This window comes from Homarus americanus, unplaced genomic scaffold, assembly GCF_018991925.1.
Source record: "Homarus americanus isolate GMGI-L3 unplaced genomic scaffold, GMGI_Hamer_2.0 scaffold41027, whole genome shotgun sequence".
Taxonomy (NCBI): domain Eukaryota; kingdom Metazoa; phylum Arthropoda; class Malacostraca; order Decapoda; family Nephropidae; genus Homarus; species Homarus americanus.
The window spans coordinates 4,679,276-4,746,637 of NW_024745073.1; the positions used below are offsets into that span (position 1 = coordinate 4,679,276).

Consider the following 67,362-nt stretch of genomic DNA (forward strand, 5'->3'; position numbering starts at 1 on the left):
GCGGGTCAGTGTTTTATAGCGTCACTGCTGCTCGTTAGTGGATGAAACTGTTAATTCTTTCTCTTATAAGTTTGTTTTCACTGCGGGGATTATTAAACACCAATCACGTCTCGGTGCCTTTTAATGAACAAGTTTTAGAAAAGTTTTATTTGTACAAAGTCGTTCTTATGTCTTCAAATGATGTGTGTTTTGTTGTAGGTGTATCGACTACAAGGGATACGACTCACCATACAATAAGAGGTCATTTATATCACAGTCATAATTTACCTAGTGACGTATTGACCCTATTACTGAAGACGTCTTATCTTTAACTGTTGTTGTTTTAGATTTAGACGTTTCATCGCGTACAAAGGTTAAAAATCATCGACCTCAAACCTTGCATCAGACAACTTCGGCAACACAATGCAACACCGTGTTTACTTTTTTAACATGTAGTTCCCGTCGCTGTAGACTAGCTGCTTCAACTGACAGGGTTATGGAGCACCAGTCATGTAATTGATTTACACAAGATACAACTCAATAAATAGTCTCACTAAATTTTATTCATCTGTTGTCTTCATGTGTTTGTCATCATTTTGCTGTTCCCAAGACTACAATTTGTGAGGAAGAAGTATGACCCGGGGGTTTAATTCTACTACAAGCAGTACAACACTAAACTCTCTTACAATGTTTAGTCATATCATCATAATGTTTTCTTTTAATATCTACAAAAACTTTACTCACAGTCAAAGTATCAACCAATATCAACATTTCTGTATTGTTTCATTCCGGGATTGACCTCCGCTTGCATCACGTAGCGTTAAATTCCTAAGTTCTTAAACTAGATAATTTGCTAAACACACACACTGGAGGGTTGGAGCATGTGTGGTCGTGGAGGGTTGGAGCATGTGTGGTCGTGGCTGGTTTACACGGCGGAAAGTTGGTCCATAATTACTATCAAGTTGGTGAGTTTATAACAAACGGGTAAACTTGTGTGAGAGAGAGAGTGTTGGCAGAGACCGGCCAGGTGGCGCTCACTTCATCATGGTGAAGAAGCTCAAGTGAACTGACGTGTGCGGCTGATGAACTGACATGGGTGGCGTTATTGTTCATGTTATGGCAGAAGTTTTGTTGGAGTGTGTGAACCACTTCCCCACGGCAGTGTTGTGAGTGTTCTTGGCCTTCAGACGGAATTTTCAGCAGCTGGGTATCAAAGTCTCAGGACTCGGTCTTGTCCCTGCCGAGTCATCGAAAAAAACTTCAATCAATAAATTAAAGAGTCAGGAATAAACAAGATTGTAGTCACTATTTTATTTAGTTCGCTATTTAGTGTAGCACCAAGCCAAACTGCATGAGACTATATTCCGTGAGAGGGTTTGTGTGGCGACCTGTTCAGTGTTCCCGTACAAGTTAGGTTTGGATGGCGGTCTTTCCGACACGACCTGTAGACTACCTGACACATCTACCTCTAAAGCAGGTTGGTTTAAATGTGTGAGGACGAGGATTTTAAAGTCGTTTACTGTAGTAAAGAGACCTGCCGTGAACAGTGCTTAATAATCCTTGCAGGAGTAGCAGCAAAAACAGCAGAAGTGTAAACGGTGTGTGAATAACTTTGTAACTATTAAATACATCTGAAACAGAAGAGATCTATAAACGAGAGATATAATCGCTCCTTTCTGCAGAGCTTGGATGTAGAATTAATTTGTCAACATACAGCTGGTGATATTTGTTTGGTTAACGCCGCTTACGTGTTATCAACGTGTTTGACAAATAACATATTGTTATTATGGTAATTAACAACAAGCCGTGATCAGAAATATATCAACTAATTTTTAATGCACTAAATATTTAGCATTATCAAATTAATAACAGCATGCAGCATTAAATGTTATAATTTTACATAATTATATTACTATATCATCCAGATAATGCCTGTGGCAGCTTACTGCTCATGATGGTTGGACCAAATATATGTAATGATTATTAATTCTATAATCACATTAATAAAACCAATATAATAGAATTGTTTTAGTTAGTGTGTAGCGGCGGTGGCGACTACACGTGTCACTCCCCCAACATAAATAACATGTTCAGACATATAATGAATTAACAACAAAAAACATCAGCTTTTGTAGGCATTAAGAGAGTTAGAGGTATTACTGCTCTCACTAGATCACGCCCACAATATGTGTTTTAAAATGAGAGTAATTTTTGATAGTTAGAGCGTGTGGGGGCGAGGGTATCGTGCAGCTCATCAGGGTCAACATTAATATATAATCCCAATCACTTTTGGGGAGAGATTTTTTTCAGCTCAGTGAAAATTATAAAAAAAATAAATATATATATCATATTTATCTCCTATATACAGTATAAATGTATCCAATGTGATGACCCGCACTATAAACCCACCAGGAATTAAATGGCATCTTCTTTAATTATTATAATATATTACTCCGCTTCTTAACCTAACAAGGTCTTTAAGCGCGGATTATGTTAGTACACACACACACGCTCGCACAGACACACACACACACACACACACACACACACACACACACACACACACACACACACACACTCACACACACACACCCACACACACACACACACACACACACACACACACACACACACACACACACACACACACACACACACACACACACACACACACACACACACACTCACACACACACACACACACACACACACACACACACACACACCCACACACACACACACACACACACACACACACACACACACACACACACACCCACACACACAACATAATCAATCCAGGTATACAATGACCATAGGCTGTACAAGTATACAAACAACGGTAAACAGTTAACAGAATCAACGAAGGACAGACCAACAGAAAACAACATAGCTTATTATACCCATTACGTTCAACAGACAATAAAATATCTCTCAGTTTTATATTGCACTTAACGTCGATTTTCTCTCTCAAAGCACAAAAAATAAAATTGAAAAAGTGAAAAACGTCAAATATTGATATAAAAGTCATTTGCGTACTTGAGTCGCACCTTCCATAAATTTCAAGAACCAGTCATAAATTGCAGTCTGTTACACCACCTGTCCAGACCGTCTGTTTTATGTTGGTGACGTGTAAGAGAGAGGAAGTATCTCTCTCTCTCTCTCTCTCTCTCTCGCATTCGATTTATTTATCTTTAATTGTGTTAAGAAAGGAGGATCTCTCTCTCTCTCTCTCTCTCTCTCTCTCTCTCTCTCTCTCTCTCTCTCTCTCTGTTACTAAATATCCCTCGTATAAAATAACCACCAGCCTTTAACCAGCACATACCAGTTAGTTATTGAATAAACAACGAGAACCAGATTACATTCAGTTTTTAAATTCTAATAACAAACAATACACGTTGGTTTTAATAATTAATTTTAATAATACAACTTGCCTTACAACTACCTACGGGTTTGTGTTCTTTTGTTTTTGTTTTTTGGTTTTTTGGGTTTTTTTTTAACATTTTTAAGTTCGCGGGGAGAACGACATGCGACAAATAACACAAGCATGAAAAGGGAGAAAAAGAAAAGTCACAAACACAATGAAGGGAATTGTATAAGCTTCACAACCAGACAGCTTATGACGCAAACGAGACGAGAAAAATGAGAAAAGAGATGGAAAAAAAAGACTTCAATGGGATAGGAGACAGATATGTGAGACAAGGGAAGAACGGGGAACTGCACGAGTTATGATAATGTGCAGAATGGAGGAAGAAGAAGAAGAAGGAGGAGAGGACGAAGGAAGGAGTAGGAGAGGAGAGATGTAGAGATGGGTAGGAGAAATGAGACTAATAATGGCAGTATATTAGATTTCTGACGTGTGGGGTAAGTTTATGGAGGAAGGGGAAATATTATGGGTTAAAACATGAGGAGGAATGGTGAGACAGGTAGGGAAATGATAAGGAATGATGGGGGAAAATAAGGATTGAGGGTAGGGAGTGTAGGGAAAAGTATAGGGAATATAGGATTGACGGTGGGGAGTGTAGGGAAAAATGTAGGGAAATAATAAGGAATGATGGGGGAAAAATAAGGATTGACGGTAGGGAGTGTAGGGAAAAGTATAGGGAAATAGGATTGACGGTAGAGAGTATAATGAAAGGGGGAATTAGAAGTATTGACAAAATTACTAAGAAGTTTTGAAAGAAAATTTAAAAATATCAGACTATCCTAAAAGTTATAGTTTGTTAAAAAAATACTTAAGACTTAGAGGACCATAGACAATCTGACGAAGCGGATTATTATTATTATTAGTAGTAGTAGGAGTATTTTTTTTTTTTTTTGCTGTTGTTGAAGAGTTAAAAAGGTTTCAACTGTCAGAAGTCTATTAGGCACCGTTCACCAACAAGCCTCGTTAGTTTCCTCCAGACGTCACTTTTGAAATTACTGCAAAAAGGGGGAGCATTTTAATAACTAATACACATAAAATCTTTAGAAAAAAAAAACATTAGAAAAAAAAACAATGACTAACTCTTATTGTATCTCTGGTATGCGAAATATAATAAATCTTTCTATATTTACAAACTAAAAACAAAAGGAAGTATAATTTATAACATAATGCTTTGAACTTTTATCTGTGTAAAATATTGTTACTCTTCTATATGAAAATACATATTGTGGGGGGGGGCGGATCTAGTGTCTGTACTCACTTATTAATTTACTCAATTTATTAATTAACGGTCATGGATCACGGGCAAATAATAACTGATGATAATTGAAAACGACACAAATTACATAATGATCGTAAATTAATTAACCTGGATCTAATACAATAAAATATGATTAATTGGGTAACAGATTTTTTTTCCCCGTGTTAGTAAATTATTTCCTGAGCACGTTCCATTAAAATACACTTGACTTAATTACTAATGCTTTGTCAGGTATTAAAAGACAATTGTGCTTGTTTTACATGTATATCCGTAAGTTTATGTGGAAAATGAAACATTAGAATGAAGAGAAATAGAGAAAAATAACTAAGATAATGGGGAGAAGACTATAAACATTGACTGTGGGGAATATAGGGAGAAATATAGGGAAATAAGGATTGACGAGGGAGAATATAGGGAGAAATATAGGGACATAAGGGTTGACGAGGGGGAGTATAGGGAGAAATATAGGGAAATAAGGATTGACGAGGGGGAGTATAGGGAGAAATATAAGGAAATACGATTAGCCCTGAGAAATTAACACGAACAAGGAAAGATGACTGTTAATTATGTCTCTCAGTGCAACAAAGTCTACAAAGACATATTCATATTACACGATACATGATACATTACTGCTCGTGACCGTAATATCTCCACTACCGCTGGCAACCAACACCCACAGTACACCTGATATGCTGCTGTAAATAAAATTAAACACAGATTTCATACTAGTGTGAATTATTATATAAAGAGACAGGAAAATTAAAAATCTGTGAAATTAATATGACGAGTGTGTTTATTAATGTTTGGACACACACTTAAAAGACTTTTGTTGAAGAGTTATGCGTATTAACATTATCATAATATCAAATATACCGGAGTTTTTTTTTGGTCCATTCCAGTAGGTGGTATCGTGTTTATAATCTAATTTAGTTTATGTATTTATGTATAGGACAGAAATACATAAAGATGATTACAGTAGCATTATTATGTTGTCGGTGAATCAAGTTACTGTACCTGTCTCTCTGCCTGTCACCACTGTTTGAGCTTTACGTTATGTTAATTTCTTTGTATGTTTAAATGTGGGTCTTTGTGGTTGTTGTCTGTTAGATAGTTTCCAGGAGAAATATTTTATGCATGTTCTTGATGTAGCTTTGTCATGCCGGAAAGAACAAAAGTGTCGGCGCTCATAAGGCATTATTTGCTGCAACTGATCGTGTATTTATTGGTTCAATGGAGTAACACACACACACACATACACACACACACACACACACACACACACACACACCCTGTCCACACACACACACACACACACACACACCACACACACACACACACACACACACACACACACACACACACACACACACCTCGTCCTCACACATATACATACTACACCTTCGCACACACACCTTCTCACACACACACACACACACACACACACACACAGGTAAAGAGCTGTCACGTTGCTGACGCTGATGAATGACACTCCTGATGTATCACCTTCCTGACGCCTGACTTACTCTGGAGAAATGCTGATGATCACGTGATGAATGACTCCACGACTGTTGCAAATATAAAAGGAAGCAAGAAATACTTGTTCGATGTATTGCCTGTGTGTGGGGATAGAATATGCATAGAGTTCGGGGTTGTGTTGAAGGGGAAGAGTACAGTTTGTTGTATAAAACATCTGTGTTAACACGCTATACATTTCATACAACAGTAATAAATTCTATACGTTTCTTTGTTTTCTGATAAATTCAACTTGGTGATAAATTCAACTATTTTTTTTTATTTTTCCTTCATCAATTCGACACTACATGACACTGCAGCACTGAAATACATAATAATCCCGACCAGCCTTTTACACGTTTACATGTTCTCGAATCATATTTTTCAGGGTTTATTTAGCCATCAAAATAATCCACAGTTTGTGAATTTAACCGTAATGGTCTGACGTAAACCCATAGCTAACATCAGCAAAAATAAATTCTAAATACTCGGTACGGATAAGACTTATACACATTTGAAAATTAATTTGTTCCTAAGACATATATTCTAGTTAATATATTCAATACTTGTCGCTTAAATACAAAAGAAATAGCTTAAACAAAATGACCTAACTGAAATAAAAGAATAATATTTACAACAGCAATAAGTAAATTACTAATCCCTAAAGCTAAATTGATAAATCTATACACAGGTGTCAGAAAAGGTTAGCATGTTTCTAAGTACTATTTTCTACCCTAATTTATGCAGCATATTCCATGTAATATCCAATTTATAAACTTGAATCAAAGCGACTTACTTAGCAAACATTTTCCATAAAGCTTTCAAAAAAATCTGCTCTGGGTCTCAAAAATGGACATAAAAGACATTTTGTAATGTAAACAAACATATTCCCTTGACTGAGCGAGGTGGATAGCGGCGGTCCTTTGAAAGAAGATAATCCAGGGGAAGTGAACAATGAAACACCAAGTAATTATACTAAGTAATATGTAAACAGTGAACGTTCAAAACATAGAGAGAAGAACGCGGGTTAAAAACTGACGAGGAAACAAAATATAGATTGTTTTATGTACAGTGTAAAATTGATGTTAGGAGGAAAGAAAGAGTAATTATACTAAGTAATACGTAAACAGTGGATAGTGATGCAAAGAGTGAAGGAGGCGGCATAAAACTGTAATGGTGGAGGTAAATACTAGAATGTTTGATAATTATAACGTAATGGTAGGTGGTCCTGTTCCTTGGTGTAGCTCTTCTAGGTAAAGATTATAGCTGTATCTTATATCTTACCTTCCGACTAGTTCATTATTAACTTACTATAATATTTAGATCACGTGAAGATTAATTTTGGTTGTTAAGTAAGATTAGGTCATACTAGGATTTAGGTTAGGTTGGGTTAAGATAGGTTAGGTTAGCTTACCTATAATCAGTATTATCCTCACTATCAACTCATCATCCTCCTGCACCTTTAACCATCATTACCTCCACTATCAACACATCATCCTCCACCACCTTTAACCATCATTACCTCCACTATCAACACATCATCCTCCTCCATCTTTAACCATCATTACCTCCACTATCAACACATCATCCTCCACCACCTATAACCATCATTACCTCCACTATCAACACATCATCCTCCACCACCTTTAACCATCATTGCCTCCACTATCAACACATCATTCTTCTCCACCTTTAACCATCATTACCTCCACTATCAACACATCATCCTCCACCACCTTTAACCATCATTACCTCCACTATCAACACATCATCATCCTCCATCTTTAACCATCATTACCTCCACTATCAACACATCATCCTCCACCACCTATAACCATCATTACCTCCACTATCAACACATCATCCTCCACCACCTTTAACCATCATTGCCTCCACTATCAACACATCATTCTTCTCCACCTTTAACCATCATTACCTCCACTATCAACACATCATCCTCCACCACCTTTAACCATCATTACCTCCACTATCAACACATCATCCTCCTCCACCTTTAACCATCATTACCTCCACTATCAACACATCATCCTCCACCACCTTTAACCATCATTGCCTCCACTATCAACACATCACCACCTTTAACCATCATTACCTCCACTATCAACACATCATCCTCCACCACCTTTAACCATCATTACCTCCACTATCAACACATCATCCTCCTCCATCTTTAACCATCATTACCTCCACTATCAACACATCATCCTCCACCACCTTTAACCATCATTACCTCCACTATCAACACATCATCCTCCTCCACCTTTAACCATCATTACCTCCACTATCAACACATCATCATCCTCCACCTTTAACCATCATTACCTCCACTATCAACACATCATCCTCCTCCACCTTTAACCATCATTGCCTCCACTATCAACACTCGGCCCTCCACTCCTCACTGAACAAACTCTCCCCCTTGTTTGTCGTGACCAACTATTATTGCCTTCATCCAATATATTGCTGCTGCATCACCCCACTTCGACGCTTCCTGCCTGTTTTATGAAGGGGCTTTGCTGTCTCTATCTCTATATCACTATCTTTACTCCTTTGGTTATTTTTCTCTATCTCTATGTCACTATCTTTACTCCCTTATCCTATTTCTCTAGAATTATCTTTGTAGTTGCTCTCTCTTTCTCTCGCAAATTTCTCAAACACTCGTTACTTGGTTGTGTTTACCCTCCAGCTCTTCCAAAATTAAACTTTATTATTGATGTTGTTTGAATGGGATTAAATAGGCTCTTTAGGATCGAGATATTTAATGTTCCGTTCAGTCGATTCCCGTATTCATCAGAGCACCGTAATAGTGGATAATAAATATTCACATGTTTAGAAAGGCAACATCATTTTACATTTCCCTGATTGCTTATTCGTTCTTTGTTCTGCTGCTCTGTATCGATTACCTGGTGATTATTTTTACACTGTTATGTAAATTATGCTGTTTATGACTTAGGTAAATATCATAAAAAGAGCTTAATAACAGGTACATGGAAAGCGTTAACGTCAGACAGAGGTACGAGCCTAATATATCCCGCCAACTGCTAATGACAGGTAACTGGAGACGCAGGTAGAGCAAGATTATACAACTGACAGTAATTAGTTTATTTACTGGTGATATACGAGTATGTCCACGGATATATTCCTCTGGTGTGTGTGTCTGTAGGAGATATTGACTCTTATGACAGGGCTAACGTGTGTGGTATATACGGCGTTATACTCCACAGCATATAGATTCTCATACCTAGATATATATCCAGGGTATTTCTATGCCAACCAATAGCCAATGATATATTCAACAGTATACATTTACATACGTAGGATTGGATAGCATTACTATACTCACTCATAGATAAAGCATCCAGCACAACCCACAACCTGCCTCCACATTCTCGGGTTTTATCACATAACATATAACTAATGAATAATACTTCCCTCGTCATACCTAAGTTGAGTATAACATAACGTGAGGTAGGAAGTCATGCGAGAACACACACAGACTTTCCTACCTGCATTTCAATTTTTTTTTTTTTTTTTTTTCACTCTAATTAAGTCCGAGTTTGCAAATTAGTGTTGTTATTGTTGTGTTGGCATAAGCGTCCAAGTCCTTTATGAGTGATTTTCAAAGTGTCATTATTTTTTCCCCCTTAAACTAGAATTATTATGTGAGCTGATCTTGACTCGTGTAAGTTACGGTATAAAGGTGAAGAAGGTGTGGACATTGTAGTGAAATAACCGTAATTGGATGTTTTTACTTCACATTCTGAGAAAAACAATTGAATTCTTGGATGTTTGAGAATCGGTAACCTCATGGGTCGTTATGCTCGGAGAGGCCACTAACACGGGGATTGTGGTGGTTGAAAGGATCGGCAGTGGGAGGGAAATGAGAAGGAAGAGAAGAAAAATGAGAGGAAGATACTGGAGAAAACGGAGAAGTGGTGTAGAAGAATGGAGAAGAGGAGGGGAAGAATATGATTGTTGTTGTTGTTTATGTTGTTGTTTTGTTGATGTTGTTCTTTTCTTTAGTCCGTTAACCTGTAGGATTCCTAAATATCGTTCATCAAATCTGCTTGAGGTCTGCAACACAATACTTTTAATCGTTCAAAAATTCTTAGGTAAAATTTTTTTGTTGTATTAATGTATTTAGATGCTTCGATTACCAGCGTCGTTAAGTAACATTCTACACACGTCTTAATCTGATATGTACACCTGATTCAAGATACTTTTTTTATATAATGTATTATTACGCGTCAACTAATAAGGTCTTTACGCGCGTATTCTAGATTAGTAAATGAACTAGTCATCAACAATTAAAGATTGGAAGATACAAAATGATTTACGTAGGGATGACAGATGACAAGAAAGATCTATATGACTTGAGAACAACAGGGTACGTCAACAAAAGGGCTCAGTCACTAGCGTCACCAAACACAGAGAGAAATGATGTTATTCGTGGCGCCTCTCAACACACAAAACCCTTTCCGAGAATATTTCAACACACATTGTAAAATCTGAATAACCATAGTTTTTTTTTTCTTCATATAAGTAAATCAAAAAGTCGTTTCATGAGAGCGTTGCTTATAAGTCCGGTATATTCCTTCATACCCCCGAAGACTTTGATCTTCTGAGTCCACTCCCAGCCAGGCAGTCATACTTGAATTATTTTTCCTTCGTTTCCTCTTTGGAGTAAAGCCAAGTTTATTGCATGGTGATCTCCTCCCGAAAAACTCGGCCTCAGAGGCGCTTATTGTGATGAAGAATGTGTGGCTCTAACACGAAATTTCTTTTTCTTTTTTTTTTCTTTTTTCTTTCTAGGCAGGAATTTCTTTGTCTGGTGTTTTCTCTTTTTATCAGGTGGGTATTGTCATTTATTGTGTACTTTTACCAACTAACATTACATTTTTCAGTCGTTTCCTTACAAACAGGAGCTGCAATTATTCGTTTCTTTCTTTCACAATTCAAACTTATACTTTGTTCTTTTCAAACTGGAATTTCAACTTCCTGTATTTTTTCTTGAACTCACAAAATTATTTATGTTAGTCTTTTGTTTACAAGAGGATTCATTAACGATTTGTTTTTGTTTTTTTTAATTTCACTATGATGAGAGCCAGACCTCTAGTGCCCGGCTGACTACACTTGAACCAGGTAAGGGAATGTTATGGTTAGTTAGTCCAGGGTCTAATGTTTTACTTTTGGGCCGTAAACACACACACACACACACACACACACACACACACACACACACACACACACACACACACACACACACACACACCAATAGAGAAAACTGAAACTAATGAAACACGGTGAGAAAGAGAGATGAGAAGGACCTGAGGAATAATAAATGAGGATAAGAGAGAGAGAGAGAGAGAGAGAGAGAGAGAGAGAGAGACGTGTGTGTGCCGTTGTTTGTATGTCTACGTTGTTTATGACAACACTGAACCAATGTAAACATGCATGGTTATTGTGTTTCTGTCTGTCTGTCTGTCTGCCTGTCTGTCTGTCTGTCTGCCTGCCTGTCTGTCTGTCAGTCTAAGAAACGAAAACTGCATCATATTATTAGAAAAGTTATTAGCAAATGTGGTCCCAATTTCACTCACACACACACACACACACACACACACACACACACACACACACACACAACGAGGAACATCAGCTGGGGGTTTCAGGTGTGGCAGTAATTATAGGTGAGAGAGGCCAGGACACACCTGCTGGGCAATGCTGCTCAGGTAACGAGTTTGTAATTGCTGTAACATCTCCAGCTGAGAGGGTTAGGGTGGTGGGAGGGAGAGAGGAGAATGGGAGGAGAGAGTGGGGAGGGAGGAGAGAGGGGAGAATGAGAGGAGAAATGGGGGAGAGAGTGGGAAGGGAGGAGAAAGGGAAGAGAGAAGGGGAAGGAGGGTGGAGAGGGAGAGAGGAGAAAGGTAGGTAAGAGAGGATAGGAGGAAAGCGAGAGTAGGGAGGGGAGAGTAGGAGGAGGGAGCAGAGAGGGGAGAGTGAGAGGAGAAAGGGGGGAGAGAAACAAGGAATAAAGTGCAGAATGGAAGGGAACCGAAAATAAATAGGAAAGGGAGAGAAAGGTGGAGAAAAATTAGAAGGGAAGGGGAAGGGAAAGAAAGGGGGAAAGGGGAGAGAAGAGTGAGAGAACAGTGAATAGCAGAACCAGCAATCTACACGTGGACATAGCCAGCATCCCCGCCATCTCCCGGTCGATTTGAATCATTTGGCCAGGCAACGTAGGCCTGGCAACGTAGGCCTATTTTATTAACTAGAATTTCCGACGCAACAATAAGTAAACAACACACGGATAATATTCTTTTGTATTGGTAAGCTACGGGGCCATCTATACCTGGTCCCGGACTGCCTTTAATCTGGCCCTGGCCCCCGGGTGATTTGATGTTATTAGTAGTAAGCTGACAGGTGACTCAAGGGAAAATGCTAAGCAGAGAGTTGTGGAAGTTAATAGTATTTTGATATAGGCTGATGGTAAGGATAAGTGTGATGATGATGAGGAGGATAATGAAAGTGATGGTGATATTTACTATGACAATAACGATGATAATAACTACGATGAAAACGGTAATGATAATACTGTACTGTATACGTATGCCTAAACTAACCACGTACATAATACATTATTCATATCTATTGTGTCATGAAACTGGAGAACTAATTCAAACCTAAGGTAACCAAAGCTACCAGACGTCAGAAAAATTAATAGTTTCGCGGGTCGATCTTCGTGCGTTGTACAATAGCATCGTTGACCTTGAAGGGATCCGAGGCGACTTTCTCTGGTGTTCATAAAACCCGTTTTCTTTGACTGCGCCAGGTTGCGCCCATGGGTTCGTCGCCGCCCTTTGAGGTCTCCATTATCAATTTATAGCTCGTCCAACGCAGTCGTCTCAGAAATTCATGGTATTTCACAAACTTTTCGTGGCAAAACCAAAGGTAAAATTCAGTCCAGATTCTCACTGGATCCTACGGCGAATAGTCCTCTTTACTGAAAACGTAGAAACGTTTTAACTCAATTGCGCTATTGTACAAAAATAGCATCCAAAAATAGCATTAAAAGTATTGTACTAATGTCCATTTTTACTGTAGATATTTCAGTCATAAACACCAGCTAGGAGGCAAAATTTGTATAAATAATATTTTGTAATATTCTGTATTTTGATTTTGTCTCCTAACCTCTGCGAGTGAGCGTGTACACAGTACTTAAGTTAGTCTCAGTATAATTTTAAGGCTGAATTACACCTTTGATTCTTCCTCGACTGTGGCCTCGAAATGGGATAGTCCAAATTCTCCAAGATTCTTAAGTAAAAATTTCCTTGTAACTGAAAACGTAAAAATGCTTTTCACTGGAACACGTAAAAATAAGCATAAGAATAACGTTTAAATTGGCATGAAAATTGCACCGAAACTTTGCCCCGTTACTTACCACTTTTTACAGAATATTACTGATGCTAAATTACTACGAATCCAGACCCTTAACCTATAATTTCTCAAAAGGTCGTACGTTAGACTTACCTTCCGTAAATGGAATAATAGAACCAATTACGAGTCAAGCAATTTTCACTCCAATGACATTAAGAACCTGTTAAATACGTTATCATTCTCTTGACCAGTTAGACGAGGAAGAATTCAGCGTAACTAACTGTAAATCTGTTCTCGTCCAAATTATCTAACATTTCCTTGTAGTTGAGGATGATGAAATGGATTTATTTACGATAGTTTTTAATGTAATTTTGACGGCCCCTATACTGACCAGTGACCATCATCTTTGTGGTAAATATATAACTGTACGAGTATTTTGTGAGCCTGGAAGCACTCTGTACCTTCCCTCGGGGTAGGTCAAGGCATGTATGTGAATAGTGTCCACAATATTATTCTGTTTATCCCAACTTTGTTTTATCATCCGTCCTCTGTTAGTCTTTTTTTTATTTTTTTTTATTGTTGATGATATTGGTTATTTTTCATATATTTATCTAATATTTACTCACGAACAAAAATATTTTAAATGTTTTCGAGTTCAATGGATGTCTGTCATAACTCTCTTCCTGCCTCTGGACAAAATAATATAAAGTGATGTATACGTAAATGACAAACATGTGTTATCACCATTAGTCCCAATATTTCAGTTGTGAATCAGTGTAATGATAAATAACTCAAGTTGCAGGACACTGTCGGACACACTGTACAAGTTGATTCCTTGCTTTCACATCACATATGGATATCTCTCCATTTTTAATTGTTGATGACTTGTATATTTGCCAAAATAGAAAACGCACTTAAAGACCTCAGTTGCTGAGGCGTAGTAATACATGGTAACAGTAATGTCCTCGCACTTTACACCACAGCGATAGCTCATACTCCGTCCATTCCTTCCTCTTACAACTTTTTCCCTTTGTTCTTCCTCTCCATTTCTCCTCAATGGTGTGCCCTTAGGGAGGCGGAAAAAAACACGAACCCACCACCCTTTTGTTCAACTTCCTTCTTTATTCCCACACAAATCCTTCTAAAGTCTGAAGAGGTTTCATGGTGTCAAAAGGTGAAACAAAACAGAAGACAATCTATCCTCACCCTCCCTTTCTTATTAAATTCCTGCGGGCGTCTGATTCTACGCTTCCTTGGCTTTGGGTGAACCTGATGACGTCACAGCTCCACCGAACATTCGCGCATGGTTAAATCAATAGAAATGTGAATTATTGTCAAAATGAATATATAATCTACTTTTCCTTTTGTTTACATATATGTGTGTGTGTGTGTGTGTGTGTATGTGTGTGTGTGTGTGTGTGTGTGTGTGTGTGTGTGTATGTGTGTGCCTTTCTTTGAAAAATATTAAGGCAAGCTTCGTAAAGGGAGTCAATTTACACACACATCAAGGGACTCAAACACCCTGTACACCACCCGCTCACTCGTCCACCCAAAACAGATTACTGCTATATGTCACCGCCAGGGACCTTTAATCTACTTGCAAATTGCGTCATTAACAGATAAACGTTTAATTAACTCCGCCTCACATTGATGCCTCGTGTCATCACTGTTATGAATGATAGGAAGGGGAAGGAGAGATAGGGAACGATAGACTGCCAGAATGATTTAGAAATAATAAAACTAGTATCACAGTCCCTCGAAGGGTGACAATTATTAACATCGGTGAATTTAATTGGTATTTCATTCTAAATTTATAATTTGTAACTACAGAGAGAAAAAGTTGGTGAATGATAATGTAATAGGGAGTTAGTTCATTGGTTTTGTTTTTTCCTTGAAATAGTATTTATTTAAGTTCACTACCCACACTAACGCCCACAGTACCCACACTAAGACACACCGTACCCACATTAACGCACACGGTACCCACACTGACACCCACAGTACCCATACTAACACCCACAGTACCCATACTAACACCCACAGTACCCATGGGACCCACAATGACTTCTCGGAAATTCCAAGTCTTAAATCGTGTTTGTGTGTACCAGAGACGCGTCATAATGTGCATGTGGTAACAAATGAGTTGTGTGTACGCTCCGTCGCTTAATCTTTCCGTTCACACACATCAAACGACCTCCTCCATCTTCTCATCAACTCATACCAATTCGCCGCCAAGGAAACACTCCCCTCCACCCTCCACGTATCAGATATCTACAACGTTCAAGCATTCTCTTTATCTCAACTCCTTTAATTCAATCTGGATTCATTTTCGCTTGTTCACTACATGACTGTCACACGTGATCTAGTTATGGAATTTTTTTTCCGTGCGTTCGTGCAGTAAAAATTGACCACAGAAAGCAGGAAAATTATCAGGTATCGTAGTTTTGTGGTAGTTATGTGCGGTGGAGGAGAACGATGTACCATAAAAGACTTGGTGGTGTGGGTTAAAAAGGCAGCAAACATTCGCCTGACATACTTTCTGTAAGGGTCTCTTTCCCAGGGTGATAGGAGAGCCAGGCGCTGTTTTTATGGTACGACTCATTAAGAGAATGCTGGCGTCCTATAACTATATAAGTGGGATAATATAACATCTGTTGCGTGCGATACTATACTGTATATGCACCGTTATACGTCCTCTGTGTGTGTGTGTGTGTGTGTGCTGAAGTAACTATTATTATCGTTATTACACTTGTGATGCTGTTAATGATAACATTTGTCACTAAAATGAGAAGAGGAAAGGTTGACAGTGCTGTGTGTGGGGCAGGGTCGCGCGTTATGTCGGTAATTATCATATAGTAAGCTTTGACGGCGATGAATTAATGGAAGATAAGAGGATAGCTAACATAGGAGGTCTTTGAAGAGTTGGTGAGATTAAGTCAGCAATATGGAACATCCTCCCAGGCTCTCACCACTACCTCGCTGCCTGTGAGAGAATAATAATGATCACGTGGCCCCGAGTCTAAGATCTCTGCCAACCTACGCAAAATTTTATTAGATGTATTTCTCTCAACAATCTTACTTACCTAACGTTATTACGACCCCATTTTATAAGTGAAAATTAAATCATTATATATTATTTTGAATGCCAAGTTTGACCCTAGGTGTGTGTGTGGAGAAACTATATCTATGTAATATTTCAGAAACACGACTAGGTACAAGGATGGCAATGAAATGATGCCTCACAAGCACCTTACACGGAATTTCTGGGAAAATCTGATCAACAAAGAATGATAAAGTAATGATGTTTAGGGCAGAACCCATGAATAACTCCCGCTTACGTGAATATTTCTGCCAAAAACTCTATAAACAATAAACGAAGCAAAAACAAGGACGAAATGTATTCAGCAAAGGATTGACAAAAGGATCGTAGAAAATAATCAGGTAGAGTCGTAAGTGACAAGTCCTCAGTATTAGAAAACCTAATAAACATGGGAGAGGTAAAGGATGATAATCAAATGATGCTCAGGACAAGAGTCAAAGGCGCCAAACTTTGATGTGATTATGACTAGCTGAGTGGCGATAGCTCGGCACGGCCATCCCAACACTAGCTGTGTGGACGAGGATACAGAACTGAGAATAATGCAGTCATGCGTATTTTTATTACTGAATTTGGCGTGGAAGACAACAGGAGGGATATTAAGAGTTATTTATTTAGAAGTGATTACGATAAGTGATGGGACGAGAGTTGTATAGAAGTGGATCCTGAAGATGATTGAAACTGATGAATGAGCATGTCTAATTTAATAATTCATGGCCCCAGATGTGTCCTGTGTGTAAAAATGCTAAATCATGATGTGAGCTGGAGGTATTTATCTTATTTTCTAAATGTAGATGACGAATGTACAGACTTAAAGAATTTAGTTGTTGAAGCGCAGTAATACATTATAGCATCAACATTAATTTTGATGTCAAACAATTAAGTTACTCAATCAGTCTTATCTGTATATTGTCTTATATAAGTAGACGTTAAGAGTTAAGGTCTGTAACTTGATAATCCTGGGAGCTGAAACACACACAAAAATTATTAATTGTTAATTCATAATTTGCTGTACAAAATGTGTAGAAATAAAAGCGATAAAAATAAAATATTTCCAACAAAATGTTTCTTATAATCAATCTGAAAACTTGGTTTAGATCAATAGAAGAATTCAATAGCAAAATACATTTCACCACACGACAAGTGCATCAACACAGCCCCCAAAAAATGTCTCTAATCGTGACCGTTCGGAGGGCGATCACCCTCTCTCTCCATCCTGCTGGAGGAAATGCCTTTGTTCAAGCTGATAAATTTGCTTTAAATAAATCTGTGTTTATTGTGATTTTGAGCGAAGAATTTTGCTCTCCTTGAATTCCATTGGATTATCACTGGACTTGTATATTTCCCCCGACATTTTCTCCTTGGATTCTATTGTTTCCCTAACTTTCTATCCTGGTTTCTGCCCCCCGAAATTACCCTTACATTAATTCATTACGTATAATTATCATTACAATAACTTCAAAGTTATTGTTTCGCCCTCATCCAAGTTCCTACTGCACCACACACACTCAGGTCCTATAACACCACACACTCACCGCCAGATCCTATAACACACACACACACTCAGGTACTACAGCAAGATAATGGTCTATACGAGTTACGAGTCCTTCCCTGCTGGTTAAGTTTAATGCAAGAGCAGGAAGTTCGATCTTTCTTCCTGGTTAGTTGTTTCTTCATCGATTACTCTAAAAATCAGTCATGTATATAACTTCTCTCTGTATACCTGTGAATGCATTTATATTCATGTATCTTTCTTTCTGTATATTTATTTTCTATATCTTTATCCCTGTCTTTTTATCTACGTGTTTATCTCATTTGCCCTCCTGGTGCCAAGCGGAAAACAGAATGCTTGAGAATATACTAATAAATGGGCTCACATGCACCACTGGCGTGCACTAGTTTAATACGACGAGCAATAACAAGTGTTAGCTGCCACTCGACCGCCATATATTACAGGTCGTAGTTATAACTGAAATGCTTGTTATTGAAAGTGGTTGGAGGGCTTCCATAAGATCGCCATCAAAAAGACCGGGAAGAATTAATCAACTTTCTTCACGTCATACGACACTGATCTTTTCAGTTCTCTGGAAAGCGGGATTGTAATTGATACATACTGAGTGTTAGCGGGTGACGAAGGAGAGCATTTTCATTTGTTTTCAGTATTTGTTTGAATTTTTTGTAATGAGAGAATAAAGACCATCAAGACTGAACGTTTTGGAATTATATAATATGAGTTTGTAGAGTGAAAGAATGGGTGATGCGGTCATTGCCAGGAATCCATACGTGACCATATTATGGCAAATCAACTCCTTTTGCTATACTACTACTTTGCTGTCACTCGGAATCGAGTATGACGATCATCCAGCTATATATGAGTTATTAAAGATGTCACCTTCGTTGGTAAACTCTGGGGTGACAAGAGAGGCCGATACGGGACCGGCAGTGTCATCCACAGATGTTGCACATGTGGAGGGCTACATGTAGTACAGGAGGGCCGGCGGCAACGTCTTTCCGGCGTTGGCGCTTGTCTGCCTCGGAAAGCAATCGGGCTAACTCGAAAGTATTGACACCTTCTCGTGTGGTGCTCCTCCAAGCATTACGATGTGGAGTAGTCGTCTCCCAGGTGAGGGGGTCGATTTGGCACTTTTTCAGATTTGTCTTAAAACTCTCCTTATACCTTTTAACTTCCCGCCAGCATTACGTTCTTTATTCGTTAGGTGACTGTAAAGTTGTTGCTTTGGCAGTCTAGTGACGTCCATACGGGTTACATGGCCAGTCCAACGTAATTGTTGGTGGATAATGGTAGCCTCGATGCTCCTACAGTTGGTGTCAGCGAGAATACTGGTATTTGTTCTCTTGTCTTCCCAGAGAACTCGGAGGATGGAACGTAGACTATGTTGGTACAAGTTTTCAAGTGCATTGAGGTGCCTCCTGTATGTGACTCATGTCTCGCTGCCATATAGCAGGGTGGGGAGGACCACTGCTCGATATACGCGCAGCTTTGTAGATAATTTCAGCTCCAAACAGCTGAAGACACGGGTACGGAGTCTACCAAAGGCTCGAGATGCATATCTGATCCGATGTTGAATCTCTTCATCGATGTCCGCGGTGGTGGACAGGTGAGAGTCGAGATACTGAAAGTGGGTAACATTAGAGAGGGTAGTATCATTAAGCTGGATGGATGGTGGAGGTGTGGCTGCATCAGTGGCAGGTTGAAAGAAAATCTGAGTCTTACGTACACTTACTTCGTGGCCGAAGTCCAAGTACACATTTGCGTAGGTGTTCAGGATCTCCTGTAAGTCGCGTTCTGTGCAAGCGACAACGGTGAGGTCGTCTGTATACTGAAGTTCAGTAATGGAAGCTGTCGACACCTTTGTTCCTACCTGGAGTCGTCTTAAGGTTAAAAAGACCCCCCTTCACCCGGTACTCAATGTCCATCTCGCTGGCTAAATCAGCACTGGCACGTGTAAGGAAGGCAAACAAGAAAATGGAAAAGAAAGTTGGTGCCAGTGCACATCCTTGTTTTACCCTCGTTTGAATGGGGAAGAACTCAGACTGGGTGCCATTGTGTAGGACGCTGCCGTTCATGCCATCGTGGAGTTGCCTCACAATGGCAATGAATTTTGGTGGGCAACCAAAACGGCTGAGGGTCCACTAGAGGGCTTCCCTGTTGACCGTGTCGAAGGCCTTGGTTAGGTCGATGAATGCCATGTACAGGTCACGACGCTGTTCTCTGCACGTTTCCTGTATCTCCTGGACAGCAAAGATCATATCAGTAGTGCCACGTTATAGTTTAAGGCCACATTGAGATTCTGGAAGGAAGTTTTCCGCCACAGGAAGAAGTCTGTTCAGGAGGACTCAGGCGATAATCTTGCCAACTACGGACAGCAACGAGATCCCGTGGTAGTCGCCACAGTCTGACCGGTCTCCTTGTTCTTATAAATATTGACGATGGAGGCGTCTTTAAGAGCTTGAGGTATTTCCTCCTTTTCCCATATATTCTCTAGGAGAGAGTGGAGACGGCTGGTAAGCAGAGATCCTCCTGCTTTGAACACCTCAGCTGGGATTCCATCAGGCCCTGAGGCTTTGTATTTTTTTATGTTATGGATGGAGGATAGCTGAGGTGAGGCAACTCTGGATGCTGAGGGACCTGCTGAGTAGTCAGGACATTCTCATCGGTGTTTCGGTCGAGCAGTGAATGGTAGTGATCATTCCAGTGCTGAAGGATGCCTTCTTCGTCTTTTCTTATGGAGTTACCATCGGATGAGCGGAGGGGGTCTGAGCCATGAGTGATTGGCCCATAAAATGTTTGAGTAGAATTGAAAAATTAGCCCATCTTTTGTTGTTCTGCAAGTTTTTGCATTTCACATGCTTTATTTTTAAACCAGTCGTTCTTTAGTTAGCAAAGTTCGTGCTGGGCTGCAGCTTTCTTCTTGCAGAAGGTATCAGCTTTGGTTCAAGACTGAGGGTTGTTCTGCCAGTCAGTCAGTTCAAAGGAGGGCCACCAGACTGGTGCCTGCACGTCGGCACCTCAGCTACCCTGAGAGATTGGAGCGTCTGAACTTGCCTAGCTTATATTACAGACGGGCAAGGGGTGACCTAATTTGGGTGTATTAGCATTTCAAGGGACACTACTCAGTCGAGTGTCCTTACTTGGAGCTGGCGGACGCTCGCCCCACAACAGGTCACAGCTCAAGATTGAAGAAGCGGCAGGTCCAGAAAACTGTGAGGGCAAACTTTTTCGGAGTGAGAGTTGTAAACTCTTGGAACAATCTATCAGAAAGTGTTGTGACGGCACCGAGTGTGAGCTCTTTCAAGACCAGACTTGACCAACACTGGAGCAGGTTCAGGTACATTCAGGAGCCGGTACATGCCCAGTACTTGCCAACAGTGCGTAACAGAGACGTGACCGATCTCCCAAGCAGCTAACGAGCCAATCGGTGGTGAAGAGGATAAAAGTAAAAGTAACACGTTTATCATTGACGAGTACATTGATTTCCAGGTCCTTTTCATCAAACCAGTCCCGGTGCATTCTTTCGATCTGGACGAGGGTCTTTCTGCAGGTTTTCGTCATGACAGTATCGAGAATACCCCATTTGGAACTGGTATTTGGGATGTTTGGTGTCGCGTTGCTTATCAGCCCATGTTCGAGCTGCTCTTTGAAGGCATGTGCTACCGCTGGATCCCCCAGACGCTTAATGTTAAAACCTCTTCTGGAGGCTGTTGCCTTCGCCGTTTTGGGGCGACGTGAAATGAGAGCTTGGCTCTGACGAGCCGATGATCAGTGTCGCATTTGTCTGAGCCACGCATGGTTCGGATGATGAGGACATCTCGGCGATCTCTTTCTCTTACAGTGATGTAGTCAATGAGATTCCAGTGTTTAGATTGTGGGTGTTGCCACGATCCTTTGAAATTGTCGGCCTGCCTAAACAAGGTATTGGTGATAGTGAGGTTGTGTGCAGCACACTTGCTGAGGAGGAGTAGGCCGTTGGGATTACACTTGCCTAGTCCATTTCTCCTTATGATTCCCTGCCAAATATCGGCATTTCTGCCAACTCTGGCATTGAAGTCACCTAGGAGCACAACCTTATCTTCTCTTGGTATAGAGGTTATCCCTCTGTCGGGGTCGGCGTAAAATGTCTCCTTGATGTCATCCTCTGCATCCCTCGCTATATCTCGATTGTGACAACAGTGACAAAGATCTCGTATAGGCAGTGTCGGTAGGATAGGTCCTTAGCTCATCATATAAAATAACACCTAACGCACACGAACCACAATATAGGTACTTCAATACAGTACAATGATATAACAAAAGTTATTGTCATCACTTGTTGTATTACCACGAAGTTACCAGTAGTGCGTAAAAGAGAGCCAGTGGATGCCAGCAGTGCCAACAGTTCCTAACAAAGACGTGGCCGACCTTCCTAGCAACTAACAGGCGGATCAATGGCGAAGAGAATAAAATAAAATAAAGTGAACTAAAGTAAAATCAGAGACGTGGCCGATCGCCCAAGCGGCTAACGAGCCGATCAGTGGTGAAGAGGATAAAAGTAAGAAGTAACAACAATAATTAAAAGATAAACAAGTCAGCCCATGTATATGCTTCGTTTTCTTTTATCGCATCAGAGAAAATGGGTGTAAATAAAGTTTCATGAATGAGATTAAATGCGGGAATTAAATGACTTTCAATGAGTTTAAAGGTGTTACCGTAGTATTAAATGGCTAATAATAACAATAACAATAGCAACAACAATAATAATAATAATAAAAGTCATTTGCGAGGGAAATGTCATAGAAGAAAAATACCTAAGAATTGTTTGAACTATTGATTACAAAGATGAAATACCTTTATTATTATCATGTATAGAACAAATATCTGTAGTTTTTTTCTTGTTGTTATAGGAATTATCCCACCCGGGCATAGGTCACTGAGATGTTCTTATAACCACCATGCTATTGTACTACTCCAGATGATACTAAATGTTACATAATACTTCCTTGAGATAAATGTGTAGTATACTGTATATTAGGTGCCTAAAAAAGAGCTCAGGTTCTCAACTGGCTCAGCCATGTTAATATTGTTATTATTATCCACTCTCTATCTGTGTTTTTCTGGCTAAATAAACTGTTTCAATTCAATAATAATAATAATAATAATAATAATAATAATAATAATAATAATGATAATAATAATAATAATAATAATAATAATGATGATGATGATGATGATGATGATGATACAGAAACACAAAAATGAAAAAAGATCGAGTGAGAAACAATATATGTATGTTGTGTTGCCAATGGTAAGAGAAACAATTGAGACCCTGCAATTGTGTGCAATTGAGGCAGAAAGTCAGATCAGGAACCTGGGACTTGGTCACAATTTTCGTGATGCCATATGGCAGCAGGGTCTACCATTAGACAATACATTATGCTTACAATATCTTCCCAGACGGTAGTACTGTAGTGAATTTCTCCCCTACAAACGCTGTTTGTCGCTGAGTAGCCGACCCCACGAATTCCCCAGTGTATGCCTCGTGGTCTAGGTCAACCAGCGCCGCCCACGGAGCGGGGGTCAACTACTAAGCCACGCCAACAACCCGCTATTTAAGACCTGACCTCGTGGTGATCGCTCTCTTTCTACCTACACCAACCAGCCAGCAACACCTCCTCCTCCTCCGCCTGCCTGGCGGTCCTCGCTCCCGCCGGCGAGCATGGCGACCCACAAGCTGTCCTCCTCTGAGCACCCTCACCAACCAGCTCTCTCTACATCACGTTTGTAACCATGCTGCCTTCCCAGCACCAAGCTGCATTGTACATCCAATACAACATGTATACTGAGAGCACATTGTGAGTTTCCTTTCTCCATCCCATCCTGAGTCCGAACAAACAACCCATACCCCACAAATGGTGACCCCCGGAGATTCGCACTCACACAGGATGGAGGAGAAACTGATCACTCTCCCAGTCTTCAAGCAACATGGAAGACTGGCTTATCCACCCAGAAGCAGCTCTCATCGGCTCTACAGCTACTGTCTCTACACCGCAGGTTAGACACCCTAGAGCAGCTCTGCTACTCTAAGCAGACAGCCGCTCCTCTTCCTGCCCCAAGCACCACGTCCTACCGACCCCAACACACCCGTCCTGCCTCAGACGCCGCCCCTGGCCCAGCAGTACCCCCTGCCGCTCATCCTGACGCGGACCCACACACCCCTCTTTTCTCCCTCAGGTACTCCCTGCTACTGTCCTGCACCCTGCTGCTGTCGTGGACCCAGCTGCTGTCACGAGCCCTCATCCGCTTCTGCTGACGCAGCCCCTGCTCCTGACCCAGGCCCACACACCCCAGCAGGCGCATCTGACGACTCTGTACCTGCCGTGAGGGAAGCACAACATTCATCGCCTCCACAACCCTCTTTCTCCCTCTCTTCTCCCACAGATCTTGTGCATCTAGACAGTTGCCTCCACTAGCGACCGGCTCATCCACGCCATCGCCGTTATGTCTCACATGAGGCATGCACCGCCCGTTCTGCCTCACATGTGCCATGCAACCCTGCAGACAACAAGTCTCCTACACCGCCTGGAGGGAAGGAGGGAGTATTGTAGTGGATTTCTCCCCTACAAACGCTGTTTGTCGCTGAGTAGCCGGCCCCACGAATTCCCCAGTGTATGCCTCGTGGTCTAGGTCAACCAGCGCCGCCCACGGAGCGGGGGTCAACTACTAAGCCACGCCTACCCCCGCTATTTAAGACCTGACCTCGTGGTGATCGCTCTCTTTCTACCTACACCAACCAGCCAGCAACACCTCCTCCTCCTCCGCCTGCCTGGCGGTCCTCGCTCCCGCCGGCGAGCATGGCGACCCACAAGCTGTCCTTCTCTGAGCATCCTCACCAACCAGCTCTCTCTACATCACGCTTGTAACCATGCTGCCTTCCCAGCACCAAGCTGCATTGTACAACCAATACAACATGTGTACAGAGAGCACATCGTGATTTTTGAGTCTTGAACCCAAACAACCCATACCCCACAGTACCTCCCTGTTTGGTAGCTGTCTACTACCTTAGGTATATAAATTTTAATAACAAAAAGTTCACATAATGGAACTTAGTCAAATTTGACAAAATTAATTTAACGTTACAGATTATTAGGAGAAAAATAAGAATAAAAGAATTTCAGTATTATTAGGAAGCCTAGTACTGCATATTAGATTGGTTAGGTTAGATTAAGATATGTTAGGTAGTTAAGGTTAGGTTAGTTTAGCTTAGATTAGGTTTGGTTAGGTTATGTTAGATTAGATTAGGATAAGTTCCATTCCTGTTAAGTAAATAGCATGATTATGGCAGTCACAAGTACAGTTAATCTGCCTTTGTTGGGCGGGTCAGGTAGATAATACGATTAAAACATTCACTATCTACCTATAGTACTGTGGGGTTCAGATTGTTTGGTTCACACTCAGGATGGAGTGGAGAAAGGAAACTCACAATGTGCTCTCTATATACAAGTTGTATTGGATGTACAATGCAGCTTGGTGCTGGGAAAGCAGCATGGTTACAAGCGTGATGTAGAGAGAGCTGGTTGGTGAGGGTGCTCAGAGGAGGACAGCTTGTGGGTCGCCATGCTCGCCGGCGGGAGCGAGGACCGCCAGGCAGCGGCGGAGGAGGAGGTGTTGCTGGCTGGTTGGTGTAGGTAGAAAGAGGGCAGGTCACCACGAGGTCAGGTCTTAAATAGCGGGGGTAGGCGTGGCTTAGTAGTTGACCTCCGCTCCGTGATGTAAGGCGGCGCTGGTTGACCTAGACCACGAGGCATACACTGGGGAATTGGTGGGGTCGACTACTCAGCGTTTGTAGGGGAGAAGTCCACTACAGTACTGCAAACATAGCAACTGTCTGATTTAAACTTGCTCATCTGTCTACCACATTATTGTAGTCAGGGAAGTAATTCGTCTATATTTTTCCAGGTAAGGTTTTCTTACTTAAACTGTTTTTATCTGAATAGTTGTTCTATTATTATTAGATAGAAATAAATGTTTTGGTGTGGTGAAACATAAGGGATTTGTTTTGCTTTTATCCCCTTCGAAACTGATCAGCTTTTGTGCCCAGTTGCTGTAGAAGAACGTGGTCTACTTCTGAAAACACCTTATCCTTTTTTATCACATTGGCTACGTACTATACGGCAAACTTTGCTATTTGACTTTTGCTTTTGTCTAAAGTTGGTGTAAGATTAAGGTAAGTCCAAACCAAGTGAAGGAACATGAGCAGCCGCTGGTGTTTGTCCCGAGCCTTGGCAGGTGTGTGGTCCCTAGCATTGGGATATGGTTACGATCACTGGAGTCAACTTGAAGACGGAGAAAATTAGCACTGCTTGGCGGTAAATACTGTATATTTCGTTATTAATGCAAATAAGGGGTAACAAAAATTGTGTTGTTTTGGGATGTGGCCAAGTTTGTTGACACTAGAAGTACAGTCAATATTTTGGCAGATTCGTTTTAGCCCCCTTCGTTTTTTTTACATGAAAATATATTTTTCTGGTGTATTCTAGTGTGCTTTGTTTAAATCTGACCTTCTTATTCTGTGGAAAATTTCCGTGGTAAATGTTACTTTTAGTCCTATAATCTTCTAGCGACTCAAAAATATGTTTTTCCGGTGTGTTTTGCTATGTTTTGAATGAATTTGGACTTCAAAACTCGCAAATAAAAAAAATTGAGTTAGCCCTCCCCCCATGAGAAAATGTCAGAGACATAGAATTTACCAACCAACAAGAAAACCTACCTAACTACGTATTTTGGACTTGAGATGCAGGTTATGTTACCTTTCATCATTCTTGGATAGTCATTAGTTTGGAGGCAATCTCGAAAGTTGTGTTATTTACTGTAAATACTCATCCAAAAAACTTTGCCGAGTCACCGCATGTCATCTGATTGTTTAAAACCAACCTGCACGGCCCTAGCGTACTCTTACATCCACTAAAAATGCAAAATTACACCATGATGCTTACAAAGTTGCTTTCATTGGTAGCAGATATCAAAACAAGTACTTTCTGTTTAATATGGCAGGGATAAGGTTAGGTACATTAGGTTTCTTTAGTTGGTTAGGTCAGGTTCTATGTAAATATCGCTTCTTTTAAAATGCGTACTATAATGACAAGAACATCTTTCAATTTTAAAATACAATAGTACATAGTAAAGAAAGTACAGTGCAGTAATACAAATATTTATTATAATGTTATCAATGTTTGGATATTGGGGGTGATAGTGTAGTATAACCATAATTGCTGAAGCCCCCTCCAAAAACTGAAAACAGTATTGAACGACTAAAACAGCCTATACATAACGATGGAAACAGTGGGATGTGTACCCATTCTAGTTCAGCATTTGTGCTATCATGAATATATATTCTGTACAGTGCAATATTTTTTTTTTTTTCAGATATATAATTGAAAATGGCTTTACCTGTTAATATCCCGCATGCTGGTGAAACTATAGAATCAGCTCTCAAAAATCAAATAGTTCCTGATCAAGAATTTCTACTTCAGGGTAAGTTTTGTCTCCATTCTTTTAAAGGTTGTTTTCTGTGCAGGTATTCAACAGTTTGGATCTACTATTGTGAATGAGTTCAATTATATTACAGTTTGGTGCGAGTACTTAAGGCTTAGGATATGTGTATGCTAAATGTTGCGATAATATCATTTTAGAATTGCTAACGAAATGCAGATTTTTTTTTGTCAGTGTCAGAAGAGCATGGAAAGATCTGGGAACTTCACTGGTGGTCAGTTCCATTTAGTATTGCAGGTTGGAAGTTTTTTCCTTGTCCAATGCTACGGTTTCAGTATAGATATGGCAAGTGTTTTAAGTGAGTGTTTTCTATCTGGGTGAGTGGTTATATAGAAAACATTAAATTTGACTATTCACCAGTTACCTGTGTTAATTTGATTGTTAATTTCTGCTTTTCATTTGTTTGTGTTGTTGATTTGTTTAGTATATATGCTCTAGTTTACTGTATATGAATACAGTAAGTGTGATAAACGAAAACAGCAATCAGGATTTACCACTGATAAATAAATTCAGTTGCATAGATGTCTAATCACATCACAGTGGATAGAACATAAATGTATAATATAAATCAAGATAAAAAAGAAATGTAGTGTTTTGAGTGACTACTTAAGGCTGACAGCCATTAATTTTGTTTGTCTAAATACCTGTACGGTATCTGTGTTTGATAATTCAGCTGTTCACAGCCATGGTTTTATTAAAATACAACTCCTACATTTAAAATTTTAGATCTTCCTTTGTTTTTTATCATAGTTGGAGTTGTATACTATATTGGTTCTTTAAATAATTTTTTGTTAGTAATGTTTTCTGCTTTTCCAGGTTCAGTGTTAGACACATCACTGCCTGTTGTTATTGATCGTCTCCGTGGACTGTGTGACAATGCAGACATACCTCCAGAAACCTTCCATGATCATGAAGTGGTTTATATTCTTAAAGACTTTAATGGTATGATGAAGTACTCCATAATGTCTTTTAGTTTATTACATTTTTAAGTTCAGTAGTCCTATTTATAATGCTCAATTCCTACCCTTGCAAACATTTGTATACTTGTACTTCATATAATGTATTCATATTCTATTCCTCACATTTGAGTAATATTGGAGTACCTTTCCACAGCAGAAGAGTATTATAAGGAAATAGAATAAGTTAGGACATAAACTTTGCCAAAATAATGCACAAATTTTAGGTGTGTAATTATTGTTTTTGCTGGTAGTCCAAATTTTACTGTACAGTAGTTAGGAATTTTCCTGTCTATGGTTTGTGAACATAGATATTATTTAGTGCCTCTTACAGCTCCAGCAACTCCTGGACCTGCAGGACAAGGTGTCATGTTGCGAGTAAGACGTGCAGTGGATCATCCTGAGCTTCCTTACCAACTTCGATATGTTGGATATCCTGAAATTGGTACAGTGCATATCTTTAAATACATCCAGGAACTCTTTATTTTAATCTGATGTATAACAATATTATATGAATATTAAGACATTAGCATTTAGGTATTTGAATTGCATAAATATTCATTGCTGTTTGTATTTCAGGGAATTACCCAGCTGTGTTACGTAACTGTTTGGATGTTCCTGTCAGTAGCAATGTTTGTGAATTTCTCCAAGAACTAGGAGCAAAGGTAATAATAAAATGACATAGTTTAGAAGAAACAAATTTTGCAAGTACAGGTATACCTTTTAGATTACTCGTTATGGCTGGAAGAGTGAAATGTAAGTTGGTTGATGAAAATGCCTTATAAGGAGCAGCACGGAGTGACTGATCAGTGCAAGGTTGACACAAAATTATTAAGGAAAGTTGTAGGTGAGAAGAGACAAGAAGTTGTTGTATGGGAACTAAAAGAGTAAGAAATCCAAGATTTGTTTTAAATGGCAATAAGAATGAAAAGGGATATACTGTACTTGAAAAAGAGGAAGTACAGGAGAAATAGGGAGAATATTTTAATCAGCTGCTGAGGGTTACAGATGAGGGAGAGACAGAATTTTCTTAGATTGAATAGGTAAAAACAGTAAGTGAAGAAGAGAAGAAACCAGGAGTGGATGGAATCACCATTGAAATTTTAAGAATAGGAGGTGAAATAATGATAGAATGGACAAGAAAAGTACAGGATATGTATATTCATTACAGAAAGTATCTGCAAGATGGGGTCTGATGGATGTCAAAATAAATATTGCGACTCCTGTTGTATCAGTACGGTTGTCAAATTCCTTCGTCCATCGTGTCATGTCATCTAGCAAAACAGATTGCAGATACTTTTTGTAGCATGTGAACAGAGGGAAGGCTACCAAAGCTATGGCAGGAAGCATGTACAGTAGTTCCACTGTATAAAATTAAAGATGAATGTAAGATTTATAGAGGAATAATTGTGGTGACTATACAGGTATTGTCCTAGGTTATATGTAGTGTAAGGTAGAGTTATTGTTGAAATAATCGAAACAAAAGGGGAATATCATCATGGGCTCAGAAATTTTAAGATGATATGTGGATCAAGTGCTTGTGCTAAGAACATGAGTGATATCTTAGGAGAAGAGAAAGAAATTGTTTGTGGGATTTAAGGATCTAGAAAAAGGCTATGATAGCGTAGGTAGAAAAAGAGTGTGGTTAATACAATTTCAGGTACAATACTGAAAATGTATGAGGTAATTGGAATATGTTGATAAGTGTCCAGAGTTTTTTGTAGGAATGTTGAAATGTGTATGAGTTTGTGGGACACCGGTCCCATTGCAAGTAGGACTTTTCAAATAATGTGTAATATTATTATGGATGTTTAAAATGCATGGTAATATGAGTGCTATAAGACTGTAAGTAGTAGTTCAAGAAATAAAAGTCATATGTTTCATATCAGTGTATGTATGAAGAACTACACCTTTTCACATATCCGTTGAGACATTGTTACATTACTATTTGACAAATAACCGAATGACAGAACACATATCGAATGACAATCTAAAATAACTGTTGGTGGTATGTCATTCTCCAATTGTTACATTCTCAAACTATATGTAGACTGTCGGTTTATTGTTCACGTCTGTCAACTTCATAACTTATGTCAATCACTTACGTTAGCATGGACGAACAGTTATTTTAGATTGTCATTTTCGATATATGTTCTGTCATTCGGTTATGAAATTTGTCAAATAGTTATGTAACAATGTCTCAACGGATATGTGAAAAGGTGTATTCTGAAGTATATTACATGAGGATATTACTAAACTTTCTTTCTATCCCCCTCCAGCTTGATCATGAATTTATGGCCAAGGGATACATTATGAAGAAGGGAAGAATAAAAGTAACAATTTTTAAAATGTACAAGGTAATGTATCTCCTAAGTCACTAATGATGATAAGTTACACTCTGAGTTATGTTAAAATTTTATAATGTTCCATGTTTGTCTTAGAAATAAGGTTGAATTATGGTACTCTGTTTAATAACATTATACTGAATAATCTCCCCATTAGCCAGAATAATTAGTGCAGAGAGGCTCTGTATTTGTGAGATTTCCGAGTATTGAGACAAATTTTCTTTTCCGGGTACTGGTGAATGTTTCCATGTCTAAACTATTTACCTTGTACGCAGAACCACTGCTACAGAGGATTAACTGCAGTTGGACAAACACAGAGCTGTATTTATTTATGCATAACACAGTTCATATGCGTAAACAGCAGTGAGTGACCGAACAAGCTTGTACAAAGGTAGCAGACAATGAACCAAGAGTGTCTGATGCTAGAGTTTGAGGAGATACACTGTGAGATACATCAGCCAATCATAGGCATCTCATGCTGTCACATAACAGTAGTAGCCAATCGTAGCTCAGGATCACTCTGAGCCTACCCACCAATGCGCCCTGCACATGTCGGCGCATGATGAAATCTCTCGGAAATTCGTCTGAATGCACTAGAATGGAGAGATTTTTCTCAGGATTTCTCAGAATGATAAAAAATTGTGACAGCACCGAGTGTGAGCTCTTTCAAGACCAGACTTGACAAGCACAGGAGCAGATTCAGATACATTCAGGAGCTAGTGCATGCCCAGTACTTGCCAACAGTGCGTAACAGAGATGTGACCGATCGCCCAAGCGGCTAACAAGCTGATCAGTGGTGAAGAGGATAAAAGTAAAAAAAAAAGGAATAATTGAATCTGGCTGACGGGGAGATAACTGTATACAGGTGTTGACAATTGTTTTGCGATGGGGTTTGGGACTTTGAAAAGCCATTGTAAGGTGATCGATCGTATATTAGTAACTTGTGGGGTAAAATAGGTTCCATTACTGATACCCTGAAGAGCCAGAGTTATAACTGAGTGGTTATTTTTCAACTCGTAATTTCGGGTAGACACGCAATTTTCTTCATTTTTTCAACTATTACATGCACACCATCTTTCATACAGAATGTGCTTAGCTAGTGGGGGAACTGGGTGGGGAATCTTGGCTCGCTGTCTCGTGTCCCTTGCATAGTGACAAAGATGACAAATGGCAACGCAGTGTGTTTTTCTTTTATTTTATTATTATTATTATTTTTGTTCAACTGTTCAGCTTGGCAGTTACCGGTAATGGGCATAGTCTTCCATGCATCCCGCGTGCGTCCCACTTGTTTTGCCATTATGAGATTGTTTCATCATATCTCAGGATATTGGGAGTTATTACACATCACTTTTTCATAGCAGTGACATTACAGGAAAAGCATTTGGATAGCAACCATCATAAAACTGATCTTAGCCATCACATAATGATGAATGGTGTTAATTTTTTAACATGGCAAAACTAATTGATCGTATAACAGTCAACACCTGTATTTTTAGTAAAAACTTCCAACAGAATAGGAAGTGTTATAACAAAACAGCATTCCAAATGGTATAGTACTTGTAATCATGTGATAAATTACCTTGAATACTTTGACTGGTCAAGAAATAGGAATACTTAGTAGAGTTAGGAGAATGAAATTGTTTAGGTATTAATTCTCAAATTAAATTTGTTGGACAATTGCAAAGCTCATATTTTTTGTGTGAACAGCATGTGTTTACTAAGAAAACTACAATTTTATTTTATTTCAGATTGGTGCAGGAATGTCAAAGGATAACCTTGAAGCAATGACAATGTCACATTTAGTGGAACTTAGTGTACTTACCACCAAGACAGATATGACAGTTGCTGAAGACCTCCGTAATCTGGCTGATCAGCTCAAACCTCTTGTTCAGCTAGAGAGATTGGATTATAGGAGATTGGGACCACCATGATAGAATTTCATAAGAAAATTTTTGATGAAAAGGTAAATTTGAAAAGCTTGTCCAAATTATTTCATGGAAGAATTCTTAAATTACCATCAATGTGCAAACCTGTATTTCTTGTATCTGAAAGTTTTATTGATAGACATTGAAGGTTATATAAGTATAAAAGAGCTGCTCCAAGGTAATGAAAGATTCATTAACATTACAATAAACAAATAAAATACCACTATATAGAAATCATTGTTTTATCATTAACCCTTTAGATATAAAAATAGGCTTGTAGGCTTTCTGCATAAAGGTATAAATTCTCCACCTAAGCTTTTACACATGTAACAGACAGACGTATGTAATACAGTACTCCCTCTTTATCGACGGGGGTTACGTTCTGTAGAGGGCCGTCGATACCGTGATGGTTACGTAATTTTTCTAACTATTATTAGCATATGTTGAATAAATGTACCTTTAAGCATTAATGCGTTTCCTTTACACATAACCTTAAATAATAGTGTATAAATAATAATATAATAAGTGGACAAAAATACTAGCAAACTTACGATTTCATTTATTGAAGTGAACATCGGTCCTTACAGTAAACAATACAGTGTACAGTATATACAAGTCTAAATAATCCGTCGATAATCGAAACCGTCGATAAAAAATCCGTCGATAAAGAGGGAGTACTGTATATATTTGGGAGCAACGCAGAAAAAGGTGTTAATGGTAATAAATTAATAATTAAATTCTAAGTAGAATGCTTTAATTATATTTTATGTATATGGAAAGTAAAGATGTCACAGACTGAATCAACATGACCGGTGCCGCATACGATTGTAGGCACATTGCATGGACACTGGGGGAGCACCTTAAGTGTACTCGCAGTAATAGCTTTACTTTAGATTACTTTATCGTCTTTGTCACTGGTTGGCTTGTAAATCATTTGGGCAGTCGATCATGTCTGTTACACACTGTTGGCAAATAATGGGCATACAATGAGCCAGGGACCTCAAAACAAAATACAGTGATATCTTCATTTGCCGGAACAATTGGTGCAGAGCACTTCCGGGAGTGAGAAATTTCCAGGTAACGAGACAACTCTCAAAGCTAGAAAAAAATCCCTCATACTGGAATTTTTCGGTTAATTAAATATGTTCTCGGAAGTTCCAGAAATTGTCCATTACATTATATCTCGAACCTGGAAAAATATCCTCCAGTACCGGAAAATTTTTCTCGAACTTTCCGGAAAATGCGCTTGATTTTCATCTCTCAAACCCGGAAGATAAATGCCCCCATCCCCAGAATTTTCTGGAATTATCCGGGTATCGGGAAAATTTTTGCAGAATTTGCCGGGATATGTGCTACTTGGAAAATCGTTCCAAAGGCCAGAATTTTCCGGAAAATACCAGCTTTGGGAACGATTTCCCGAGAAAATTTTAATTCCAGCTATCAGAGAGTTCTGGGTTTGAGGGATTCCGGTTAACGGAGATACCTGTATTACTTATACAGTTTTATAAAACATCACTTCAGTATTCAATGTTTTATTTACAAAAAAAAGTTTCAAGATGATCTTTCAGCTGTAGAAGTCAGGTACAATATATCATTCACTTAGTAATGTTAAGGGATGGTATTTTACTTTTTACTTCTACCCTCTTCACCACTGATTGGCTCGTTAGCCGCTTGGGCTATCAGTCACGTCTCTGTTACGCACTGTTGGCAAGTACTGGGCATGCACTGACTCCTGAATGTATCTGAACCTGCTCCAGTGCATATCAAGTGTGGTCTTGAAAGCCGTCACAACACTCTCTGGCAGATTGTTCCAAGAGTTCACAACTCTCACTCCGAAAAAGTTACCCCTCACAGTTTTCTGGGCTTGCGACTTTTTCAACCTTGAGCTGTGACCCCTTGTCGGGCGAGCATCTGCCAGCTCCAGGTAAGGGCACTCAACTGAGTAGTGTTCTTTGAGATGTTCTAATCTCTCAGGGTAGCTGAGGTGTAGTGCACACACCAGTCTGGTGGCCCTCTTTTGGACATTTTCAATCAACTGACAGTCCCCAGCATATCTCTGGGACCAGATGGGGTGACAGTACTCCAGACAGGGAAGCACTTCGCTCTTGAAGATCGTTACAAGGGACGGGCCATCTAGATATCTGAACAACCGTCTTAGAAGACCTAATAATTTAGTTGCCTGATTTACCTTCTCGCAAGGGCCCGAGAACTTCAGCTCATTGTCAACATACACACCTAGGTCCTTTTTACATTCAGTCTCAATTAATGCAGTTTCTTCGTCCCGTTAGGACATATGATATGCCTACTTACCGTTGGTATGTCCCAGGTGCAGCCTCTTACACTTCGCGACACTGAATCTAAGCATCCATTTCTTCGACCATTCTTGAAGCTCACAGAGATCCTTCTGCAGCTCTTCACAGTCTGCTTGGTTCTTAATTTCCCGAAATAACTTGGCATCATCCGCAAATTTTTGTATGGAGGAATGTATAGTGTCAGGCATGTTTTTATGAAGCAAACAAACAATCGCGGGCCCAATACATTGCCCTGTGGTACCCCTTTGGTGACGGGTACACATGATGATTTTGTGCCATTAATCATTATTGATAGGTGATTATGTGGGGTTGACAGTGCTAATGTTTTGATGTACAGTACTTCTGATCATAATTGACTACCCGTAGTGGAAATAGCGAAATACAGTACAGACACTGACAATATGAGTGTTGATGATAATGGTGCTGAGTTACGTATTACTTTGGTGAAGGGAGTGCTGGTGGAGTGATAAATGTGATGCTGTGTTGGAATCCATAAACCAATTTGGGAGTGCTAGTGGTGTTGGTGCTACAATAGTTTGATGAAGGAGTGCTAGTGAAGGTGCTATTGTAGTTTAATGAAAGGGATGGTACTAGACTTGGTGAGCTGAAGAGAATATTGGTGTCTCTTGGTGCTAGTTTGGTGAATGGAGTGCTATAATGACAAACAGTAACTGTAATTTAGTGGTAGAATCCTGGTGGCGAGGGAAGGGTTACCACCTGTTGTATCAGTGAAATGTCGATAAAGCAATTACTCTTCTTTGGGACTCCCTTATCTTTGCTCTGGTAGTGCATGAGTGATTGGCTACAGAGAACTAAGGAAGATTTTGGTGTAGTTACACCAGGATGTCGTTGTCACCGTGGCAGTAGATTCGAGGTCCACCTTAATGAAGTTGACAGAGGCACTGTCAGAGGTGGCACAAATCTTTTTTTTTTCTTAATTGTGCTCTAATGTTCAGTTAGTGTCACTTGGATATTGATTGGGTGTTCATCAGGGCACAGTTAATTATTTCACAACCTTTTTCTGATACTTTACCACTGAAATTCCATGCCCAGAACACACACACACACACACACACACACACACACACACACAAAGATCTAGAAACAGTATCGTATTATTTCTGGTTCGCATGACTGTATAATTTATTTCATATGTAAAGTCTTGGTATCCATTTAATCAGAAATTAGTCCTAATGCTTTATTTTTTTTTTACCCCAGGCTGGAGTTCCGGTAATACATGTAGTTATTACACTCCAATCTACAGTTTTATACCTGGAATTGTAAGTATAATGTTTACAAAGTCCTTTTTAATATTTTGTGTTACAGTCTTGATGCCTGCCATTACAGAGTCACTCAATGTTAGTGTTTATAGAATCCCTAAAGGAAGTTACACATACAAAATATTAGTATTTAGTATGTACTCATCATTTTTGCACAAAACTTTATGCTTTTTTTTTATCCTCTTCACCACTCATCAGCTCATTAGCTGCTTGGATGATCCGCCACGTCTCTGTTATGCACTGTTGGCAAGTGCTAGGCATGCACTGGCTCCTGAATGTATCCGAACCTGCTCCAGTGCTTGTCAAGTCTGGTCTTGAAAGAGCTCACACTTGGTGCCATCACAATACTCTCCGTCAAATTATTCCAAGAGTTCACAACTCTTACTCATAATTAGTTACCCTCACAGTTTTCTGGGCTTGCATCTTCTTCAACCTTGAGCTGTGACCCCTTATGGGGCGAGTGTCCGCCAGCTCCACAGGTAAGGGCACTCGACTGAGTAGTGCCCTTTGAGATGTTTATACACCTCAATTAGGTCGCCCCTTGCCCGTTTGTAGTATAAGCTCGGCAATTTCAGGTACTCTATTCTCTCGGGTAGCTGAGTTGCCAAAGTGCAGGCACCAGCCTGATGACCCTCTTTTGGACATTTTCAATTAACCGACTGTCCCTGGCATATCTCAGGGACCAGACGGGGTGACAGTACTCCAGACGGGGATGTACCTCACTCTTGAAGGTCATTGCGAGGGACAGACCATCTAAATATCTTAACAACATTCTTATAAGACCAAATAAATTAGTTGCCTGATTCACCTTCTTCTCACAATGACCCGAGAACTTCAGCTCGTTGTCAACATACACACCTAGGTCCTTTTTACATTCAGTCTCAATTAAAGCAGTTTCTTCATCCCGTTGGGACATATGATACACCTTACCGTTGGTACACCCCAGGTGCAGCCTCTTACACATCGTGACATTGAATCTTAGCAGTCACTTCTTTGATCATTCTTGAAGCTCGGAGAGATCCTTCTGCAGCTCTTCACAGTCTGCTTGGTTCTTAATTTTCCGAAATAACTTGGCATCATCCGCAAACATTTGTATTGATGAATGTACAGCATCAGGCATGTCATTTATGAAGCAAACAAACAACAGCTGGCCCGCTTTTGATGGGTACACATGATGAGTTCGTGCCATAATCACCACACACTGCTTGTGGTCATGGAGAAAGTCTCCAATCCACGCTAGGACATTTCCAGTTTAATTTTCAGCCTTTCATGTGGTACTGTCGAAAGCCTTGGCAAAATCTAGGTATATATTGTCGATATTGCCACCCTGTTCCAGAGTTTGGGTTCAAACATCCACTACCTAAAGTAATTGTGTTAAGCAGGAGTGCCCTGGCATAAAACCGTGTTGGCAATCCTTTACAAGGTTGTTTCGTAGTACAGGTATATGTTCCATCATGGCATCTCTTATAATGCTCTCAAATACTTTACATACTATGCTGGTTGGGCTTACCAGTCTATAGTTATTTGTGGAGTGACGATCGCCCTTCTTGAAGATAGGACTCACATAAGCTTTTTTCAAATCACTAGGGACCTTTCGCTCATCCAGGCATTCACAGAACAGGATCTTCAGGGGCTCAGCAAGCTCGTTGCACAACTCTCTTAGCACTCTGGGATATGCCATGTCAGGGCTGGGACTCTTATGAACCTTTAGTTTTGACAGTTAATTTCTTATAACCTCTTCTGTGAACACAATGTGGGTCAGTGCTTTGTCAAACCGTCTGTCGTTAAAGGACTTTGCAAACACCCTTGTATGATCTGTATATTCAATTTGGTGATTTCAGCGGAAAGTTAAAAAACATGAATGTTTTTGATGTCTGAAAGAAATTATCAGTACGTAGTCATAATGTTTCTTTTTATTGATAAAAATATATGCTTAACATGTTAGGTTATACAGTATAAGTAAATCCTGTTGTAAGGCACAGGAAAACCTCCATAAATATTACATGTAACGATGTCAACAATCACCAGAATTTACTCGTGTTTAAAAAATAATAAGTTGCTAAAACAATATTACTGAAAATTTGGAATGTCGTTTGTCTTCAAAGTAGCGCGAGAGACAACCATCCAGAGGGTGGCGGCATCTGTCGTGGATACAAAATTTATATTAGAATTCCATTACTCATGGCAGTACTGTATATTCAGTACTTAAGATATATTCATATTTGATAAAAAAGTTTCATAGATTTGTGAGATGATTGCATGAACAAAATGTCTATACCTATTGGTTAGCTGCCATGCTTTGCTTGTGGTGAAGGCTGCCTCCAGTTTCGCTCGTGTCTTTTTTTATATTTTCATTATGATTCAACAAAAAAAATCTTTTCTCCATAAGTTTCCCGTAACAAAATAAATAGTATTTTATATCATATGAAATTCTAATGAATATCTTTAACATTAATGAGTTTATGGACATTGACATCTAAATGTGAAATGGTATTTAGAACTGGTGCGCGGCAGAGTGGGACTTGTAACTGCTGCTGAAGGTTCGGGAGGAGCTACCCTCAGAGCCCTCAGCTGACTCTTCCCAGGAACGCCCTACATCGCTGTTGCTGTCCCTTCTTGAGTGACTGTCAGTAGACATTTCCTTGTTAAATGACGAAAGTTCTGGAGAATGTCGTAGCCTGGAGGATACGAATGAGCGAGAACTGCGACCCTCAGAGTGCTCCCTGGAGGAGTCCCGCAGGTTCCGATCCAGTAAACTGCGTCCTCTCTCAGCATCCATCCTTCTTTGGCGTTCAGAGGACGCTTCCTTGTTAAATGCTGACCGTTTAGAGTGTTTACGCAACTTGGGGATGATGATAAGGAGAACACCATCAGAGGACATGACGGCCGTGATGGCCTTCAGGTCGGCGCGTTCTGGAAGTGCGAAGCGTCTTAAGAAGCTGAGTGTAGTTAAGCATGTCCCTTGTTGCCTTTTAGCGCGTCCCTCAACTACTAACTCCTGCCCCTCCACAACCTTTGCCGTTACTTCACCTCCAAGAAAGTCATAGACATCGAGAAGGATCTGAAAAAGTAGATAAATACTTGTATATGGTCTGAAAGTGAGTCACAAAGTTTCTTCACTAGTGTAAAATCTTGGCACCAGTAGTTTTATTGTCATATGAATTTTAACACATTCCTTACCGTCTGAGTGTAAACATCTTCGTCGACGTGAACCGCTTGATTCTCCAATTTTAGATCCCGAAGACGCAGATCACGGTAAGTGGCGATGTCATCATCTGAATCTGAGGAAAGTCCTCCATTGAATTTCTTTAATACATCCCTCACAGCGGACTTGAAGTTCTGGCGAGACTCCAGGAAGAAGGAGTCACCGGAGAAGGGCCCTCTTGTCTTTATTGACAGGAACCTGTTTTTATAGACGGGGTCAACTTCCTCTTCTTGTCTTACACTCCTGCCAGACTCTGTTTCAGAATCATCCTCACCTAAGTCATACTTGGCAGTATGACGCTCCTTCTCAAGTCGTCGGTGGACAGCATCACCCTCAGTTTGTTCTAGGAAGGTGCAGTCTTTCTTCTCAGCTGCCAATTTGTGAGTGTTGTCATCATCAAAGTTAATTCTTTCTTGGTAGCCACTGGTCTTCTGCTGCTCATTATCTAAGCTCTGGTCCCAATCATCAGCGTTTAACTCGCTTGACCTTCTGCTCTGATATTCTTGCGTCACATTGACTTGTACAGGAATTGCTTGTTTTCTTGTTTGGTCCACCTTGTGAGTTAAAAAAAGAAACACCAATGAAGAGATTGGGAGAAATAAAATTCGCCACTAACGAGAACTAAGTAACACAAAGTCTATAAAAAAACAAGATAGGTGTATCACCATATGTGCTGAAGTTTTGAGATGATCATTTGATGAAATATAAACTGGTCTGAGGAGACCTTTACCTACCAAAGACTCATCAACAGCTGATGAGGTCAAGGCTTTGGTTGATGACTCACGAGACTCCTCAATCTTGCTCCTGACTGAGGCAGACTCTTGGTATGTGTGGGCTCCAGCGGTCACCCTCGCCGTCTCCTCGGTGGATTGGTTTTGCAGCTTAGAGGGCTGCAAAACATTGAAAAACTACATTAGAGTATTTTAATAATAGATACTGTTATACTGTAAGTGACATACTGCATTGTACAGTATAATAATTAGTTTTCTATGCTGTTAAAAAAGTAGCATGGTGTAAAAGGCAGCTCACCCTCTTTGGTGCGGTGATAGTTAGCACACCATCTGAAGACATCACGGAAGACACAGAGTCGAGTACAACATTGCCTGGAAGAACGAAATGACGCAGGAATCGTTTGGTAGACCTGGCGCCTTCTTCCTCTTTCTCGATGCATCCTTCCACCACCAGCTCCCTGTCATCCAGAGTCTTGACGGTGATCTCTCCGCCAGTCATGAAGTCGTGCACATCCACAATGAACTGGAGGAATAAAGAAAATGCATAAGACAGACTGCAATGAGGTTTTGCCTGCTCATCTGGCATCATTTTCTTTATAATCAAAAGTGTATTGTAAAACAATTTCTCACCCTGTAGTTAAATTCATCTTCTGAAGACTTGATAGCCTGGTTTTCCTCCCTCAAGTCACGAGATCTTAGTCTCCTGTAGCAGGTCATGTCATCGCTGGTGGAACAGTCGCCCCACTTAATTACAATATCTTTCACAGCATCCTGGTAATCCTTCCACGTATTCTCGAAGAAAGAATCATTGAAGAAGAGTCCTCTTGTCTTGATGGGGATGGGTGTACCCTTGCCGGGCTCGGCAACAGACTGTTTCTCTTCACTTGTCTTGGAGGAGGAAACCAAATTTATTTGTGATGATGTATTTGAGGCATTCTCCATCAGGTCCTTTCGTGTCTCAGCCTCTTTCTCAACCTTCTCATTCACTGAAATCTCTTGGGAAGAGCCTAAAGTAAAATTGTTCGATGTATCTTGAGAAGAAATAAACTGCTCACATGATTCTTGAGATTCTTTCACTTGTGAAGTACTACTATCCTGTACCTCAGTCATGTTGATCTTCACTGGGGCCGTCGTTTCCTCTGTATGTTGAGTAAATTCGTTAATATTCTGCCTAGATTCATTTTGTTTACCTTCTTCCTCTTGTGTATCCTTCAACTTGGCGCTGGAGGAGGTTGCTGAGTTGTCTGACCCGACCTGAGAAGTCGAAGTCGTCTTGTGAGTTTCTGTTACATTGGTCTTCGTTTCAGTGACTTTAATGGGAATCGTCGAACTTTCTTCTTTTGCTTGGGTTACCTGAAGCATAGGATAAAATTTGGAATGTTACTACCATTATCAGAAACTACGGGCTTATAAAAGTGATTCAGATTATAGTATTTAATCACAATATTCTAATCATTAGAGACCATACACTTACTATTCTAGGAGCAGTAATGGTTAGGACACCGTCAGAAGACATTACGGAGGTGATGGCGTCCATGTTGGTGGCGTCTGGCAAGGAGAAGCGACGCCTGAAGGTGTTTGAGACGCCAGTTAGATCTCTTGCCTTGGCGGCGTCCATGCGTCCCTCCACCTGCAGCTCCCTCTCCCCCACCACCTTCACCTTCACCTCCCCGTCCATAAAGTCGCGCACGTCCAATACGATCTGCAAGATTTTTATCACTTTATATGAATACTGAAATTTCAGATATGATCTAAGTTTATACAAAACTCAAAACACCATATGTTGAAGCAAAACGTACTGATTGCTTGATGCACTATTTTAGTGATTCACACTCATCACTAGTACGTAAAACATAGCATGTGTGGATGTCGACAAATAAAGGAATTAACATGGCTGACCTTGTGGCATGTGTTGTCGGAAGTAACGGTCATGGCCTGGTTGTCTTCTTTCAGATCATGGGACCGCAGCTTTCTGTAGCGTCTGAGATTGTTGGACATACGAAGGTCAGTGTCATCCCATGCGTCTTTTAGAAGCTCTTTCTCACCCCACCTCTTCAGCACGTCATTCACTGCATTTTCAAAGTCCAGTCGAGTGTCTTCGAAGAAAGAATCGTCAAAGAAGTGTCCTTTTCGTTTAATTGGAACAGAATCATGCATAGAAAAGGGAATTTTACTGAACTCTTCTGATGTTGTTGATGATGAATTCTTTGACTGTGTTCTCGTCTCTGTGCCTGTCTGCTTCCCTGCTGAGTGCTGGGTGTCTGCAGAGGCACTCGTGCTGCTGCTCATGTGTTCTCTCTGTTCGCTCTCTCTTCTTAGCTTCTTATCTTCTGATGCAGTGTTGTACTCACATTTGGCCTCTGCTTTCGAGTTTATAGAATCACTTTGTGTCTGTGAACTGCTCTGGTTGTTCCCAAGAGTTGAGCTGACGTGGATAGGAACCTTGTGTTCTGACTGTTGTCGGGTCTCGCACTTGTGTTTTTCTTCGTGTGTCTCCGTCATCTTGGAGTTGTTGGCACCTGTAGACTTGTCTGACCCAGCCTGGGAGGTCGAGGTGGACGTCCTATAGTCTGATATATTGGTCTTGGTTCCTGTAACTTTGATTGGTATCGTCGAATCTTCTTTTGTTTGGCTTACCTGTTGAAAAGAAAATGTTATGATCGTTTAATAGGACTACAACCTAAGAATATTGCAAATATATTCTACAAGTCAATTTTGAATAGGTTCAGCCGAGAGTAATTGTCCGTACTTACTACTTTAGGAGCGGTGATGGTGAGGATGCCGTCGGAGGACATAACAGAGGTGATGGCGTCCATGTTGGTGGCGTCTGGCAAGGAGAAGCGACGTCTGAAGGTATTTGAGATGCCAATCAGGTCTCTTGTCTTGGAAGCGTCCATGCGTCCCTCCACCAGCAGCTCCCTCTCCCCCACCACCTTCACCTTCACCTCCCCGTCCATAAAGTCGTGCACGTCCAACATGATCTGCAAGATTTTTATCACCTTTACATAAACACTAGAGTTGGAAGCACATAGCGACACAAAACTACTTCCTGAATTACGTCCATTATGCAGTGAAGAATATTCTACCTCTGCGTTGCTTAACAGTGTAGGTTAAGTAATACTTCTGAATGCTGACACGAGGGGAGAACTAACCTTATGACAGGTGTTATCAGAGGTGACGGTGACGGCCTGGTTGTCTTCCTTCATGTTGCGTGATCGAAGTTTCCTGTAGCGGTTGAGATTGCTTGACCAACCGAAATCTTTGTCGTCCAACGCTTCCTTTAGGAAGTCTGACTCGTCCCATTTGTTGAGCACATCTTTAATGGCTGAGTCAAACTGATTACGCTCCTGGTCGACGGAAGAGTCCTGGAAGAAGCGTCCCTTGCGGTTGATCGGTAAGTAGAAATCCCAGAGGTCATCTGCTGAACTTCTACCTCGAGATGTGTCTTTGCCGGACGTGGAACTGTAAGTCTTGGTTGTGTGTGAACTTTCCTTGTGAACAGATGCCATGTTGACACTCACTTAACTAACACTTAAAAGTAAAGTTTGGTAGTTGTTGAAGATAACTTGTTAAGCACTGAGTGATAATAATTGTGTACTGAGTGGTGAGGGTGTGGCGGCAGGTTTTATACCAGCACCACACCCACTACTGTGACGTTTCACTACGTCAGCTGGGTATTTTGAGAGGTGCGGAGTGGTGCCAGATGAGCAGCTGATTCAGGAAGTTTCTTACGCATTCCCTTAGAGCCGCGTAAAAGTCACTGTGTACGGTTTATTTTTAAGTAATCTAGAATTGTATGGAACAAAGTTTGGCGGTCATCCATTTTTGTCTTGATGCATTGCAGAATATATTAAATAAATTAATGAGATTTTTATATTTCAATGTGATGTTATTGTTCTTTTGTCCTGCATTGCACTTTAAATATAGTATGGTTATGAAAATTATATCTTTTAAATTTAATATCTAACTATAGATTTACAAAATTGCTCTGTTATTCATAGCAACATCAATTATACTAAAAAAAATGTAGATTGCCGCCAAAATTTAATGTTGTTTGTCGTTCTTAAACTTTTGGATGGATGAAAAATACACAAGCCTCGAATGTTAAAGGTGTAAGCAACTGGGAGGTGAAACATAAAAATATGTAGCTGGTGATTCTTCAGTTGAAGCAAACTGAATAACAGAATCAACTTCTGTCGTGTACTATGACATCGTAACAATGGTTGTTACTGCATTTACTAATTGCATAGAAAAGTTTGAGTCTACATCACTACACCGTCTTCAAGTCCTTAATGCTGATTTTGAGAAACAATAGAAAGCTTTGGGGATTCGACTAGACCTCGGTCTGTTGTCTTTTTTACCTTCATTTTTTATTTAAATTGGTTTCTGGGCCTAATATGCATTATTCTCTTGAAACTCTTGAGATGCCTGCTTAACTTTATCAAATGCCGCCTGATTAATGTATAAAAGTTCTTTGGTTCTTGATTTTGGGTATAAAATTCTCCCTCAAATATGTCACTTTACTCTATAATTTTTCAGGAACAGGCCACATCTTATTGTTCAACAGGTTTAGACCAGCCAGTAATATTTGAACCTTGGCCCGCTCTTGCCTCGAACCAAGTAATAATTAAATCTGAAGGCCACTGTCATATGATGACTTGTGCCAACAGGGACAAAATGTTCCAAATTGGCCCCCATGGTTTAGTTGCTTGTTCATCTGTACAATGGGTTGGAATCTTTAACAGGCTGGAATAGAAAATTATCTCTCTGAGTTTGAAAACGATGAGTTCTAAAGGTTGTTTGGTGTAGTTTATTGTTTTAGTCTATCACCATAACTAAAATCCACATGACCAGCAAGTAGTTAGAGTTTCGTGTTGTGTGTTGTATATCAAGGATCTCATATTAGTATGGCTCAATAGGCTACAAATCGGCAATCTGTATTAGCATCTAACAATGAGTGAGTGTTTCTTGCCATCAGTTTAATTTTACACCACGCGACTCCTCAAAAACATCCCCCCCCCCCTCCCTTCACCCCTGCACCCCTTCACCTGACGGGCTCTTAAAGTCCTTTATAAAACAAACACTCGCACCCCTCACACAAGTTGCCTGGGAGAGGTCCATAGGTGAGTCATGGTGATATTAAACTCACAGTGATCTGGAATAATCTTTCTATTTTTAAACAATAGTTTATTTAACGTTAATCACATCGTGCTCGTCGTTCCAAGGACAAAATGTATAAACTGTCACACACGTTGTCTTGTATACGAAATCTTATTTCGTTCCAGATTTCACAGTAACGTCTCACCTGATTTAGATAAAGGAATAACTCGAATATTATACTCACCCAGAGATGCGCCTGATTTCATGTACAGTAATGGCTGTCTAGATATTTTTAAATTTCGATTGTACAAAAACAAAGGGAGAAGTTAATGTGAAGTCTTTTAATGGAAACTGATCCCATTTAGTATAAGAAAACAATTTAATTTGTTTTTAGTTCTCTGGTAATAAGGAGCAGCTGCCTCTGTCATAAACATGTTAATCTCTTAATGTCTGAGTTATTTCAATAACCTATATTTCATCAATCTCTTGCTCATTTATTTTTTTTTATTTACAATTTTGCATCACTTACACTACAGAGGAGCTAATTTGTTTTCTGACAATACTTGATATTAATAATAAACAGCGAATAGTGGAAGAATGTGTATAATATTCTGTGGAGTCACGAGCCTTCCGGTAAAAGTGTGCGCGCTTACTGTACAAAATCTTTGAGTCAGAAATTTAACAGATTCGTCAAGTCTTATTTTTGGTGTAGTTAGCGACGAGTAAGTACATAATTATATGAGTGCTGCTTATTGTGTTCGTTGAAAACTACTGAGTAAACTGTGAAAAATATTAAATTTTCGACAGCATCATGCACGGCCAACTTGGCCAAGTTCCTGATGACTTAACACTTCTGAAACGTTTGTACAAAAACGTTTATCTCGCTCAGCAACGCTAGGGTGATACAAGCAACCGAACGCTCAAGAACGAGGCGATTCTGGCGTATTTTAAAGTAAATATTAATATTGGTCGATAATAGAGTTCACCACCCTAGCTTGGCCATGTTCCCGAAACACCAAGTATGGCCATGACATATTTGGAGTATTCTTAAAAAAAAAGACTTCACAAAACATCAGCGATGAACGATATGTGGTATAATTCATCAGATTCTTACTTTTACAGGAAAGATGTTTTAAATATAGATGTACACGCCACAGAATGCTGTGCCAAACTTTTTATAGATACAAAAAACGTCGCTCTATTTCTTTAATTTGTAGAAAGTCATTAAAGAGCTTTCATCAACACTGTAATACCATTTTTAAGATTAGACCAATTACCTGTACGTTTACTTACAAATACAAACTTCGGTACAATTTCGTTAGCCTATTTATACTTCAGTGCATAACAAAAGAAATAACGTAAGAGGAAGATAGACCTTAATTATAGTAGTGAATAAGAGATGAGGATCTAACCTTGAAATAATGGAGACAACTGAGTGAACGTGTTTATGGAAGGTGGTGGTGGGTGGGCGGGCGGCCTACAACAGCTGGCCGCCCCCCACAGTCCATGAGTCAGGAGATATTCTGAGTGGTAGTGATCATCACCTGGGGGCTGGCACATACCTCACCTGTTACACACTCACTGCTCCTCCCGCCTCCTCATGTACTCACTTTAACACTCTAAAACACTAAAAATAATAAATAGTAAGATAATATCCTGAAGTGGAAATAAGAACTTTATTGATCAAGAAGAAAATGTTGTGTAAAATAATTTCACTTAGCAAACGTCTTTTTAAGAAATAAATACGGATATTATCCTAGTTTGGTGCACAATGTTGCCCTAATATGGCCGCCACTGTTTAAAATGTTCAGTTTGGTTAACTTAAGCACGTGTTGCCAGTCTGTTTACCGCCGCCTGAACTGTTCAACATATTCAACTATTGTCTTCATAGTTTCACTTAGATCTATGGGGATCAATACAACACTGAAATGTATTAATCTCAATCACCTGTGGCGTATGTAAGTCTCTGGAATGGGGTGGGGAGGTGCAGGACTTGAAGATAGGGATACAGTATTATTATATTTCCATCCAGTGGTGTAAGCAGAGGGCCGTCTTTACTGAATAGTATGGCATATTTTATGGTATGGCCAACATTATTATCCTTTATCCCGTTGACATATAATCCAGTGAGGAAAAGCTTAATTTACCCCCAGCCACACTGTAATCTGCACAGTGCAGAAATATTAAGCTGGCGAAAATATCTGTTCTGTTGTAGGCTCCTCCCCCCCCCCCCTTCCCCCCTGACTATGGGCCTGAATTAATTTCTAAGTACTTACGTCCTCACGAACTGATTGCGCTCGGTTGAAGGGGGGGGGGGTGGCAACTACGCCACTCAGTCACTATCGCTTGAATTTAAGGTAATGAATAGTTTGAATAACTTTTTTTTGTACATACACATACAGTACATACCCCCCTCGACGCTATGATAGCTTTGAAGAATTGAAGTTGGTGTGTAGACGTAGAGAAATGTTATTTAGTAAAACCCTGAAGTCCGAAGATAATTCCCTATTGAAAAGCGTCTTCTTAGTGTATCTAACAATATCAATCATGGAAACTGCAAACTGCCAAAGTGATGGATGAATATATCGCAGTACTGTCGCTGTCGTAACTAAATTTCAATAAGTGGCCTTTGATCCTTCACTTAACGCAAGTCCATGATTTAGGATGTACTTCTGCTGGTATATAGGAACTTTTATTACCACCCGTCGCTGCGGTAGTTCGTATTATCAAAGCGAAAGGGACATATCAGCTTTGCCTCTTCAGTAGATTCATATTATTAATCTACATTACATGAAAGGAAAGGTGGCGCTGTACCGTGCCTACGATATGTCAGTAGGAGGAAAATATTGGAATGTGAAGAAGCAAGAAAGACCACCTCTTCGACTACTTCTTTGGCGTTGAAGTAAGAAGGTGGGAATATAGATACATAAATAATTATAGGGCTACACCTATGAGTATTTCTTAAGAGACTCTTTGGGATATGTAATTAGAGTATTAAAGTAATCGTGGTCAGTGTTTGAAGACTTTGCTGTTGCATGTTGACCGGTGGGTTTGTTTCGCCGACTAAACAAAGGTGTGTGAATTATAGCAGTTCTCCCAGGATTTGTATGTCTACAGTGTGTTAAGTATAACCTACATCATATGATAATGACCAACAATTTGTTTGTGTAAGACGCAGTTTTCTATTACCTAGAATTGTTTATTCCTCGTGTTCATCCCACAGTATAATGCATATCATTATCCAGTATACAGTATGTGCCTTGTTTTCCTACATAAAAAATGTAGCGTGAGACTGACAGTACATATTCTGTGATGGAAGTGAGCATTTCACAAGCATTAGTAACGAGTTAGATTACCTGAAGATTTACCCTAGCTTAATTCACCTAGAATACCTAGGGGGCGCAAGGATGGATCCAGGGGGTGTCCTGGTGGTCCGGACCCCCCTTTTCATCAGAAAATTTCAATACCTTTTCTATAATGCAGTATGGTACTCAGACATTTTTGTATAGTTAAAAGGTTTTACCATCAACTTCAGAATATCTCCTAATATCAAGTGCACTTGGCTTCAAGATGCCCATAATATTGGTCAGATTTCAAAAAATATTCTTGGGGGACTTAAAGCGTTCGCCATGTTCCCCCACCCACAACTCCTTGGAATCCCCCTTTAGATATTCCTGAATCCGCATAGGTTGGGTTATTTTGAGCTAGGTTTGGTTAGGGTGGCTTATCTTCTGGTAAAAAATAAACTGTGGGGCAAATCTTCGTGTAATCCAAGTAGAATATATATATATATATATATATATATATATATATATATATATATATATATATATATATATATATATATATATATATATATATATATATATATATATATATATATAATATTCAGAAATTTCAAATGCCCCACCATTAGGGATACTGAGCGTCCAAGGTCGTCTGAGGGAAGAGGGCTCTCCCCGCACATAGTGGGAAGTTGTGGAACTAGGCCTATATGATATTAAATGTAATTTGCCGAATTAATAATGATGCGATTCATGAAGTTAAGGGACTATTATTGAATTTGAAATTATTATAGATCGTTTATCAGTCTGAATAATGTTACGGGTGTCCCAAGGAGTTATTAGTTAGGCGGAAAATATGTCACGTAGGCCTAAGCTAGCGCCTTGGAGAGACGCGACGCTGGCTCTCCCTCAGTCACGGAGAAGCATTCAGACAAACAAGACGTCCATGCACGTCCGTCACAGAAATAGTCACGTGGCCTAGTCACCTGTGTTGCACTATTGCAGTATAACAAGTAAGTCTCATTCGATCTCAGACAGGGTTAGATAGGGCAGTGGTAAAGTTAACAAGAGCTAACAGTGAGTTCATTTCAGGGTTTCCGTCAGAACCCACTTGACCGGAGTTTGACTGCGAGAGTGATGACTGTGAGAGATTGACTGCCGTTTGAGACTGCCGTTGATGATTGAGGGTGGCGATTGTCGCCATTGGACCGATCAGTGTAGGCCTGTCACTGTTTAGCGGGGTATCAAAGGATCTCTTGAGGGAATCTAGCCGCCTGGGTGCCCAGCTGACGACGGGACGATCGTTGGGGGTCATCAGCTCTCCTCTACCTCGGCTCACAACACCACATGTCTCGAGCAGCTTAGTGAAACCCTCTTGCTAACGGGAAGCTAAAGCTTCTCTCATCTGTACAAGGTCTGATTGGCTCACTCCCTTCCGCTTTATGGACGCACTGGGAGTACACTGAGGCTATCTGAGTAAATTAATGGTCACACATTGAGACCATGAGTCTAGGACTCTAGGAGATACCTAAAGGAACATTTTATCTCCCTTATTACGGGTGTATGTTGAGTTGGGTGGAGCATGGTTCACGAGTATGGGTGGACCCAGTAACATATCAATAATAGTGAATATATTTGGGTGTAAATACCATTTCTCAGTTACTGATATTATCTTGACGTGTGTAGTTTAATATTTCCTAAATAATTTTGATAGTATTGTTTTTTGAATGTTTGTGTCATTAAGTGGAACCAGAGTGATACTGTGATTTGATTCTTTTAATGCATCTAATTTTTCTTCATAATTCTGATCTCAGGTATAACCTTTGTTCCCCATAGTAGTGGTTAAGTTAGGTTAGGAAGTGTGCATCTGTTGGGGTGATATAATTTTGTTGAGTGCCCTTAAGGCCTATTCATTGTAGAGTTATTAATTTCTTATTTTTGAATACCATTTTCTCAGTGCTGGATATTATTTTGTTGAAAGCCCTTAAGGCCTGTTTCATGTGTGCAAGCAACATTTCTTACTACTTCAAATTTATTGTTGCCTGAGTTTCTAATAATTTCTATATCATGTATAACTTTTATTCCCCAGAGTAGTGTTTTAAGTTCAAGTTAAGAGGTGCACATATTGGTGTACCATTATTTGATTGTGTTTGTAGTGTTGGAGGGAATATAAGTGTCAAAATTTTACAGTGTGTCTCATTCATCCCAGTCACAGACGCAATCCTTCCACGGGTCACGGACAATTCATTTTGTTTAGTAGATTTAAGTGTTCTTGTGCTGGTTCGGGATTTTTCTCAAAGGGGCGCTTCCACTGTCATTACCATCTATTAATCTTTAATAAACCCCAAGTCAAGTGAGAAAATAAAGTCCAGCATATTCCGACCGGTTGCATATATACAGTGAGTTCTGCTATAACGCGTGCTTTGATAACGCGAATTTGCTCTAACGCGATTTATGAATTAGGAACGATGTTTGTATAACGCGAACGCTTGTTTGCTATAACGCGATTTTTGCTTACTATTTCTCCAATTTTGTGGTACTGTATTAACTGTGAATATAGTAAAGAAGAATTTCAACAAGAAGCGTTCTGGTGATAGAATTCCCGGTGATGATCGTAAAAGAAAGGATATAACACTTGAAGAGAAGCTCGATTTTATCAACCTCAAAATCACCCTTCTCCCCCATCAAGTAAAGTGTTACATTTACTGTATGATTTCTTTATTAGATATGAATGTAACATTTATTTAGACTGTGCTATCCTTTGTGTTAGGCTAACTACAAAATTTTTTCGATTTCGAGTAATCTGCACCTAACCCTATTTTCTCCATAAGCCCTGTTATTTCTATTACGCGATTTTCTATAACACGATATTTTACAAGAACACAATTATCGTGTTATAGCAGAACTACCTGTATATATATATATATATATATATATATATATATATATATATATATATATATATATATATATATATATATATATATATATATATATATATATATATATATATATATATATATATTATATTATATTACTGCAGCCCAAATACCTGTTATTCGTTTGATAAATCATCCCCATAAAAGTTTCAAATAGAGACATATTGGGTAGCTGGCAATACTGAGCGCCAGGAATGTTAGCGATATATCACCATCGGTAATGAACGCGAAAAGTGGCACCCAGTGGCACCGCTGTGAGGTGGTGATGGTGCAGTCCATGGAGGTATAAAAGGCTTTATACCTCCATGGACTGCAGTCCGTGACGGGACTCCGTTGACGGTATAGTCAACAAGATGTTCTTCCCAAGGTAAAGCTAAGATGTTTCTTAATACTTAACACCGCACAGTTCCCCTTATTATATCAGTACAGTATCTTTATCCTTTATCCTTATTGCGACTTGTCATCTTATAAATACAAGCGTGTCAAGCACCTGTATATGCAGATACAAATATAACGTGTTCCGCCTGTATTGTGTATATTTTTACTTAAGTATGAGCATTGACTTCAGTTAATGTGAGCTAACATTACTACATAATAACCGTCAACTGACCCATGTCATTTTCATTAAAAACAATTTATTTTTATGATTAATTATTTGAACTCTCCTTAGGATAGTGAGTATGGCCTCCTCTACCGAATTACACATTTTGTCTTGTCTGTCTGTGTCTAACTCTCCGTGGTAAAATGTCTCACACTTTTCATTGGGTTGAGTTAATATTTGTTATGGTTAGTTTTCATCATCTGGAGGCGCGGATCATCATATTATATTTCCCTCAAGCTACATCAAATTTTGTCTGAGTTACGGTTCTTTGTTAGTTAACTTTTAGCACAAGCAAATTGGTCTTATGTGAGCAACTTATCTTACATGTTTCATTTGAATTAAAAATAAATAAATACTTATGAACCCCAATTTCCTCTCAGCATCACTATCACCACCCCCCCCCCCCTCAGCCCTATAACAAGAGCATGTTACAAAGAAACTGTGAATTTGTATCTGGTTTGTGTGGTATAAAACATGGTAGGTAGGATTTATTTTGTCCCAAATAAAACCTCTGAATCACTATAGCTTTAGTCTGGTAATTCTGCCCATTTCTTCCGTGGTCCTTCCTATGAGATTATAAGCTGGACTCCGGTATATGGGTAGTATTAGTAATAAGCTAAGCTAACCTAATTTAGGTAAAGTTCGATTATTTAAAGGGATAGTGAAAGAAGTCTTAAATGATAGTCAGCTTTACCAAATATTCAGTAATTTCTCTGAAGTTACGTGTACATAACCATAATTTCTGTCACAAAAGTCTGTTGTGTTTTATGGCTTCCTCGAACGACTATCCTTAAAACACTGGATATTTACATTTATGGAGCAACTTCTCAGTTTTTTCAGGAAAGTATGAGCTGTTTGTGTATCTGAGTATGACACGACTTGGATCTTTGCAGGAGGACGTGGAGACACTGGGTGAGGAGGCCACAGACGGGGGTGGTGGTGAGGAAGGTGTGGGAGGTCGTGGTGACGGTAGGAGCCATAGTGCTCCTGATGTACCAGGTGAGCCTTAATCTGTTACTTTACCTGGAGAAGCCAACGGTGTTCATGGTCTCCTTCGAGACCAACCCTGTCTATCGCCTCCCGCCAGTCTCTATCTGCCCACACCCGGCATTCGAACCACGAGCACTGGGTACCATTGGTCTCACGCCCTCAGAGCATTATATACAATACCTGGAAAATTATATGGAACTTCGAGGCGTTCCTGCCAACGTGACTCCAAGGGAGCTGTGGAAAAGGGCTCGCTGGGATTTAAGCCACATCATTGAAGCATTTGCGCTAGACCTGAACGTAGTACACCATTATAATTCAACCGACCCACTAACACCCATGTGGCGCCGCTCTTACTCCCCACTGGGTCCTTGTCTCACCCTTAATTCCCTACCAGGTGTAAGAAAAGTCGGTCTCTACCTTCAGGAATTACCACCTGTGAAGCCTTGTATGATTCCCAATGACAACGGAGAGCTGCAAAGGTACCGAGGGACTGCAGGACAATGTGAGCAAGCCAAAATCTTCTGTAACACTTCATGTGGTCTTGAAGACAGCATATACTTCCAACAGTTCGACGTTGATAAGATGCACATATACTTCCACGAGACTCCCGTATATGCCAAAGAACAAACCACAGAAGAAGACATACTGATATACTCTGACCAGTTGTTTGATGGGAATTATGTGTTGATGGAGATAAGTAAAATCCCGAATTTAAAATCTTACCCACAGATGGTAGAATCTTCCCTGATCAAGGGGCCGTGTAACTCAGACCGCTCGTACACCCACGCTCAGTGTTTCCGTGAGATGCACAAAAACATGGCGTTGCAGGAGTTGGGTTGTTACCCATTCTATCTCTCAACGCCTGAAAATTCTTCAAAGCCTACTTGCCGTTCCCCAGATATCATGGACAAGCTCTTTTATTTAGAATCTTCGAACAGATTTCCCTGTCCACAGAGATGTAAGCAGCAGAGGTGGAGCCATGATATTACACTCTCTTATGATATTGAGTTCTTTCTGCTCATCAGTGCGCTCTCGACAGACATACGAAAAGAGGTTGAGCTAGAAACTTACCCGCTCGCCCAGCTGTTTTGTGATATAGGTGGAAGTCTAGGATTATTCCTCGGTGTATCTATCCTTAGTCTTCTGGAACTCTTTGTAACAACAGCTATGAGTATTTGTAGTTGTAGAGAAGGAATGATGGAAGAAGGTAAGAAACGACATATGACAGTTCTAATTAAGTACACGGTTATTTTGATTCTGTGCATTGCAACTGGTACCCACTACCTGGAGGTGCTGCGTTCTTACCTGACCCAACCAAAATTAACTTCAGTTTCGCTGAGAGTGGCAAAGGGCGGGAACGTGGACGACCTTACCACTCTGGTTGCCCGTCGTCTGGCCACGCGCACCTTAGATTGTCGACCTGAGGAAACCTTCAATGAAGAATGTGTAGTACTATGTTTACTGAGACTGGCAGCAAAAGATGGTGCCAGTGTTACTCCGTTCCTAGACATAGAAGGTTTAACTCCTTGTCAGAATGTTGCATTTCATCTACCGTCTAATGTGTATGTGGTTCCTCCTGAGCAGCTGCTGGCGGCCACGATGAGAGATAAGGTAGACAAGTGTCGGGACTCGTGCACACACCTGCCCCCTACCAACAAGACAATGGGTGATGGTTTTATTATGGTTGTTGATAAGAATCACTATTCATCTGATTTTCTGCAGCTAATGTGTAATATAGGAGGGATTGTTGGCTTTTATTTGGGATTTTCCATCTTCGACTTTTTAGACTTCATTCATTCTGTTGTAGCGGCATCGAACCTTCTTGCGTCAACAGGGTTCACTAAAGAGCGGTCGTCAAAGGTTCTTCAAATACTTAAGTTATGCACTGTCTTCCTCGGCATAATTTTGGCTTTATGGCAACTGAATACCTTCCTCGTATGGCATAAAATATCTTCGTCCATCACCAAGTCTCCGAGGACAAATCGGACTGAACAGCTGGCAATCACAGTGTGTCGGTGGCCACCTGTCAGTCTCCATCATTTGGCCGCCGAGCTGCAGCTTAACATTTCTGAGAGACTTATCCATAAACTCCCCAAAGAGGAGAGGCAGCCGGAATTCTTGAGAATACTGGAAACCTTGCCTGGAAACTGGTCATCTACTCTGGATGTGCTGTGGTCCCGGGCTGCCTGGAATATCACGGACGTAGTGGAGGGCTTCTTTGCTACCAGTAAGGAGAAGAAGTACTTTACAGGGATCTGTAGTGACTCATCCATGTGCCAGAATGTGTGGATGCCTGTCATTACGCCACTCAATCGGTGCTTCTCTCTCAACACTATGTATGAAAATACTGAATTCACCGAGATAACCTTAATTTTCCCTAAGTCACTTGAAAAGCGGACCATTTTTGGAGACAATCCTCAGATTTACGTCACTGTGAACCCAATAGATGAACCACCAATGATGGCTGACATGATACCCAAGAAATCCAAGCAAAGAGTCATTGCCACGCACCATGCAATAAAATACGAGCGTCTGGACGACACGAAACGCAGTGTGGATGACGACAGTCACAGTACCTGTGTCCACAGGTGTCTCTCCGAGGGCGCCTCAGCCCACTTACGCTGCCGTTTACCCTACGTTACATGGCGACCGGACTTGGATCCCTGTAACCAACACCAGTACACCACCGTTCACAAATTCTTTAAAGGCTTAATAGGGATAGGGGTCTGGAACAAAGTAAAAATAAACGAAAATGCATCCCAAGATGTACTTGACCTACACTACAAATGTTACGAGGAGTGTCGTCATCTGCAGCACACTTACTACGCCATCACGACCGAGACGATGGTAGACATTTACCCGACAGTGGTGGTGCGACTCTACCAGGAAGAGGATATACTGCTGAGGGAAGAGGACCGTCACACCATCTCTCAGCTCCTCAGTGACCTGGGTGGCATCGCGGGCATCACGGCAGGATTTTCACTTCTCTTCATCCTGAAGGAACTTGCGCCACGGGCGTTCATAGCCTTGCAACGGCATCCATAAGGCATTTGCTAAGTCCAAGCTAAGTTTTTGAGATCCTTGCTAAGTCCTTCAGACCCTAGCTAACTCCTTCAGACCATAACTAAGTTCTTTAGATCATAGCTAAATACTTCATACCCTAGCTAAGTCCTCCAGATACAAATAATGTGAAGTTCTAAGTGAACATTATGAATTATAAAAAGAAGCTCAGATGAACCTTAAAATGACAAGTGATACCGAACCCCTGAATCCCTGAAGTTACCGAAGTCGTTGATCTAAATAATAAAACTTAATTTGTTTAATAATTTATTGTATGTATATCAATTATGACTATTATTACCCACATACAAGAAACTGCACAGAAATTTAGCTAAATTTCAAAGATGTGTTTTGTAATGCGTGGAAGAGTTTGTAGTGGCTCCTCTCCCCTACAACTCCCAACTGAGCTCCGGCCGCGAGCCTACCAGCCAATCAAGCCATGAACATGAAATGCTAGTGACAGGGGGGAAGGAGGTTCAGGGGAAGAATAAAGGGAGGATTGAAGCGAATTTTAGGAGGAGAGAATAGGTGCAGTGGCTGAACACCGCTCGCGTGAGGGAGTATAAGTTGGAGGCAGCAGCAGCTCGCCCGGACGCTGCCAGGAGGCGACAGGACAGAGTCAGGCTAGCGTCAGGTCAAGCGTCAGGTGCGTGTTGGGTTGGGCCATGGATTCTCAGTGCTTGGTCGGCTAGATTATGTGTGTTGTTTTCTTGTGTGGAGGAAATGTCTTGGTCTTCTCTCTTGGTATTCTTGTTAGCTTGATGTAGATTTTCTTCTAACTCTCCTCCTCTTCTTGCTCTCTTGAAGTGTCCATTCATTCGTGTTTGGGTCTTGTTGTTCGTCTTCCTTGTGTCTTATGTCCTCATAGGTGTGGAAGAAGTTGGAGACAGTAAGGTTGACCACGTGGGCTTCAGCTCCATGGGCCTCGTGGTGTTCTTGATTCTGTGTGGCGGGTGTCTTTTCTTGAGTTTTCTTTTCTTGGGTTTTCTTTTCTTGGTTTTTCTTTTCTGCTGGTTTTTTCTTGTCTTGGGAGCGTACAGCAAGGAGGGCCTCTTTGTAGCTCAGTTTCTTGTCGAGTCGAGCCTTGGCTATCCTACATTCCTCCATCCATTTCGGGCAGGTCCGATCGGCGGAGGAATGTGGGCCACCACAGGCAGCGCGTTTTTTACTGTGTTGGGGCAGACCGTGTAGTGGTGTCCGGGGCTGCCGCACAGGGAGCAGGTGTCCTCCTGCGCCTCACACTTGTTGACAGTGTGTCCGTAGTGCTGGCATTTGTAACAGCGTTTCGGTCTGCAGTAGGGCTCGACTGGTACCGTTACCCACGCCAGTTGAGCCTCCTTGGGTAAGGTTGTATGGTGTCCGATGAGGGCAGTGGTGTCGGACAGCTTCTTCACAACTTGGAGTTGCCCCTTGAGGAGCTCACTCAGCTCTGCTTGGTCCACGTGGGCAATTTCGGCGTGGGAGATTACACCCAGCTTCATGTTGTCCCACATGTAGGCAATCATTTTAAGTGGAATGCAGTTGATGTCTGGGATCTCCGCGAGCTGTGCGGGCATACCCTTCTCGGCGAAGGTGATCTTGATGTCACCATGGAGCTTCAGTTGTTCCACCTTGGTGACCCCCACGATCTCATTAGTTTCAAAGAACTTCTTGAGAACTAGGAGGTTTAGTTTCTTGGGGCAGGTCGGCGTATCCGCGCCACGTTATCAAACTCATAACCGTTCATGGTGAGAGAGGGTTGTTAGACAGCATGAATATGAACATGAACATGAAATGCTAGTGACAGGGGGGAAGGAGGTTCAGGGGAAGAATAAAGGGAGGATTGAAGTGAATTTTAGGTGGAGAGATTAGGTGCAGTGGCTAAACACCGCTTGCGTGAGGGAGTATAAGTTGGAGGCAGCAGCAACTCGCCCGGACGCGGCTAATAAAGTACTTGGGTTCGTACAAAGGAGTGTTACAAGACTAGCGAGGTCATCTTAAGACTATATCTTGCGCTTGTGAGACCTCACGTGGATTACTGTTTTAGTGTCCTGGTGGCCCAGAGGTAGCTTTCCCCGGTCACACTTATAAGATCGTGGGTTCAAATCCTGGTGGGGTGAGGTGTTGATTATATGTAGAAGTCCGCGTGCTTTATTGGACTAATGAAATATACAGTATATGGATCCTCGTGTTTGGAAGCCGGATGTGGTAAAACGTTGCTCTGATCACCTAAGCGGCACGGGTGGTCCCCATTAAAGGTTCACAGCGCCATAAGCTCGTTGAACAGGCTTTGCGTGAAATATAACAGAGTCTAGGACTGCTTTTAGTGTCCTGGTGGCCCAAAGGTAGCGTTCCCCAGTCACACTTATAAGATCGTGGGTTCGAATCCTGGTGGGGTGAGGTGAGGTGAGGTGATGATTATATGTAGAAGTCCGCGTGCTTTATTGGGCTAATGAAATATATATATACGTAATAGAATGTGTGGTGAGGGGTAACGAAAATCCCAGATACAGTAATTATATTAGAGTAGTCCTCATACTCAGTGAATTTCATTGTTCCTGTCATTAGTTTTATAAATTTCTGAATAATAAACACTGCATTATACATCATTCAGAGTGTTATATGAGATCACATTACATTTGAATTTTATCAATTGTAATTTGTATTACTTTATTTCCGCTAAAATATCGCTAGAAAATGTAGGTAAGGTATTTAAATACATCTACAATTTATTTCTGTGTATTCTGTATGGTATTTTGGCCATGAAAAGGCATATTTCCTAAAGTCGGTAATTTACCGAGAGTCGGAGCAGTGACGTCACGGCTTACCGACACGTCATCAAGTTTTGGGGGTTTACCAAGTAGCAGACAAAATACCGGAGTTGAACCAATCTGCGTGTTCTATAAACAAGAGTCGGAAATCCCGACAGCCCTGATACGTACATTAACACAGGTAGTAAATCATCTTGGTTAATAGTACAGTGGTGGTAGACCTTTTGTTAAAGTCAAGGTGTTGTCATTATCTCACGGAAACTCTTTAATCTCTGTTGAAATTGTACGTAAATATTTGATAAGTTTTGCTCAACTCTGACGAGATATTTTGATATTTTATCTTGACTAAAATGGTTGGTACTTTTGATTCATGTTTTAAATATATTCATTCATCACTTACATTTATATGGTACCATTGTCTGGTAAATAATGGTTAGGGTTCATATATGGTACCTAGTGTTATGGGGCAGATGAACTTTAACCTCTCTTAACTGTATATAATATTGTGTTTAATATATTGTTCAGTTAGCATCTTGTACCTTAGTTAGGTAACTCTTCTTGGTTATATATAAATTCATCCTTGGGCAGTCATTTTCTTAAAGTAGTCAATGCTGAAATGTCAAACTCTGGGTTAAAATTTGTTTTTTGATCATGTCAAGCAGAAGACTTGTTTAAATTAGCATATAGTATTTAGATATTTGCTGTTCTTATATACAACTTTTCTTAATAGTACTGGCATGTGTTTATCTAACAATGCTATTTAAAAAATTATTGCTACAAGAATGGTATTAATTTTGTGGCCATGAATATAGAGTTTTATGTAAATACTGTGTACGTTAGTACAGGTCCCTATAATCTCTTGTGACTCTTATTACAGCTGCATTTATTTTCAGTTTGATTCAGTCAATTGTAGTGAATATCAGTGTTCATGCTTCAACAGTTGAATTGTCATTCACCCAGTGTAAGAGTAATATGACGTAAATATGTCTGTCTTTCCTAGACAAGAGATTTGTTGTGATTGTGTTGTTCATGCTTCCCAGTCCCTCCCCTGACGCCGCTCCAATGTTTCTCCAGATCCAATTGTGACTCTTGGATCACTCAACAACTGCCCCAGATGTAGTAGCCACTCAGCAGGGAATAATATATGAAATGATGGCACCGATGCGGCCTGATTAATATGCTCCACTGTCTTGTAGTGCCCGAACCCAGACTCGCCATGTGTCTGGCTACCACCGACCACAACAACGGTCGTGAATCTCAAGTGTTCTACCCTGGGATGCACCCTGGAAGTATATGTCCACAGAGAGTGTTGTAACATGTATGTTCGGGATAATTAGTTGGAAATAATTATCCCATGTTGGGTAGTGGAGCCATGTATCTGCTGGTTTCAGCATTAACGTGCATGTTAAGTAGAAGTACCCACTTGGAGTGGCAGTAAAGCGTCGTTGAAGGAGTGCCCTGTAATATATATTGTGAGTAGGGCCAAGGAACCGGTCCTACTATGCCATGTAATGTAAAATCAGTAAGGTTGGGTGCAGTACGAGTGTAAGATCTGAGTAATTACTGTTGAGTAAAGAAATAAGAAAATAAGTAAAGAAGAAAGTACTGAGTCTGAAATAAGCCCAGGAGTTGAACCTGGTAGTTATAAATTAATAATATATCTTTTTCCCTTTGATTTCATTTTAATAAACTTGTTCTTAGAGTATTGTGGGTGATTTTTGGGTTAAGTGTGATTTGTAATAACCATTTCTCTGTGCAGTGACCAGTGAAGTAAGTAAAAAGAATATATGACGGAACTGAGTAAGAGTAAGAACTAAGACAAGAGAAGTAAGTAAGATAAGGGTGGTGTAGGTGTTGGAAAACACATGCCCTTACAATGATGTGCCCCAAACATAAATATCTTGCTGAATGAGATATACTGTAAGTATTTAACTATTGCTGAATATTTTATTACAACGTTAATATTGTAGAACATGCGTACAGTAATGGCTGGTCTTCAGATACTGTATGTGGATGTCTTAAATTAATATTGTTGTAATTGCCATAATATTCATTATAAGTAAAGAAGCATTAAAATAATAGGTTTTTGTATTTATGGAATTTAATGGGCACAATGAGAAGAAGATTCCATGGCTGGTTTATATTTTGAGTTGAGAGCCAAATGTTAGATTGGTCTGGACGACGCCCGGGGAGGAGCCAAGGTAATATTTATGATAATTTACTGTTTTATGACCTTAATTAATGCTGGAAATGAGTCTAGATAGAATATTATTAAATAACATGATGGCAAGGGTTGAAGGTGACTGCCAATAACTCAGAGACGAGTATTTTATATATAATTTTGGGTCACTATATTACATTGTGTATACAGTAAAGTGGAGTCAGTATTTATTGTCCAGATCACTTTCCTGGTGACTATTTTAGCGTTTGTTTGACCAAAATTCAACATTGTCTTTATTATATATGAAGCTTTAATCCTGTACTGTACTGATCTATATTATACAGTACTGTACTGTATTTCAGTTGTAGCATTAATGAGGGACATCTGTACTGTACTGTGCTGTTCTGTACTGATCCATATTATACTGTACTCTTCTGTACTGTTTTGATCCATATTATACTGTACTCTTCTGTTCTGATCCATATTATACTGTTCTGTTCTGATCCATATTACACTGTTCTGTACTGATCCATATTATACTGTACTGTTCTGTACTGATCCATATTATACTGTACTCTTCTCTACTGCACTTGGGGGTTAATATTCAGGTTCTATCTTCACACAGTCAAGGACGTAGTTTTGGAGTGTGTGGCCATATGTCTGGCCACACACTTTACATTTAGTCTTGTTCACATCTGCCTGAGGGACATACTGCCAGAGTGTGCGGCCAGATATATGGCCACACACTACATATAGTGTTGTTCACATCTGCTTGAGGATCATACTGCCAGAGGCACTTATATCCTAACCTTAGTCTATCAGTTACAACATCTTATAATGTAGTGATGTTGTTACTTGCTCCATATACATGTTTCACTTGATACACCTCATCATGGTAAACTATGGACCGACTAATGCCTGTTAGCACTCACCTGCTTGCATTCATAAGAACATTGAACAAAGTGGCACTTTAAGCTAAGGTTTCTTTGCTCATAATTAATTTCAGATCAATAAGATCAATATTAAGGGAGATATGTAGACTTTACCCTTCAATTTATAAAAATAAATGTAGCTGTAACACCATTATTAATGGTCCATCTGATGTACAGTACAGTACAGATGTCCATCATTAATACTACAACTGATGTACAGTACAGTACAGATGTCCCTCATTAATGCTACAACTGATGTACAGTACAGTACAGATGTCCATCATTAATGCTACAACTGATGTACACTACAGATGTCTCTTATTAATGCTACAACTGATGTACAGTACAGTATAGCACAGTACAGTACAGATGTCCCTCATTAATGTTACAACTGATGTACAGTACAGTATAGCACAGTACAGTACAATACAGATGTCTTTCATTAATGCTACAACTGATGTATAGTATAGCACAGTACAGGTTTGCACAGTACAAAACAGTTCAGAAGAGTACAGTTTAGTACAGTATTGTATAGCACAGTACAGTACACTAAAGTATAGTACAGTTCAGTACAGTACAGCAGCACAGCACAGTACAAAACAGTTGAGAACAGTACAGTACAGTATATTACAGTTCAGTACAGCACAGCACAAAACAGTACAGTACAGTACAGTACAGATGTCCCTCATTAATGTTACAACTGATGTACAGTACAGTTCAGTACAGAACAGTACCGTACAGTACAGATGTCCCTCATTACTGTTACAACTGATGTACAGTACAGTACAGATGTCCCTCATTAATGTTACAATTGATATACAGTACAGTACAAATGTCTCTCATTAATGTTACAACTGATGTAAATAAATGTATCTTTAACAGGGTGAGTTAAAAGTCAGTTATAATAGGAGAAAGTTATTTATTTCCTTGTTTACAACGACTGATTTAACTGAGAACTATTTACATGAATGTGTTGTGAGGTTGGTGATGTAGTCACTGAAGAGCGGCAATGTACAGTACAGTATCTGAAAAAAAAAAAAAGTTTCCATTGAGAAGGTATATTAATACACCCTGTACCTGTACCCTAGTGGCAGGAATGTAGACTGAGGACGACTATATGTACGGTAATAACACAGTAAATATAGTTTATACCTTTAGAATAATTCAAGAGGAAATTTAAGGCACTAGAGTGTGAAGTAAGAAGACGATTTGTCACGTAAAGGAGAGAGTAAAATAAACTTACAGGACTTGACATAGTTTCCCTTACCAAAGTGACACTAAATAAATGAAGCAAAATATAAATATATACAGAAATAAAGGAGAAATAACAAAAATATCTAATATTAACAAAAATAAAACTCAGATTCTGTAATCTTTTCAGATCACAAAAACCCACATTAAGAACTAGAAACAAAAATGATGGTGATCATCCTTCTAGTGACACAATGATCATGGAGGGACTCCCCTAACATAAAAAGCCCCCGAGAAAACATCAAATAGAATAACTTGGCTTTACTGAGACCGGCCTTGTACTGTACCCTTCTTGCACCCTCATAGCTAATGCACTCTACTCTATATCACCAACCAACCTAACTACTTAAATACTATTATCGACAGTGAAGTACAGACGAAGACTCACTATATAAACAAGTTCAATAGAAAAAAAAATTTAGAGGTCAATATTTATTATATTATATAATTAAATTATTAATTACAGTCATAATCAAATAAGATTTCACTGCCATAATCTATTTCATATTTACGCATTAATGCAATGATCTTATAAAATAAAATTTCACAGAAAACTAGTGAAATTATTAAATATAATTGTTTTTGGGATGAAATATAATAGTTACCCCTTCTTAGTGTTCTGTCATGAAATATAATAGTTGCCCCTACTTAGTTTTCTGTGATGAAATATAATAGTTACCCCTTAAACCTCCTCCTCCTTCCTCTCATCAAAACACTAATCTTTCTTATTATTCTCCTTCTTCCTCTCATCAAAACACAAGGGAAAGATTGAAAGATAGAGGGAAGAAACAAAATTCGAAGTGGTCATTTTAAGATCGAAGGCTAGATGGAAGAAACAAAATTTGAAGGGGTGGTTAATTTTCGCCACCTGTCCCCAACCCTGCCCCCTGAAACCTAGTTTACTTATATTACTTTACGATGCCTCCATTTGGGCGAGTTACACGAATTTATGTAATTACATAATTAATTACAGTAATAATCAAATAACACTTTAATGCCATATTCTATTTTATAATTACAAGTTAATGCAATGTTCTTATAAAAGATACTTTCACAGAATCTAGTGAAATTATTAAATATAATTGTTTTATGGGATAAAATATAATAGTCCCCCCCCCTTTGAGTTCTGTCATGAAATATAATAGTTACCCCTTCACAGTTTTCTGTGATGAAATATAATAGTTACCCCTTAAACCTTCTTCTTCTTCCTCTCATCAAAACACTAATCCTTCTTATTCTTCTTCTTCTTCCTCTCATCAAAACGCAAGGGAAAGATCGAAAGCTAGAGGGAAGAAACAAAATTCGAAGTGGTCATTTTAAGATCGAAGGCTAGATGGAAGAAACAAAATTTGAAGGGGTGGTTAATTTTCGCCACCTGTCCCCAACCCTGCCCCCTGAAACCTAGTTTACTTATATTACTTTACGATGCCTCCATTTGGGCGAGTTACACGAATTTATGTAATTACATAATTAATTACAGTAATAATCAAATAACACTTTAATGCCATATTCTATTTTATAATTACAAGTTAATGCAATGTTCTTATAAAAGATACTTTCACAGAATCTAGTGAAATTATTAAATATAATTGTTTTATGGGATAAAATATAATAGTTCCCCCCCCCTTTGAGTTCTGTCATGAAATATAATAGTTACCCCTTCACAGTTTTCTGTGATGAAATATAATAGTTACCCCTTAAACCTTCTTCCTCTCATCAAAACACTAATCCTTCTTATTCTTCTTCTTCTTCCTCTCATCAAAACACAAGGGAAAGATTGAAAGATAGAGGGAAGAAACAAAATTCGAAGGGGTGGTTATTTTTCGCCCCTATCCCCAACCCTTCCCCCTGAAGCCTAGTTTTCTTATATTACCTAGGAATGACAGGATTTGGACGAGTTACATGAATATATTTCATTAAATTATTAATTACAGCCATAATCAAATAAGATTTTAATACCATAATCTATTTCATATTTACACATTAATGCAATGATCTTATAAAATAAAATTTCACAGAAAACTAGTGAAATTATTAAATATATTTGTTTTTGGGATGAAATATAATAGTTACCCCTTCTTAGTGTTCTGTCATGAAATATAATAGTCACCCCTACTTAGTTTTCTGCGATGAAATATAATAGTTACCCCTTAAACCTCCTTCTTCTTCTTCCTCTCATCAAAACAAAAAGGAAAGAATGAAAGATGAAGGGAAAAAATAAAAATTTCTTTTTTGTCTCTAGTTTTAATTGTGGGTTGTGGGGTATGAGATTGTTTGGTTCACACTCAGAATGGAATGGAGAAAGGAAACTCACAATGTGCTCTCTATCTACATGTTGTATTGGATGTACAATGCAGCTTGGTGCTGGGAAGGCAGCATGGTTACAAGCGTGATGTAGAGAGCTGGTTGGTGAGGATGCTCACAGGAGGACAGCTTGTGGGTCGCCATGCTCGCCGGCGGGAGAGAGGACCGCCAGGCAGGCGGAGGAGGTGTTGCTGGCTGGTTGGGGTAGGTAGAAAGAGAGAGATCACCACGAGGTCAGGTCTTAAATAGCGGGGGTAGGCGTGGCTTAGCAGTGGAGCCCAGCTCCGTGATGTATGGCGGCGCTGGTTGACCCAGACCACGAGACATACACTGGGGAATTGGTGGGGTCGGCTAGGCAGCGACAAACAGCGTTTGTAGGGGAGAATTCCACTACAGGGTTTTTCTGTTCTTCCTATAAGATGGACCTCCCGTTTAATATAGAATTTGAGTTTTATTTTTGGTAATATTGAATATTTTTATGTTATTTCTCTTATATTTCTTTATATATCTCTATTTTGCTTCATTTATTTAGTTTTAATTTATATTTGCTAATTACTAGTTAAAAATAAGTAAACATTTAACAATTGTTCACTCAATTATTTAGATACATTGCATAAGCGTTTAATATTTAAGAGTGTGTCACTTTGGAAAGGGTAACTATGTCAAGTAAGGTAAATTTATTTTACTCTCTCTTCTTCGTCACAGATCGTCTTCTTACTTGTACTTACTTCACACTCTAGTGCCTTATATTTCCTCTTGGATTATTCTTAAGGTATAAACTATATTTACTGTGTTATTACCGTACATATGGTCGTCCTCAGTCCACATTCCTGCCACTAGGGTACAGGAACAGGGTGTATTAATATACCGTCTCAGTGGAAACTTTCCTCTCTTTTTCAGATACTGTACTGTACATCGCCACTCTTCAGTGACTACATCACCAACCTCACAACACATTCACGCAAATAGTTCTCAGTTAAATCAGTCGTTGTAAACAAGGAAATAAATAACTTTCTCCTATTATAACTGACTTTTTACTCACCGTTAAACCTACATTTATTTACATCAGTTGTAACATTAATGAGGGACATGTGTACTGTTCTGTACTGAACTGTACTGTTCTGTACTGTACTGTACTTCAGTTGTAGCATTAATGTGGGACATCTGTACTGTACTGTGTAAGGGCGCGTGTTTTCCAACACCTACACCACCCTTACCTTACTTACTTCTCTTGCTTTTAGTTCTTACCCTTACTCAGTTTCTTCACATGTTCTTTTTACTTCACTGGTTACTGGATAACCTTAGTTCTTTTTGGTAGCATGGTCATTCTTTTGGTAGCATGGACGTTCTTTGGTAGCATGGAAAAGGGCCTAGGCACATAGTTTTGGTAATTCTGGTATCAAGTCACTTGGACGGAAATAAAGGTAAAATACTGTGGGAGAAATCAACGGGAAAAAGAAATATTATTAACATATAACTACCAGGCTCAACTCCTGGGCTTATTGTAGACTCAGTACTTTC

At 39.8% G+C, this 67,362-nt stretch overlaps 3 protein-coding genes across 6 annotated transcripts; 2 read left to right on the plus strand and 1 right to left on the minus strand.

Moving 5' to 3' along the window:
* Positions 1–25,807: 25,807 nt before the first annotated feature.
* Positions 25,808–33,175, plus strand: LOC121878295 (mediator of RNA polymerase II transcription subunit 18-like). 4 transcript variants are annotated; one of them, XM_042384392.1, is made up of 7 exons: positions 25,808–25,847; positions 27,590–27,697; positions 28,532–28,657; positions 29,006–29,116; positions 29,251–29,336; positions 30,951–31,028; positions 32,765–33,175. In XM_042384392.1, the coding sequence occupies exons 2-7, from the start codon at positions 27,604–27,606 to the stop codon at positions 32,945–32,947; spliced, it is 678 nt and encodes a 225-aa protein (XP_042240326.1). In that variant the 5' UTR covers positions 25,808–25,847; positions 27,590–27,603; the 3' UTR covers positions 32,948–33,175. The 4 variants fall into 4 exon arrangements, with proteins under 4 accessions (XP_042240326.1, XP_042240322.1, XP_042240321.1 ...); XM_042384388.1 differs by lacking the exon at positions 25,808–25,847 and adding an exon at positions 25,974–26,122; XM_042384387.1 differs by lacking the exon at positions 25,808–25,847 and adding an exon at positions 26,212–26,532.
* A 3,300-nt stretch (positions 33,176–36,475) lies between these two features.
* LOC121878297 lies at positions 36,476–56,903 on the plus strand. Its single transcript, XM_042384394.1, has 2 exons — positions 36,476–36,533; positions 53,287–56,903. Exon 2 carries the CDS (start codon positions 53,384–53,386, stop codon positions 56,426–56,428), a length of 3,045 nt encoding a protein of 1,014 aa, XP_042240328.1. The 5' UTR covers positions 36,476–36,533; positions 53,287–53,383; the 3' UTR covers positions 56,429–56,903.
* LOC121878296 lies at positions 38,429–45,473 on the minus strand. Its single transcript, XM_042384393.1, has 10 exons — positions 43,622–45,473; positions 43,223–43,450; positions 42,369–43,106; positions 41,944–42,171; positions 41,100–41,822; positions 40,768–40,992; positions 40,473–40,628; positions 39,714–40,292; positions 38,812–39,594; positions 38,429–38,674 (listed from the first exon to the last, which is right to left on the minus strand). The coding sequence occupies exons 1-9, from the start codon at positions 43,976–43,978 to the stop codon at positions 39,028–39,030; spliced, it is 3,801 nt and encodes a 1,266-aa protein (XP_042240327.1). The 5' UTR covers positions 43,979–45,473; the 3' UTR covers positions 38,429–38,674; positions 38,812–39,027.
* Positions 56,904–67,362: the final 10,459 nt, after the last annotated feature.

Excerpts from the sequence above, each read along its gene's own strand:
- LOC121878297 (XM_042384394.1), top strand. The coding sequence starts at position 53,384 with ATGTACCAGGTGAGCCTTAATCTGTTACTTTACCTGGAGAAGCCAACG.
- LOC121878296 (XM_042384393.1), bottom strand. The coding sequence starts at position 43,978 with ATGGCATCTGTTCACAAGGAAAGTTCACACACAACCAAGACTTACAGT. Across the intron at positions 43,107-43,222 it reads CCATCACCGCTCCTAAAGTA|GTAAGCCAAACAAAAGAAGA; the intron begins GTAAGTACGGAC and ends TCTTTTCAACAG. Across the intron at positions 42,172-42,368 it reads CCGACAACACATGCCACAAG|ATCGTATTGGACGTGCGCGA; the intron begins GTCAGCCATGTT and ends AAAATCTTGCAG.
- LOC121878295 (XM_042384392.1), top strand. The coding sequence starts at position 27,604 with ATGGCTTTACCTGTTAATATCCCGCATGCTGGTGAAACTATAGAATCA. Across the intron at positions 27,698-28,531 it reads TCAAGAATTTCTACTTCAGG|GTTCAGTGTTAGACACATCA; the intron begins GTAAGTTTTGTC and ends CTGCTTTTCCAG. Across the intron at positions 31,029-32,764 it reads CAATTTTTAAAATGTACAAG|ATTGGTGCAGGAATGTCAAA; the intron begins GTAATGTATCTC and ends ATTTTATTTCAG.